Here is a 71,898-nt window from a genome sequence, read left to right on the forward strand (position 1 = left end):
ATCAGGCAGATTCTCCCACAGCGGGTGAAGGTGTGGTCACAGTCTTCACTGGGGGCAACTGAATCTATTCCTCTTCTTTGTTCTTTCATGCAAGTTCTGTGTTTGGATTCCTGATTGTGGCTACAAACTCATCTATCTGTCCCTCGAACGATCAAGTCTCCGATCACTCACGTCCTGTTTACCTTACCCTTTTCCGCCGTGCCCCAGAGCCAATTACACTTTAAACAAATTTTCAGTCCAAATCACGGTAAAAGGAAGCCATTTGGTCCATCATGTTTGAACTAGCTCTCCAAATACATATCACAAATTTGTGCCTTTTCCTTACCCTGCACATTATTTTTCTTTCATGAATCAACTAATGCTCTCTTGCATCTTTTGCTGAAACTGCCTCCTCCAGGTAATGCATTCTATAGACTGTGATAAAGCTATTTCTTACAGGGCAGTTACTTCTTTTGTCAATCACTGCAAACCTCTGCATCCAATTCTCAATTCTGTCACAAGGTAGGAAAGTCTTCCCGTCGTCTGCTCTGACCAGACCTCAAATGATTTTGCAAGATTCAACATAATCTCTTCTAAGTCTTAGCATCTTCGAGGAAAGCTGTCCCAATTCCTCTAATCAATTTTCATGAGATATCACATCACTGCAATCATTATTGTAATTTGGTCCTGCTCTGTCACCAACATTTTCACAAAGTTCCCTCAGCATGGAAGGTTTCTGCACCCATTCAGAATGGTTCCTTTCATTTTATGTACTGTTTTTCCGACCGAACTTAACCACTTCACAATTTTCTGTATTACATTTAATGTACTACATCAACTGGTGCCTCTCCTCACCTTGACCTCTAACTTGCAGCCTCTCTCCACTCCCAAACCTTTGGATTGTGCCCTCTCCTGCTTCTCAATCTCTAAGTAACAGCCTCTTTTCCTTCCCTCCGTGACCTCAGGGATGCAGTCTCTGCCTCCTCACCTCCTGCTGCTATTCAACAATAAGTAGAACACAGAACAGAGAACATTACAGCACAGTACAGGCCCTTTGGCCCTCGATGTTGTGTCGACCTATCATACCGATCTCAAGCCCAACTAACCAACACTATTCCATGTACGTCCATATGCTTATCCAATGACGACTTCAATGTACCTGAAGTTGGCAAATCTACTACCGTTGCAGACAAAGCGTTCCATTCCCTTACTACTCTCTGAGTAGAGGAACTACCTCTGACATCTAGCCTGTATCTTTCACCCCTCAATTTAAAACTATGCCCCATCGTGCTTGCCGTCACCATCCCAGGAAAAAGGCTCTCCCGATCCACCCTATCTAACCCTCTGATTATTTTATATGCTTCAATTAAGTCACCTCTCAGCCTTCTTCTATCTAATGAAAACAGCCTCAAGTCCCTCAGCCTTTCCTAAGACCTTCCCTCCATACCAGGCAACATCCTAGTAAATCTCCTCTGCACCCTTTCCAAAGCTTCCACGTCCTTCTGATAATGCGGTGACCAGAACTGTACACAATTCTCCAAGTGCAGCCGCACCAGAGCTTTGTACCGCTCCACCATAACCTCTTGGTTCCGGAACTCGATCCCTCTATTATTAAAAGCTAAAACACTGTATGCCTTCTTAACAGCCCTCTCAACCTGGTTGGCAACTTTCAAGGATCTGTGTACATGGTACAATTTTATTCATTTCGTTAATCTAATATTTGATATTATAGCAGCACTAAGTAGAGCTGAAGACTAAAAATGGCAGGAGATCCCAGACCTGTGTTATGCTGCTCTTGCTCAATGTGGGAGCTCAAGGACGTGGCTGATGTCCGTGACTCCTTCACGGGCAGGAAGTGTGTCCAGCTGCAGCTCTCGTTAGACCACATGATGGCTCTGGAGCTGTGGATGGACTCACTTTGGAGCATCCACGATAGCACATTCAGCAAATTGGTCATATCGCTAATGAGGATAGCTGAGGGAGAAAGGGAATGGGTGACCAAAAGGCAGAAAAAAAAGCAGGAAGGCAGTGGTGTCCCCTGTGGTCATCTCCCTCCAAAACAGGAAGGACAGGAAAAAGAGTGGAAGGGCTATAGCCACAGGAGATTCTATTGTAAGGGGAGGAGATAGGCGGTTCTATGGTCAAAAACATGCTATGTTGCCTCCCAGGTCCACCGGTCAGAGATGTGTCAGATCGACTGCAGGACATTCCAAAGGGGGAGGGTGAACAACCAGCTGTAATGGTGCATATAGGCATCAATGACATGGGTTAAAAAAAACACACAATGAGGTTCTACATGCAGAATTTAGGGAGTTCGGAGCCAAGTTAAAAGGTAGGACCTCAGGAGGTAGTAATCTCAGGATTGCTACCAGTGCCACATGCTAGTCAGAGTAGAAATGAAGAAATAGGCAGGACAAGTGAGTGGCTTGAGAGATGGTGCAGGAGGGAGGGGTTCAGATTTTTGGGACATTGGGACCGGTTCTGGGGGAGGCGGGACTATTACAAATTGGACCGTCTACACCGGGAGCCAATGTCCTCGGGGCTGCTTTTGCTAACGCTGTTGGAGAGGATTTAAACTAATGTGGCAGGGGGATGGGAGCCAAATGCACAGGTTAGTGGGCAGTAACAAGATAATAACTGCAGCCTGTAAGGAACTAGATAACGAAGTCAGTGTGACTAAGAGGAAGAGTAGACACAGAGCAGATGATGAATGCAGACGGACAGGTGGTCTGAGGTGCATTTGTTTCAATGCAAGAAGTGTGTAGTGCGCTATCAACGCAAGGTCGCTCAATGTGGGGTCCTTACAAAAGTTATCTCAAAACTGAACAAGTTGAACTGCTGGGACCGGACAGATTTAGCAAATATCATGCGTGGCACAGCACAATTTTTGACAAAACAAATCTGAATTCTCAGAGATAATGGGAACTGCAGATGTTGGAGGGTTCCAAGATAATAAAATGTGAGGCTGGATGAACACAGCAGGCCAAGCAGCATCTCAGGAGCACAAAAGCTGACGTTTCGGGCCTAGACCCTTCATCAGAGAGGGGGATGGGGAGAGGGAACTGGAATAAATAGGGAGAGAGTGGGAGGCGGACCGAAGATGGAGAGTAAAGAAGATAGGTGGAGAGAGCATAGGTGGGGAGGTAGGGAGGGGATAGTTCAGTCCAGGGAAGACGGACAGGTCAAGGAGGTGGGATGAGGTTAGTAGGTAGCTGGGGGTGCGGCTTGGCGTGGGAGGAAGGGATGGGTGAGAGGAAGAACCGGTTAGGGAGGCAGAGACAGGTTGGGCTGGTTTTGGGATGTAGTGGGTGGGGGGGGAAGAGCTGGGCTGGTTGTGTGGTGCAGTGGGGGGAGGGGACGAACTGGGCTGGTTTAGGGATGCAGTAGGGGAAGGGGAGATTTTGAAACTGGTGAAGTCCACATTGATACCATTAGGCTGCAGGGTTCCCAGGCGGAATATGAGTTGCTGTTCCTGCAACCTTCGGGTGGCATCATTGTGGCACTGCAGGAGGCCCATGATGGACATGTCATCTAGAGAATGGGAGGGGGAGTGGAAATGGTTTGCGACTGGGAGGTGCAGTTGTTTGTTGCGAACTGAGCGGAGGTGTTCTGCTGAATTCTCAGATAAAGATGCATGAAAACTGATGCTATCATAAATCAGGAACTATATTCAGAATTCTCAGAAAGCTCAATGATAAACTGTATTCATCAAGAACTACTGTAATATTTATATTTTATTATATACAATCTGATTTAAGTATTTCACAAACAATGAAAGTGCATATTTTTCACATTTTTCATTTCAGTGGTTCAGCCAGTTATTTTCTAACCATCTTTATCAGGCCGGAAAGCCATAACTAGTGGAGTGCCACAGGGATCAGTCCCAAGACGACAATTATTTACTATCTACGTTCATAACTTAGAGGAGGGGACAAGGCATAAATCCATCCAAATTTGCTGATGCTACAAAAATAGAGTAAGGGAATGTTGTCATGAGGACAGAAAGAATCTGCAAGGGGATAGACAGGTCAAGCAAGTCGGAAAAAAGTTGGCAGAGAGAGTTTTCTGTAGGAAAGTACACTTAGGTAGGAAGAATCAAAAGATAGACTCTTACTTAGATAGAGGGGGACTCTAAAAAAATGCAGGGTAGGGGACTTGGATGCTCTCGTCCATGAAACACATAACAGCATGCAGGTGACTGATTGCTTTGTTGCTGTCACATGTACTGAGATACTGTGAAAAGTGTTGATTTGCATGCTGGAGAGGCGAATCATACCGTACAAAGTGCAGAATACAGTGTTTACAGCCACAGAGAAGATGCTGAGAGAGAGAGATCAGAATTAACATTTGAGAGGTCCGTTCAATAGTCACAACAGGAAAGAGGCTGTTCTTAAATCTATTTGTACGCTTATTCAAACTAATATCCTCTGCCCGACAGAAGAGGATGGAAGAAAGTATAACCAGAGTGAGGGGGTATTTTGATTATGTTGGTTGCTTTCCCAAGGTAGTGGGAAGTGTAGATGGAGTCAATGGATGGAAGGCTAGTTTGCGTGATGGATTGGGCTGTGCTCATGATTCTCTTTAGCTTCTTGCAGTCTTGGGAACAGCAACTGCCATACCACACAGAGATGCATCCAGATAGGATGCATCTACAAAATTAGGTAGGGTCCTCATGGACATGCTGAATTTCCTTAGCCTCCTTGACCATCATGTTGACATGGGTAGACCAGGACACATGGTTGGTGAGCAACATTCCCAGGAGCTTCACACTATCAACCATCTCCACCTCAGCACCATTGCTGCAGACAGAAGCTTCCTGAAATCAATATCCAGCTCCTTCATTCTGCTATGTTGATGGACAGATTGTTATCTTTCCATCATGCCAGCAAGCACTCAATTGTTTTTCCTGTAATCTGACTTATTGTTGTTTGAGGTCCGACCTACAATGGAAGCATCATCAGCAAACTTGTAAACGGAGTTGGGGCCACACAGTCATGATTCCATAAGGAGTATAGAGTAGGGGCAGCTCTGCTGGGCACCGGTGTTGAGGCTTACGGTGGAGGAAGTGTTGTCATCTATCCTTACTGATTGTGGTCTCTGGGTCAGGAAGTCGAGAATCCTGTTACAGAGAGGGATGCTGAGGCGTAGGTCTCAGAGTTTAGAGAGGAGATTGTTTGGAATTACAGTGTGGAAGGTGGTGCTCTGATCAATAAGTAACAGACTGATGTAGGTATCCTTGTTATCCAGACATTCCAGGGATGACTGTCAGGCCAGGGAGACGGTATCAGCTGGAGACCTGTTGCAGTGGTAGGTGAATTGCAAAGGATCAAAGCACTTTGGTAGGTTGGAGTTGATGTGAGCCATGACGATGGTGATGCAAGTAATTAAGAAGGCAAATGGAATTTTGGCCTTTATTGGAAGGAGGTTTTAGTTCAAAAATGGGGAAGCTTTTTTGCAACTGATCAGGCTATCGAGGAGGTCACACTTGGAGAAATACAAGAAAGGATACACAGCCATGGGAAGCAGTTCAAAAGAGATTCACTGGGCTGATTCGTCGGATCATGATTTATCAAGAATGGTTACACAGAAGGTCTTTATTCATTCAAGTTTCGAAGAATGAGGGGTGATCTTACTGAAACACAAAATTTTGAGGGGGCTTGACAGGCTAGATGTGAAGACAATGTTTCCATTAGTGTGGAAATCTCAAACTCAGCAACATAGTTACAGAAGAAGGGAACATTTATTGAAACCGGAGATGCAAAGGAATTTCTTCTCTCAGCAGGTAGCGATTGTTTAGAATACAAGAGAATTGTGAAAGGGACATCACTGAAAGTATTTAAACAAGGTGGTCGATAAGATTTTTGAAATAGAGAAGTTGAGGGCTCTGAGAAGCTGGTATGGAAGAGGAGTTGAGTCCTGGGCAGGTCAGCCATGTTCTTATCGGATGGTGAGGCAGGGTCGAGAGGTAGAACATCCAGATCCTGGTGCTATTTCTTATGTTTTTGTCTGCTTTCTAGAACTGATAAGGAGTTTTATTGTGCTAAATGGCCAAGCAAGCTACTGACACAGAACAAGACTGAAATAATTTGCTCAATAAAACATTTCATGAGGCTTTATGGGATAAAGAATATTTTCATGTACTACTTTGCTGACATCAATCAAAATCTGCTCAATTGAAAGAAATACATTCAGTTCACACAATTTTATGTCATTCTTTCCTTCAATGTATCAAGTATATCTTTGTTGTAATTCATTAAAGTTTGTCTTTCTCAGGGACTTAAAATATGAAACAATACATAATACTGAAGTGTACAGCAGTGAGCACAATGGTCCAATTCCAAATACTTTTAGATGGATCGGGAAAAATATCTGCTACCTGCAGCTTCATCATGAATATATTCAAATTGTTCCAGTCCTGAACCATTTCAGACTGTAGTTCGGATGCTCACATCTCTCACTATTTGGATTTTGTTTTGCGATTACATTCTAAAGTGCAGACTACAGACCAGAACATTGTATTTTTGGAAAAGAAATATTATAAAACTAAATAACTTCATGAGCCATGATAATAAAATATGAATTGCTTGCTTACATTGAAAGGGTTCTTTATCTTGCTCATATATTTGAAGCCAAATTATTTGTACATGCTTTCTACAACAGATTGGCTAGTTTAGAAAATGTTTTCACTGTTTCTTGTATAAATTTCAACCTCATATTTAAGTCATCAAGCTGGTGAGAAATCTTTGGAGAGAAAGAGACATCAAGTGGAGATAACTGACTGGCCAGATCATTTAATATTTTGACTTCTTGTTTGACTGGGGCAATTTCTTCTTTAAAAACCTAATGGAGAGGAAGCGTATAAAATCTGAGAAATATCCTGAAATTAATGATTAAATGTAAAGAAGAAATTAAATTAAAACTAACATCCTAATATTAAATACAAAATACAAAAGCATCTGCTGAAAATGACATTCAATTAATAAAGATCTCGAGTTAAAAGTAACAGTGATGATGAAACTATCATAAATTGTTGTAACAGAAAACTGAATTCACTAAACTATTCTTCAGGGAAGGGAATCTGCCTTCCTCAGCAATTCTGGTATATGACTTCAAATTCACTGGGATATGGCTGACTCTCTACTGACTTCCAAAATGGCCCACCAAGCCATTCCTGGATGGGAAATGAATGTTAGCCTTGCCAGCAGTGCTCTCATCCTGTGAAAGAATGCTTTAAAAAAAATGGATTTAATAAATGTAGAAGTAAGTAACAAAACAGGACAAAACAACTCAAAAAGGCTTTGAAGGATAATACTACTAAGTCCTGTTCTTCTTCCTTACTTTATGCTATCTGTATGCAGAACTGCATTTGAAATTACAATTTGACACCTGCCTGATGCACATCACACATAAAGACATCCTGAGGCATCCCAAAACTCAATCTGTTAACCAGTTCCAATTCAAGCCATTAGGAAATCAACCTCTGGATGTCGGGTATGCGTTGCCTGAACAAGCATAAACTCTTCCCTTTTTATATATACCACCAAGCAAATAGCAGACAATTAGGTTTAATGCAGAAACGGTTTTAGGTTTTGGTTGGGAAAATCAGGGCAGAACTTATACACTTAATGGTGAGGTCCTCAGCAGTGTCGCCAAACAAACTTGGGGAGCAGGTTCAGAGTTCCTTGAAAGTGGAGTTGCAGGTAGAGAAGAAGGCGTTTAATATGCTTGCTTTTCTTGGTCACAGCACTAAATATAGAAGTTGGGAAGTCATGTTGCAGCTACAAAGGACATTGGTTCGGCCATTTTTGGAATACTGCATTCAATTCAGGTTTCCTTGCTATAGGAAAGTTGTCGTGAAATTTGAAAGGGTTCAGAAAAGATTTACAAGAACATTGCCAGGGTTGAAGGGTTTGACTGTAGGGAGAGGCTGCTTTCTCTCAAGTACCTGCTTCAAAATCTTCCCACCCCCAGCCTCATCTCATATCCAGCCCGACTGATCCAGACTGATCAGAAGGTAACAATGTGACCACCTCTGAATGGCACTTCTCACAAGACATTCGAAAAAAGTCGCTCAGCCACATCATTTCTTTTTCTGGCAACAGAAGTTTTAATTGCAAGAAATTACAAAGAATTAACGAAAAGAAAAGCATGCTGCTGTTCGACTCTTCAGAAATATGACAAATCCCAAATTTCCAGTTAAATCTTGGTAAAAATGGAGTGACGAAAATCATCTGCACACAGAGTGCGAGCAGCAGCGGAGGCAAGACGGACCCGGAAGACTGCAGCTAAGGTAAAGCAGTTTATTTTTAAAATTACTTACCGGTAGCGGGCAGCGGTGTTTTTCCTCTTTCAGAGAAGGAGCGGGAGCAGCAGAGGAAGTGACGAGGACCAGAGGGGCAGCCGGGAAGGAAAGCAGTGACCATATATATCAGCAAGGCGTGTTAGGGAAATGGAGCTGGAGCTGGATGAACTACGGATCATTCGGGAGGCAGAGGGGGTAATTGAGAGGAGTTACCGGGAGTTGGTCACTCCTAAGGCTCAGGACGAGGATAGATGGGTTACAGTTAGGGGGAGGAAAGGGGACAGACAGACAGTGCAGAGATCCCCTGTGGGCATTCCCCTCAGCAATAAGTATACCGTTTTGGATACTGCTGGGGGGGATGACCTACCAGAGGAAAGCCATAGTAGTCAGTTCTCTGGCACTGAGCCTGACACTGTGGCAAAGAAGGGAAGGGGGCAGAATAGAAAAGTACTCGTGGTAGGGGACTCGATAGTTAGGGGAATCGACAGGAGATTTTGTGGGCAAGATCGGGATTCCCGGAAGGTATGTTGCCTCCCTGGTGCCAGGGTCCGGGACGTCTCCGATCAGGTGTATAAAGTTCTAAAAGGGGAGGGCGAACAGCCAGAAATCGTGTTACATATTGGCACAAATGATATAGCCAGAAATAGGTTTGAGGATATAAAAAGTGATTTCAGGGAGTGAGGATGGAAGCTGCAGAGCAGGACGAACAGAGTAGTGTTCTCTGGTTTACTACCGGTGCCACGAGATAGCGAGGTGAGGAACGGGGAGCGGGCGCAGCTGAACACGTGGCTACGCAGCTGGTGTAGGAGGGAGGGCTTCAGATATGTTGATAATTGGGATGCCTTCTGGGGAAGGTGGGACCTGTACAAGAAGGACGGGTTGCATCTGAACTGGAAGGGGACCAATGTCCTGGGTGGAAGGTTTGCTCGAGTAGTTCGAGAGGGTTTAAACCTGAGCTGTATACCAGAGGTGAGCGTTGATGCAGGTGAGGCAGTAACAGGAGGTAGACCAGCTAGTGGGAAGGATTTTCCTGGGAAGGAACCAAGGGATCGGTTAAAGTGTGTTTGCTTTAATGCAAGGAGTATCAGGAATAAAAGTGATGAACTTAGAGCATGGATCAGTACCTGGTGCTATGATGTTGTGGCCATAACAGAGACATGGGTTTCTCATGGGCACGAATGGTTGCTGGATCTTCCAGGGTTTAGAACATTTAAAAAGAATAGGGAGGGGGGAAAAAGAGGAGCGGGTGTAGCACTACTAATCAGAGAGGGTATCACAGCTACAGAAGCTTCCTTTGTCGAGGAAGATCTGCCTACTGAGTCAGTATGGGTGGAAATTAGGAACAGCAAGGGAGTAGTCACCTCGTTAGGGGTTTACTACAGGCCCCCCAATAGCAGCAGGGAGATTGAAGAAAGCATAGGTCGACAGATTTTGGAAAAGTGCGCACGCAGTAGGGTTGTTGTAATGGGTGACTTTAACTTTCCTAATATTGATTGGTACCTCCTTCGAGCAGAAGATTTGAATGGAGCTGTTTTTGTAAGGTGTGTTCAGGAGGGTTTCCTACCGCAGTACGTTGACAGGCCGACGAGGGGAGAGGCCATTCTAGACTTGGTGCTCGGAAACGAGCCGGGGCAGGTATCAGATCTTGTGGTGGGAGAGCATTTTGGTGATAGTGACCATAACTGCCTCACGTTCTACATAGCTATGGAGAAGGAGAGGATTAGGCAAAATGGGAGGATATTGAATTGGGGAAGAGGAAACTATGATGTGATTAGACATGAGTTAGGAAGCATGGACTGGGAGCAGTTGTTCCATGGTAAGGGAACTATAGACATGTGGAGATGGTTTAAGGAACAGTTGTTGGGAGTGATGAGTAAATATGTCCCTCTGAGACAGGCAAGAAGGGGTAAGATTAAGGAACCTTGGATGACGAGAGCGGTGGAGCTTCTAGTGAAAAGGAAGAAGGTAGCTTACATAAGGTGGAGGTCAAGTTCAGCAAGAGAGGATTACATGCAGGCAAGGAAGGAGCTCAAAAATGGTCTGAGGAGAGCCAGGAGGAGGCACGAGAAAGGCTTGGCAGAAGGAATCCGGGAAAACACAAAGGCATTTTACACTTACGTGAGGAATAAGAGAATGATCAAAGAAAGAGTAGGGCCAATCAGGGATAGCATAGGGAACTTGTGTGTGGAGCCTGAGGAGGCAGGGGAAGCCCTAAATGAGTTTTTTGCTTCTGTCTTTACGAAAGAAACGAACTTTGTAGTGAATGAAACCTTTGAAGAGCAGGTGTGCATGCTGGAATGGATAGAGATAGACGAAGCTGATGTGCTGAAAATTTTGTCAAACATTAAGATTGACAAGTCGCCAGGCCCGGATCAGATTTGTCCTCGGCTGCTTTGGGAAGCGAGAAATGCAATTGCTTCGCCACTTGCGAAGATCTTTGCATCTTCGCTCTCCACTGGAGTCGTACCTGAGGACTGGAGAGAGGCGAATGTAATTCCTCTCTTCAAGAAAGGAAATAGGGAAATCCCCGGCAATTATAGACCGGTAAGTCTCACGTCTGTCGTCTGCAAGGTGTTCGAAAGGATTCTGAGGGATAAGATTTATGACCATCTGGAAGAGCATGGCTTGATCAAATACAGTCAACACGGCTTTGTGAGGGGTAGGTCATGCCTTACAAACCTTATCGAGTTTTTTGAGGATGTGACTAGAAAAGTTGATGAGGGTCGAGCTGTGGATGTGGTGTATATGGACTTCAGTAAGGCATTTGATAAGGTTCCCCATGGTAGGCTCATTCAGAAGGTCAGGAGGAATGGGATACAGGGGAACTTAGCTGCTTGGATACAGAATTGGCTGGCCAACAGAAGACAGCGAGTGGTAGTAGAAGGAAAATATTCTGCCTGGAAGTCAGTGGTGAGTGGAGTTCCACAGGGCTCTGTCCTTTGGCCTCCACTGTTTGTAATTTTTATTAATGACTTGGACGAGGGAATTGAAGGATGGGTCAGCAAGTTTGCAGACGACACAAAGGTCGGAGGTGTCGCTGACAGTGTAGAGGGCTGTTGTAGGCTGCAGCGGGACATTGACAGGATGCAGAGATGGGCTGAGAGGTGGCAGATGGAGTTCAACCTGGATAAATGCGAGGTGATGCATTTTGGAAGGTCGAATTTGAAAGCTGAGTACAGGATTAAGGATAGGATTCTTGGCAGCGTGGAGGAACAGAGGGATCTTGGTGTGCAGATACATAGATCCCTTAAAATGGCCACCCAAGTGGACAGGGTTGTTAAGAAAGCATATGGTGTTTTGGCTTTCATTAACAGGGAGATTGAGTTTAAGAGTCGTGAGATCTTGTTGCAGCTCTATAAAACTTTGGTTAGACCGCACTTGGAATACTGCGTCCAGTTCTGGGCGCCCTATTATAGGAAAGATGTGGATGCTTTGGAGAGGGTTCAGAGGAGGTTTACCAGGATGCTGCCTGGACTGGAGGGCTTATGTTATGAAGAGAGGTTGACTGAGCTCGGTCTCTTTTCATTGGAGAAAAGGAGGAGGAGAGGGGACCTAATTGAGGTATACAAGATAATGAGAGGCATAGATAGAGTTGATAGCCAGAGACTATTTTCCAGGGCAGAAATGGCTAGCACGAGGGGTCATAGTTTTAAGCTGGTTGGTGGAAAGTATAGAGGGGATGTCAGAGGCAGGTTCTTTACGCAGAGAGTTGTGAGAGCATGGAATGCGTTGCCAGCAGCAGTGGTGGAAGCAAGGTCATTGGGGTCATTTAAGAGACTGCTGGACATGTATATGGTCACAGAAATTTGAGGGTGCATACATGAGGATCAATGGTCGGCACAACACTGTGGGCTGAAGGGCCTGTTCTGTGCTGTACTGTTCTATGTTCTATGTTCTACAACGGGGTGGCCTGTTCTTGAATCCATAGTATTTATGTAGCCGATCTTGTTCAGTTTCTGGTTAATAGTAACACCTCTGATGTTGACAGTGGGGGATGCAGCGATGGTAACAGCAATAAATATCAAGAGATGATGGCTGAATTCTCCCTTGTTGGAGATGGCCATTGCTTGGCACTTGTGTGGTGCAAATATTACCGAGCACTTATCAGCCTAAGCCTGGATAATATACTGGTCTTGCTGCATTTGAACATGGACTGCTTTATTATCTAAGGAGTTGGAAATGGTACTGAACATTGTGGAGTCATCAGTGAACATCCCCACTTCTGACTTTATAGAGAGAAGCTGAAGCAGCACAGATGTTTGGGCCTGACGAACGCTGAAAGAGATGTTCTGGAGGTGAAATGACCATGTCTAACAATCATAAACGTTTTCCTTTGTGCTTGGTATGACTCCAATTAACAAAGACCTTTTCCCTGCCTTACAAGAATCTAAGTCCACCTTAAAATATTCAATGACCCCAACTCTGTCATCTTATGAGGCAGCTAGTTCCAATGTCATACAACTATCAGAGAAAAAATGCTCTGCTCATCTGTCCTGAAGTGGCAAGTCCAAATTTTGCATAAGTGTCCCGAGTTCAGCGCTCGCCAAAGTATAGGAAAAATCTTTCTACATATTCCTCATGAAGACCATTCGGAATCATATATACTTCAAGAAAAGCACCTCCTTACTCTTCTCAACCTCAGCAAAAACAAGCCCAGTCTATCTAAGACAACAAAGTGTGGAGCTGGATGAACACAGCAGTCCAAGCAGCATCCCTGGAGCACAAAAGCTGATGTTTCGGGTCTAGACCCTTCAGCCTCTCTGATGAAGGGTCGAGGCCCGAAACGTGAGATTTTGTGCTCCTAAGATGCTGCTTGGCCTGCTGTGTTCATCCAGCTCGACATATTGTTATCTCGCATTCTCCAGCATCTGCAGTTACCATTATCTCTCCAAAATAAAGGCTGATGTCTTTCAAAACCCAATGTCAGATTTTGCAGACAGTCCTTACCATGGAAAAATACTAAATATGTATAAAGAAGAAAACTGGAGGTGAAACCATTCAAACAATTTTCATTGGCACAACAAATGTTCAAACTGTAAAAGCAGGTTAAGCACCTGTATATGAGGAAACTGTACTCTAACTTTGACCAGACACTTAGAGCTAACAAATGCGAGAAATATCCATTTCTTTCTGGATTACCAATTTTGCTGTTGGGAAAATAGGCCTAGACTTAGCAACGTAAATTCAAACAAGATAGCAACCTCTCAGATCTCAACACTCACAGTCGTAGAGTTCTGTTTTCACAGGTTGGAGTATAATAGCATCAAGTACAATACACCAAATCTTCTTTGGTACCTTTTCCTTCCATAAAACTGTTTTTAGTCGATGCGCACAGAATTCATTTTATACACGTTGAAAAGTTCAAGAGGCCAGTTCCAGCACTTGGACTTGCATCTTCTTCATCATCACAACAGAACAAAATAAAGACCCACTCTTTCGAAGTCACGTTTTCCATTTTTAGTGACAAGGTGAAGTGCAAGAACTGCTCACTTGATGTTAAAATCTCTTAACTATGTACCTATATATTTCAATTCTGTGAAATATGTGGAATGAGTTCGAGAAAAGGATTAATTTTGTTGCTCTGGGAGAGAGCTGGTACAGATAAAATAGGTTGAATGGCCTCCTCCCATGCTAAAAATGTCCATAACTATTCTTGGCCGTGCTAAATTAAAGTGGGCATCCTTTCATTATGACTGTGAGACGCAGCATGTTACGATAGATGGCATAATGGAGAAATCCTTTGTTATTAATGAATTTGTCGGCACTAGGCATCCTTCCGAAGTCAAATGTTTGACATGTACCTGTTGCACTGACTTGGTTCCAAACATTTATAATGTGGAGGTGCTGGTGTTGGACTAGGATAGACAAAGTCAGAAGCCACATGGCATCAGGTTATAATCTGACAGGTTTATTTGAAATCACACAAGATTTGAAGTGCAGTCCCTTCATCACATGCGGTCAGAGAGGAAAACACACAGACACACAATTTATAAGCAGAGAGATCAAAAGATCATACAACTGGTGTGAGTGGAGTGTCAGATAATAAGTCTTCATCCAGGACGTTTGTTTATTTGCAGATATTTTGTTGAAGAAGCACACAACTTGTAGTTACAGTCAGTGTGGTATCTTATAAATTCTTGCTTTTGAAATAAAGTTTAAAACTCTACGACAGATTCTGAACACAAGCCTCTAAACTACAAGTCAGAGTCTGACCTGAGATGTCACCTTGTACATTCCTGTTGCGCTGCCTGATTATCATGACAACACAGCACTGACATTGACTTTATAAACACTCTCCTTGCCTTTAACACTCTTGGTCGCCTGGAAAGAGTTATTATCTGACACTCCACTCAGGCCAATTCTATGATCTTTTGATCTCTCTGCTTATAAGCTGTGTGTCTGTGTGGTCACCTCACGAACCGCACCTGATGAAGGGGCTGAACTCCAATAGCTTGTGTGAATTGAAATGAACCTGTTGGACTATGAGCTGGTGTCATGTGACTTCTGACTTAACACAGTTGTAGGATATGTTTTCAATCCTACCATGACTTGACAATACGCCAACTTCTTAAAATTTATAAAATGAGAAGTATGTCTAACCTTGAGCCTTTAAAAAAGGAAATATTACAACCATAGTATTCCCCATGGTAGGCTCATTCAGAAGGTCAGGAGGAATGGGATACAGGGGAACGTAGCTGCTGGGATACAGAATTGGCTGGCCAACAGAAGACAGCGAGTGGTAGTAGAAGGAAAATATTCTGCCTGGAAGTCAGTGGTGAGTGGGGTTCCACAGGGCTCTGTCCTTGGGCCTCTACTGTTTGTAATTTTTATTAATGACTTGGATGAGGGGATCGAAGGATGGGTCAGCAAGTTTGCAGACGACACAAAGGTCGGAGGTGTCGTTGACAGTATTGAGGGCTGTTGTAGGCTGCAGCGGGACATTGACAGGATGCAGAGATGGGCTGAGAGGTGGCAGATGGAGTTCAACCTGGATAAATGCGAGGTGATGCATTTTGGAAGGTCGAATTTGAAAGCTGAGTACAGGATTAAGGATAGGATTCTTGGCAGCGTGGAGGAACAGAGGGATCTTGGTGTGCAGATACATAGATCCCTTAAAATGGCCACCCAAGTGGACAGGGTTGTTAAGAAAGCATATGGTGTTTTGGCTTTCATTAACAGGGGGATTGAGTTTAAGAGTCATGAGATCTTGTTGCAGCTCTGTAAAACTTTGGTTAGACCGCACTTGGAATAGTGCATTCAGTTCTGGTCGCCCTATTATAGGAAAGATGTGGATGCTTTGGAGAGGGTTCCGAGGAGGTTTACCAGGGTCCTGGCTGGACTGGAGGGCTTATCTTATGAACAGAGGTTGACTGAGCTCGGTCTGTTTTCATTGGAGAAAAGGAGGAGGAGAGGGGACCTAATTGAGGTATACAAGATAATGAGAGGCATAGATAGAGTTGATAGCCAGAGACTATTTCCCAGGGCAGAAATGGCTAGCACGAGGGGTCATTGTTTTAAGCTGGTTGGTGGAAAGTATAGAGGGGATGTCAGAGGCGGGTTCTTTACACAGAGAGTTGTGAGAGCATGGAATGCGTTGCCAGCAGCAGTTGTGGAAGCAAGGTCATTGGGGTCATTTAAGAGACTGCTGGACATGCATATGGTCACAGAAATGTGAGGGTGCATACATGAGGATCAATGGTCGGCACAACATTGTGGGCTGAAGGGCCTGTGCTGTGCTGTGCTGTACTGTTCTATGTTCTATGTTCATTGTACAGTCTGGCAGTAAAGACAGAACGAATGATTTAATCGACTGTGTTTGACACCTCACAATTAATCCCCCTGATGGAAGAAAGGTTGGCTGTGTTCTCTTTCTTCAGGAACATCCAGCTAATACCGCCTTACTACTGCTTGTTTTATTCATCTGGTGTTCCATCTAATTCCTTTCAGTCTTGGTCAAACCTTCATGTAATTTATTTAAATTTTCAATAAAATAAATTTCACTTTATATTCCACAATTTTAACATTTCCTTTGAAGGTTTGAATGGTTCACTGAGTACACTGCACATGTTGTGTTCATAATTGGAGAAGATGGTGGAAAAATCAAGATATATTGACAAGTAAACAAATGGCTAACTTCTGCTTTCTTGTCAGTAAAGCCTTTTGAACAGAACATAAAGTTGTGCAACTACGTAGAGATAACAATTTAAAAGTGGGAAGACCACTGTTTGTGGTCCCCACACCAATCTCTATTCACTACCTACGGACTGCATTACTCCTCCTTGGCAACAATGTTATGTTACACTTGTCTCAGCACAACCTTGGCATCTTGTTTATCCCACGATGAACGTCCGACCACACATTCATGCAATCCCTAAAGCTGTCTCTTTACATCTTTTTAATACTGCCTACCTGTCTCTTGTCTTGACTCATTAGCAGTGAAACCTTCATCTGGAACTACTTCACTTCTGGGCCTGACAACTCCAATGCATTGCCTGTTTGAGTCCCACATTTGCCCATTGAAAGCTTGATGTCGTCTAAATCTCCACTGCCCGAGTCTCATCTTGAACCAAATCCTATTCTCTGTACTTTCTACCTGACTGATAGTATTAACAGTAATTTTATTAAATTCTCATTTTTGTTTCCAAATCGTTCCTTGGCTCTGCCAATCGCTATTTTCGTAATCTCCACCAGTCCAACCATAATTCAGGATATCTGCACTCGTCTAATTATGTCCTCTTGCCCACTCTTGATTTCAAACGGCCCACTACTAGTTGCCAAACATTTAATTGTGTAGGCTTCAAACCCAAGAAGAGACTTCCTACACCTTCAGCGAGCAAACTCACATCCAGAACCTCAACCTGAGCAACAAATCTTCGCAAAACTCACTAACTTCCAACACCTCTTAGCCTCTGTACATTTCCTCTTTTAAGGCACTTTTTAAAAGAATCCTCTTTGATCAAGCTCTTGATCATCAGAACTAACAACTTAATAAGGCTCAGTTGTATTCTGGGATCGTTAATACTCCTTTCAGATGTCTTCAAAGTTTCTCTCCAATAAAGAGATTACATAAGTGGTTGAAGTCATTGCCAAGCAGAGGGGGACGAATTGGGGAGTTATTTCAAAGAGCTATGATATGCCAGGAGACCTCCTTCCACACGCCAACTCTGATTCTACTAAAGCAAAAATGAGTTTCAGACTTGGGAAGATCCTTCAAAAATGTCACAAGTAACCAGCTTTTGGGCAGAGTTGAGCTGCTGAGATGATAGACCAGGATTTAGGGGTACCAGTAGTGATAATATGCTGAACACAATCAAATTTTGAGGTTGTAGAATGATGCGGTCTTCAGCATTTTTGACACTTTGACCATTTTCCTTCCTTTCCACAGAACAAGTCAAATAGCAGCAGCACAATGTTGCATGGCTGCTCAAGCCTGCTCCACCGTTGATGATGATTGTGGCTGGTCTTCCACATCAATTAAACTATTGCTCATATCTCATCCGCTTTTCAAAACATCGATTTATTCACGTGTAGCATCCCTCTCGCTAACTTCGTGAGAATTCATTCCAATCACTGAACTCCTAACGTTGACCCACCTGAGATCAAAAAATTCAGCTGAGATCAGGAACTGATCTCGCCTGTATGGCTGAGCTGGCTTTTAAAAAGTTTGCCAGTGAGATAGTCCCAGTGAGAAACATTCATTCAAAAAAATAGAATTGCATGGATTGCTCTCCAATCCTAAACTCTATTCAAATTCAGTTGGCTGAACGGTTGGTTTGTGATGCAGAGTGATGCCCTGCAGAGAGGGCTCAATTGCCACACCAGTGACCTTCCCACAAAGGGTCTTCGCCTCAACCGCTCTACTTGCCTGAGGCATGGTGATCTTCAGGTTAAATCATAACCAGTTGTGTCTCTCTAAGGAGTGGCCAAATGGCGTGGTAAGGCTTTACCTTTAATCCTGATAACATGGCAACAAGCAGATAACTCAGCTGATGTCACTGACTAATAGAATCCTCAATTATACTAATATTACCGATGTGATCTCATCAGAAGGCATGCTCAACGAAGTTTTAATTTGCAAATTAAGTTAACAACCATTCAATCAATATTACTTCACTACTCATATTACTGATCGTCTCGATACAACATTGTGGTTACATCTGTTCATAAGTGAAGTGTAATGTAATTGCACTTACTGTGGTTTTATCAATGTGATCCTGCAATGAGTCAATAAGCAGTTCACCCACAGGTTGTCAATCAGTGCGGACCCCTTCAGCTGTTATCACATGAGCCTCAAGATCGTCCAGAGCTTTCTGCAGTTCTTGAAGTTTCTCCAACACCTTTTCCACCTGTTTCTGCCAGTTGCTCGCATGGGTTTTCAATTGCTCCCAAGTTTCCTTCACTTCTATTGACTGTTTGCGGACAGCTTTGGCAATTCTCTGGGCTCTCTCTTCCGGGGTAGGTTCTGGAAATATGAAGTGCAAATAATTTATCAACTATTCATGACTTTGATCTATAGAACTTAAGTTTTCTTTCTAAACCCCTTTCCTCTAAAAGGTCTCTCTGGGCTTTCTCCTGAAATTGGGAATAGAAAGTATAAGACTAAAGATTTTATGACAGGCACATCAATGATAAATTCTCTAATTAGCTAGCAGGTCGCGGAGCCATTTACAGGGAATCACGGAGAGCCAATGCCAAGCCGAATAAAATTCTGCAGATATTTGAAATTTATGACTTCCAAGGAAACTTTAAAAAAGGAGAAGGATTCAAGTGACTAAATGGGTAAAATTCTCAACAAAAGATACGAACAATCCTTTCAGGATCTCTTTCGTAGCTATGAAACAAACATCCAACATAAACCAACTTTCATCTTTCAGGGCTGGCAAGTTAGAACGATAAACCCAAAGTCTACCCTGCATAGTTCTCTCTAGAACTCACTTAATGAGGTTCTTAAGAGATATAGACACAACAAAGTGTGCAGCTGGATGAACACAGCAGGCCAAGCAGCATCTTAGGTGCACAAAGGCTGACATGTTGGACCGAGACCTTTCATCAGAAAAGGGGGAGGGGAGAGGGTTCTGAAATAAATAGGGAGAGGAGGGAGGCGGATCGAAGATAGATAGAGGAGAAGATAGGTGGAGAGGAGACAGACAAGTTAAAGAGGTGGGGATGGAGCCAGCAGAGGTGAGTGTAGGTGGGGAGGTAGGGAGGGGAGAGGTCAGTCCGGGGAGGACGAACAGGTCTCCGGGGCGGGAAGAGGTTAGGAAGTAGGAGATGGGGGTGGGGCTTGAGGTGGCAGGGTGGGCTGGTTTTGGGATGCGGGAGGGGGAGGGGAGATTTCGAAGCTTGTGAAGTCGACATTGATTCCACGGAGACGCAGGGTTCCCAAGCGCAATACGAGGTGCTGCTCCTGCAACCTTCAGGTGGCATCGTTGTGGCACTGCAGGAGGCCCAGGATGGACATCCTATCTGAGGATTGGGAGAGTCAAAACAGTTCACGACTGGGAGGTGCAGTTCTTTAGTGCATTGAGCACAGGTGATTTGCAAAGCAGTCCCCAAACCTCCATTTGGTTTTCCCGATGTAGAGGGGGCCACAAAGGGATCAGCGGATACAGTATACCACATTAGCAGATGTGCAGGTAAACATCTGTTTGATGTGGAAATTCTTCCTGGGGTCTGGGATGGGGGTGAGGGGGGAGGTATTGGGACAAGTGAATTTTAAACATTATGATGACAATATTTGTGGATATATAGGGAAAAGTGCTGGGTGTAGGGGGTGCTGGAGGCGAGTGTGGAGCGGATAAGGGAGTCACCTAAGTGTGGAGGGAAAAATGTCTTTGGTGTGGGGTCGGATTGCAGATGGCAGAAGTGTCGGCGGACGATGCATGGAATCCGGAGGTTGGTGTGGTGGTAGGTGAGGGTGAGGAGGACACTGTTTTGGTCGTTATTATGGGGAGCGGGTATGAGGGATGAGTTGTGGGAAATGCGGGTGACACGGTTGAGGGCGTTTTTGACTATTGAGGAGGGGGATGTTGTGGTTCTTGAACAACCCTCAACAATTTCTCTTTCAATTCCTCCCACTTCCTACAGACAAAGCGGGTGGCCAGTGTACCCACCTGGGCCCAAGCTATGCCTGCCGCTTTGTAGGTTACATGGAACGCTCCCTCTTCCGTACCTACACTGGCCCTCAACCCCACGTCTTCCTCCGTTACATTGATGACTGTATCGGCACTGCCTCGTGCTCCCACAAGGGGCTCTAACATCCACTTCAGCAACACCTTCCTCCCGAACTTTAAGTTCACCTGGACAATCTCTGATACCTCTCTCTCCTTCCTGGACCTCTCTATTTCCAACCACCAAGAAACAAATATCCATTTCAAGTCCACCAACTCCCACCAAATTCCCGCAACAATTCATCCACTTTCCCCATTCCTTTGACTCTGCATCTGCTCCCAGGATGAGGTATTCTACTCTCGTATATCTCAGATGTCCTCATTTTTCAAGGACCACAACTTCCCCCGCTCAGTGGTTGATAACGCCCTCGACCGTGTCTCCAGCATTTCCTGCAACAAATCCCTCTCACCCCACCCTGCAACAACAACCAAAACAAAGTCTTCCTCGTCCTCACGTACCACCCCACCAACCTCCGGATACAACGCATCAGTTCCTTCGAAACTTTGATATTCTCTGGGAGGCTACAGAGGAGGTGGTGGAGCCTTTGGCCTTCATCTTTGAGTCCTCATTGTCTACAGGTTTAGTACCAGAGGAATGGAGGGTTGCAAATGTTGTGCCTTTGTTCAAGAAGGGCAGTAGAGATGACCCAGGTAATTATAAACCATTGAGCATTACATCTGTTGTCGGAAATGTTTTGGAAAGGGTTATAAGAGATAGGTATTATAATCATCGAGCAAGCACCAATTTGATTGGAGATAGTCAACATGGATTTGTCAAGGGCAAGTCATGTCTCACAAACCTCACTGAGTCATTTTAGAAGCTGACGAAGCATGTGGATGAGGGTCGGGCAGTTGACGTGGTGGACATGGACTTCAGTAAAGCCTTTGATAAGGTTCTACATGGTAGGCTACTGGAGAAAACATGGAGACATGGGATTGAGGGAGATTTAGCAGGTTGGATTAGAAACTGGCTTTCAGTAAGAAGGCAACCAGTCGTGGTTGATGGAAAATATTCAGCCTGGAGTCTGATTACTAGTGGTGTGTCTCAAGGATCTGTTTTGGGACCACTGCTGTTTGTCATTTTCACAAATGACTTGGACGGAGGCATTGGTAGATGGGTTACTAAGTTTGCAGATGACACGAAAGTCGGTGGAGTGGTGGACAATGTGGAAGAATGTTGCAGGTTGCATGGAAACTTGGATGAACTGCAGAATTGGGCTGAAAGGTGGCAAATGGAGTACAATGTGGATAAATGTGAGGTGATTCACTTTGGGAGGAATAATAGGAAGGCAGAATATTGGGTCAATGGAAAGATTCTTGGTAGTGTTGCTGTGCAGAGGGATCTTGGTGTTCATGTACGTAGATCCCTGAAAATTGCCACCCAGTTTGATCGTGCTGTTAAGGCGGCTTACGGTGTATTAGGTTTTATTGGTCGAGGGATTGAGTTCCAGAGCCGTGATGTCATGCTGCATCTGTCCAAAAAGCTAGTGCGGTCTCACTTGGAATACTGTGTACAGTTCTGGTCACCCCATTCCAGGAAGGATGTGGAAACATTGGAAAGGTGCAGAGGAGATTTACCAGGATGTTGCCTGGTCTGGAGTGAAGGACTTCTGAAGAAAGGCTGAGGGACTTGGGTCTGTTCTCGTTGGAGAGAAGATGGTTCAGAGGGGATTGAATAGAGACATACAAGATGATCAGTGGATTAGATAGGGTGGACAGTGAGGGTCTTTATCCGAGGATGATGATGTCAGCTTGTATGAGGGGGCACAGCTAAACATTGAGGGGTGATAGATTTGAGATAGATGTCAGAGGCAGGTTCTTTACTCAGAGTGGTAAGGACGTGGAACCCCCTGCCTGCCAATGTAGTTAGCTCAGCCACATTAGGGACATTTAAACAGTCCTTGGATATGGATGATAATGGGATCATGTAGGGGGATGGGCTCAGATTAGTTCACCGGTCCGCCCAGATCGTTGCAATGGGCAAAAAAGCACACCATTGTCTCTACTTCCCAGGAGGCTAAGGTAATTCTGTGCGTCCACAAGGACAACTTTCACTGATGTACCACAGAAAGCATCCTATCTGGATGCATATCACAGCACGGTTCCTTCAGCTAAACAATCACAAGTTATTATGGCTCCTGCCTTTCTTCTTCAAGGCAGAATTGGTTCTGCTTTGTCATAACTATATTGGGAGAAAATCCATGCTCAGTGCAAGTTAATTCTTCCAACAACTGAGATACCATGGAATACTGAGCAATGAGTTGGTGTGAGAGAGAGAGAGAGAGAGAGAGAGAGAGAGACAAAGACAGAGAGGTTGGTCGGGGGGGGGGGTGGAGGGAGACAGGGACAGAGAGAGAGATGGGCGATGAGGGAGAGAGAGAGGCAGACAGACAGACAGAATGGGCGACAGAATGTGAGCGTGTGAGTGCCTGCATCAGACAGTGTGAGAGATGTTGCTGAGGTGGAGATAGTTGAGAGTGACGATCACCAACGATCTCTCCTGGTCCACCCAGATCGTTGCAATGAGTGAAAACAGCACACCAATGCCTCTATTTCCCCAACAGCAGCTTCTTCACCGCTGCTATTGGACATCTGACAAAGGAAGTCAGGAAACATATCAAAGAAAAAGAGACAGCCTATAAAATGGCCAAGAGCACTGGGAAATCAGAAGATTGGGAAGGCCACAAAAACAGACAGAGGATAACAAAGAGAGCAATCAGGAAGCAGAAGATCATATATGAAGGTAGGCAAGCTAGTAATATTAGAAATGACAGTCAAAGCTTTTTTCAATACGTAAGAAGCAAACGAGAGGCAAAAGATGATATTGGGCCGCTCCAGATTGATTCTGGAAGGCTATTGATGGGAGAAAAGGAAATAGCTGAAGACCTTAATAAGTACTTTGCGTCAGTCTTCACAATGCAAGACATGAGTAGTCTGCCAACAATTAGGGAGAGCCGGGGGCAGAGTTGAGTACAGTAGGCATTACAAAAGAGCAAGTGCTAGAAGAGCTCAAGGGTCTAAAAACTGATAAATCTCCTGGCCCCGATGGGCTACATCCTAGAGTTCGGTGGGAGGTGGCTGAGGAAATCGCAGAGGCTTTGGTCGTGATCTTTCAAAAGTCACTGGAGTCAGGGAAAGTCCCAGATGATTGGAAAATTTCTGTTGTAACTCCCTTGTTTAAGAAAGGATCAAGGCAAAAGATGGAAAATTACAGGCCGATTAGCCTAATCTCGGTTGTTGGTAAAATTCTAGAATCCATTGTCAAGGATGAGATTTCTAAATTCCTGGAAGTGCAGGGTCAGATTAAAACAAGTCAGCATGGATTTAGTCAGGGGAGGTCATGCCTATTCGAATTCTTTGAAGAGGTGACAAGTATGTTAGACCAGGGAAACTCAGTAAATGTTGTCCATCTAGACTTCCAAAAGGCCTTCGATACAGTGCCTCACAGGAGGCTGCTGAGCAAGGTGAGGGCCCATGGTGTTCGAGGTGAGATACTGGGTTGGATTGAGGATTGGCTGTCTGACAGAAGGCAGAGAGTTGGGATAAAAGGCTCTTTTTCGGAATGGCAACCGGTGACGAGTGCTGTCCCGCAGGGTTCAGTTTTGGGGCCACAGCTGTTCGCCTTATATGTTACTGATCTGGATGAAGGGACTGGGGGCATTCTGGCGAAGTTTGCCGAAGATACGAAGATAGGTGGACAGACAGGTCCTACTGAGGAGGTGGGGAAGCTGCAGAAAGATGTAGACAGTTTAGGAGAGTGGTCCTCGAAATGGCTGATGAAATTCAATGTGAGTAAATGTGAGGTTTTGCACTTTGGTAAAAAGAATACAGGCATGGACTATTTTCTAAATGGTGAGAAAATTTGCAAATCAGAAGTGCAAAGGGATCTGGGAGTGTTGGTCCAGGATTCTCTACAAGTTAACTTGAAGGTCGAGTCCGTAATTAAGAAAGCGAATGTAATGTTGGCGTTTATCTCAAGAGAGTTGGAATATAAAAGCAGCCATGTGCTTCTGAGGCTTTATAAGGCTCTAGTTAGGCCCCATTTAGAAAACTGTGTCCAATTTTGAGCCCAACACCTCAGGAAGGACATACTAGCCCTGGAGCGTGTCCAGCGGAGGTTCACACGGATGATCCCTGGAATGCTAGGTTTAATGTATGATGAACGGCTAAGGATCCTGGGATTGTCCTCATTAGAGTTCAGAAGGTTGAGGGGCGATCTAATAGAAACTTACAAGATAATGTATGGTTTAGAAGGGGTGGACGCTCGGAAGTTGTTTCCGTTAGGCGGGGAGACTAGGACACGTGGGCACAGCCTTAAAATTAGAGGGGGTAAATTTAAAACTGAAATGAGACGGCATTTCTTCAGCCAGAGAGTGGTGGGCTTGTGGAATTCATTGGCGCAGAGTGCAGTGGAGGCCGGGACGTGAGATGCCTTCAAGGCAGAGATCAACAAATTCTTGATCTCAAAAGGAATCAAGGGCTATAGGGAGAGTGCAGCGAAGTGGTGTTGAAATGCCCATCAGGCATGATTTAAATGGTGGAGTGGACCGGATGGGCCGAATGGCCTTACTTCCACTCCTCTGTCTTAAGGTCTTATGGACAGGTACATGGATGGGCAGGGAGCAAATGGACACAGACCCTTAGAAAATAGGTGACAGGTTAGACAGAGGATCTCGATCGGCGCAGGCTTGGAGGGCCGAAGGGCCTGTTCCTGTGCTGTAATTTTCTTTCTTCTCTTTATTTGTACTCTTGCCTCTCTCTTACCTTTATAGCTGAAAAAAAACTCCTGCAATTTTTTTTTAATATTACCCTCATTAATATTGCCCTCATATTTCATCATCTTCCCCCTTATTGCCTTTTTAGTTGTCCTCTGCTAGTTTTCGAAAGGCTTCCCAATCCTCTGGCTTCCCACTCACCTACACCACATTTTATCCTTTTTCTTTTGCTTTCATCCTGTCCCTGACTTATCTTGTTAGTCGTGGTTGCTGATCTTTTCCTGATCTCAACTCCACTCTCCTGCCAGCTCCCCATGGCCCTTGATCCCTATTTTTCATCAGAAACATATTTATTTCTTTCCTGGATCGGTCGATTGGTGCTGCCTCCATTGCATTCAGAGGCAATGAATTCCACAGATTCACAACCCTCTCCTCATCTCCATTTTGACAATTCCATCTCTCACTCAACAGCCACAGCTTCTTGTTTGAGACTGTTCCACAATGCAGAACATGTGCTCAATGCCCATCTTTTCAATCCCCTTTACTATTTTATATACCTCAATCAGAACCACCCCCTCACTCTTTCGAACGCCAGCAAGTACAAGCGCAAGCTACTCAGCCACTTCTCATATGACAGCCCTTTCATCCCTGGAATCAATCAGTTAAACCTCCTCCGAACTGCCTCCAGTACAAACGTATCCATCCTCAGTGAGGGGATCTAAACTGGACACAACACTCTGGTCTCACCAACACCCAATGTATGAGGAAAAACACTTTGTTACTTTAATGATCCAGTCCTTTTGTGACAAATGCCAGAGTTCCATCTGCCTTTCTTATGCTATGCTATACCTGCATACCCACTTTCGGCTATTCATGCACAAAGGCAGCCAGATAACAGACTCTGAATCTTCCTTCCATTTAAATAATAATTCGCCCTTTTTTCCCCTGGGCAAAACAGGCAAGCCTTGTGCTTATCCACATAAACCACCTGCCAGATTCTGGTCCATTCTCCTCGCCTGTCAATGTTCCGCTCTGTATGTTCTATTTCACATCACAGGCTGTTGTCCCACCTATTTCAGAATCATCCATGCATTCTGTTATGTTACATTTTGTCTCTGCTTACATATCATTTGTATAGGTTACAAATAGTTGAGGTCAGAGAACTGAACCCGCAGCACCCCACGAGTGACAATTCACCATCCAGGCAAAGACTCATTTATCCTGACACTCAGCTTTCTGTCAGTTAGCCAAGCCTTTATTCAAACCAATATTCTACCCTTCATCCCCTTGGATCTAACGTTCTGGTTCACATTTTTATGCAGCAACTGGTCAAATTCTTTCTGGAAATCTCAATATGCCACATCCCTCGGATCCCTGTACAAGATCCTCAATTCTGCCACCTCATCAGTTCCTGACTTCATTACAGCTTTTGTTCAAACATGGTCGAAAGAGTTGAATTCCGGAGGTGAGCTAAGGATGGCTACATTTGACCGAGTGTGGCATCAAGGAGCGCTACCAAAACTGGAGCTGATGGGAATCCAGCAGAAACTCACCACTGGTTCGAATAATATCTGCACAGAGGACGATATTTTTTCCATTCTTTCATGGGAAAGAGGGCATTGCGGGTTAGACCAGCTTTTATTGCCCATCTCAAATTGCATAACTGATATCTGGAGTTCCATGTAGGCCACACCAGGCGACGCAGTTTCCTTCCCTAAAGAACATCAGTGAATCAGATGGGTTTTTCCAACAATTGACAATGGATTTACGGTCATCATTAGACTCTTAATTCCAGATTTTCATTGAATTCAAATTCCATTATGTGCCATCGTGGAATTTGAACCAAGTCCTCAGCACATTACCTGAGTGTTTGGATTAATAGTCCAGTCATAATACCATTAGGTCATCGCCTCTCCTAAAGGGAGGCATTTTGGTTGTTGGAGGTCACCTGCAGGAGGTCCTGAGAGTACAGTCCTAAGCCTAACCATCTTCAGCTGCCTTATCAATGACCTTCTCTCCATCATAAGCTCAGAAGTGGGGATGTTCACCAGAGATAGCAGAATATTCAGCATCATTCACCACTCCTCAGATAGTGAACCTGTCCATGTCCAAATGCAACAAGGCCAGAACGATGTCTAGGCTTGGGCTGCTAAGTGGCAAGTCGCATTTATACTTTACAAATACTAGGTAATGACCATCTCTAGTAAGAGAAAATCCATAACTTGTCCCTCGACATTCAATGGTGTAACCATTACTGAAGTGTCCGCTATCAAAATCCCAGGTTTTACCAGTGAACAGAAATTCAACTGGACTTCCTATTTAAATGCAGTGGCTACAAGAGCAGGCCCAAAGTTCGGATTACTGCATCAAGTAACTCACCTCCTGATTCCCCAGGCCTGTCTACCAGCTACAGGAACAAGTCAGAAGAATGGTGGAATACTCCCCACTTGCCTAGATGGGTGCAGATGCAAAAGCACACAACAAGTTCAACACCATCCAGGAAAAAGCAACCTACTCCCTCCAGTGCTCAAAAGCAGCAGTGTGTACCATCTATGAGATGCACTGAGAAATCTGCAAAAGATCCTGAGATCGGACTTTCCAAACCTATGACAAATTTCAGCTACAAGGGCAAGGGTAACAGATATATGAGAACAGCACCACCTACAACACCCTGTCTAAGCCACTCACCATCTCAACTTGGAAATATATTGCTGTTCTTTCACTATCACTGGGTCAAAGTCCTGGAAATTCGCCCCTGACTGACTGAGTCTACCTACAGCACATGGACTACAATGATTCAACAATGACAAGTGTAACTAAGGATGGGAAGTAAATGCTGGCCCAGTTAGTGATGCCAGTGGCCCAGAAACAAATAACAATTAAGTATCACCTATCTCTTCTTAATTCCAGTTTCTCATGCAGCACCATTCTGATTAATCTATAAAACCTGGTCTTTCTATAGAATGCTCAAAGCTACACACAGTACTCAGTTGTGATCAAATCATAGTCTGCACAATATTAAGAACCATCACTGGCTGATGAGTATGATTGCCCAGCTAGGAAATTCCATATCACAGGTGCTGAGCTCTGTGCGGGTTGATTAGCCTGAACTGGAGCCACATATCTGACCACACGTTTAGGAGGTCTTTCGGAGTGGTGGAAGTGGTCTCGGCCTTGAGAACATTGGCATTCCTTTCTCCAGTTCCTTTCCCACACTTCAACTTCTTGTCTGGTGTTCATGAAGAATTATGTGCCTTCATACAGGAGATTCCCCCAAGTTGGTTTCTTCTGAATGGGGATATCCATACTTTGACCTCCAAGTACTGCTTCTTGAAGGAACATTTCAAGGTCTTTGAAATGCTTCCTTTGACTTCTTCTTGTTCAGATGCCTTCCTTGAGTTGGCAAAAATTTACTTTGGTAGTCATAACTTAGGCATCCCAAATACATGGCAATCCCAATGAGGTTTGTTTCAAATCATCATGGCGTCAATGCTGATGCTGGGAGGTTTTTCCTCCTCGCTGATGTGGAGAATCCATGATAAAACTGTGCTGAACAGGTCTTGAAGTGGCAGCTCTATGTTATCCAGGTTTCACAGTCATATAGAAGAGGCTGAACGATGCATGCCTTGAACTCAAGGATCTTGCGATCAGCACAGATGTCACAATTGAGCATTCTCATCCTCTGGAGTCCAAAGGTGCCACTCGCAGATTGGACGTAATGTTAGAATCTCTGTATCGATGTCAGCCTTAAAAGAGAGAGCGCGTCCCATCTAAGGGAAATGTTCTACATTTGGGAGGATTTCTCTGTTAATTTTGATGAAAAGATGGACCACAACATGACAGATTGGTAAAGGATTTGAGTCATCTTGAGGTTCGAACACAGAACATAACAGCGCAGTACAGGCCCTTTCGGCCTTGATGTTGTGAAACCAACCTGAAGCCCAACAAACCTACACTATTCCATTATCATCAATATGTTTATCCAACAACCATTTAAATGCCCTAAAAGTTGGCAAGTCTACTACTGTTGCAGGCAGGGCATTCCACGCCCTTACTACTCTCTGAGTAAAGAACCTACCTCTGACCTCTGTCCTATATCTATCACCCCTCAATTTGAAGCTATGTCCAGCCCGTGTCAAACATGGCCATCCGAGCCAAAAGATTCTCACTGTCCACCCTATCTAATGCTCTGATCATCTTGTACGGTTCCATTAAGTCGCCTCTTAATTTTCTTCTCTCTAACGAAAACAGCCTCAAGTCCCTCAGCCTTTCCTCAAAACGCCTTCCCTCCATACCAGGCAACATCATGATAAATCTCCTCTGCACCTTTTCCAATGCTTCCACATCCTTGCTGTGATGCGGTGACCAGAACTGTAGGTAATACTCCAAGTGCAGCTGCACCAGAGTTTTGTACAGCTGCAACATGCCCTCATGGCTCTGAAACTCAATCCCTCTACGAATAAAAGCTAACACACCGTATGCCTTCTTAACAACCCGATCAACCTGGGTGGCAAATTTAAGGTTGAGGCTAATTCTTCAGTATACTTCTGCAAAGGCCTTAAGGGAGATTTGAAGACTTCTGAGAGCGGAAATGACATTGTGAACCACATACTGAAGTTCCATATGCAAGGTCAGTGTCATTTTCTTCTTCGATTTCAACTGGTTGAGGTTAAAAGGTTTTCCATCAATCCTGTCCAGGCCACTGGGAAGCTTGTTCTTCACGAGATTAAGAATGGCGGTGACAAAGCTGGAGAAAAGGGTGGGCGTGATGACACATTCTTCCTTGAGCCTCAACTTGACCTCAAAGGGCTTCTGCACAATATTGCATTTCTGGTATTGAAGCCTGATTTAAGCTGTTGGCCTTTTATCATTTTAGCAAACTACTTCAACTTTGAGGGAAGATTGTATTTAAATGGTTAAATCCCTAAGTTTCCACTGATTGGAACAATTCTATCAAGTGGAATAATATATTACTCACCGGAGTGCAGTACTCCACCATGGGGCAATGTAACTTGTGTCCCTTTGATGTGCGCCCCGAAAAGAAACAGCTTTGGCAGATGTCAGAATTGAAGTGCTTGAGACTGCGGTACCTATAAAGAAAGAACAAGAAGTAAGAGAAATGTTCATTTTTGTTTAGATATTTTCAACCTTTGAAGGAATGCAAGTTAAGTAGTTAAATTACATATTTCTTTTTATTTTGAAGAAACGGTAAATTGTTTGGGGAGAAACAAATGCTAGGAAAGTCGGGGAAAACTGTCCCAACTCCCCCAGTCAATTTTCATAATGAAATATCTCATCCCTGGAATCATTCCTGTAATTTGGTCCTGCTCTGTCTCCAACATTTTCACAAAGTTCCCTTCACATGGAAGGTTTTCATCTGCCATGGTGGCATAAACCTATTCAGAAGTAACCTTGCCAGAATCTTCCCAGCAATGGAAAGGCTGGTGATCCCATGGTTCTTTGAGCAATCTGACATTTCTCCTTCAGTTTTGTACAAGATATGGCATCTTAAAGATTCTGTGAAATCCTGCCCTGTTCCTCATAGTCCATGAAAAGCTAACAGATCTTGGCCTTCAGAGTTAGGCCACCATTCCTCAAGCTTCAGATGGAATTCAATTGACTCCGGGTCGCTGTTGCTCTTTACTTAGTTATGGCAGTCATAGTTTCATCCACAGTTGGGGTCTCACTTCTTAGACAGGGAGTTGTTTGGTCAGATCAATGGCAGTAACATGCACCTTTTCCAAGATGGTCAATCGTAGAAATGTAGGAGAATAGTTAACCAAAAAGGTTCAATTACCCCTTAGAAATCCTGTCCAAATATGCATTTTAATTTACTAATTATGGACAAGAAGTTTTATCGATCATTTAGCAACACCACAGCAATCACTTTCATAGGATGCACACACACTGATTACAGGACTAATAAAAAGGCCTTTCTGTAAATTCCCAATAATTGCAAATTACAGAAGCAACCGCAAGTCGAGTTACAATCCGTTCTGAGCCACAGTGTCTGTGATCAATGCAACTGTGAACAAAATACCATAAACATGCAGCATTCACCTCTCACAAAAATTAAGGTAAAGAAGTTGATACTTAATTTATCCTAATTACTTCTCTGGTCCATAAATTTGTTGGGATTTTTGACGATTTCAGTTATCATTTACTGACAGAGTTTCCAATAGAACATCTAAAGTTAAAGCTTTCTTTAAAAACTAATTCCCACTAACTTTCTGCTGGTTTGCACATCTCACCTGAAACCTACGATTGGGTACTCTTTGCAGATGTTACACTTAGCCTGATGTTTTGCAGTTTCAGCAGCTGCCACACGGTGTCGAACAGGCAGCCACACCATGGACTGAGGCTCCAATCTCATCCACTCGACAAAGCGTTCAACATCAATCTCTGGTTTGTTCTGGCCCTGGAGGGAATAAAAGATCAGCTGCATGATTAATTATGTCAAGCTTACGTCCGCTATCCTCAGTGATATGGTATCTCATACACTATCACTGGGGTTTCTGACATTGTTTTTTGTCATTAATCTAATAAAAACATTGACTACTTATCAACATGATAGCCTTGGATTAGTGGTGGTACATGTTGGCCTCTGGAACCAATTCAAACCAAAAATGAGCACAAAAATCATACTGGCAAGTGGACCCGCTTGACCTTATGAATTGGTGCAGAGCACACTTACATGTTGGAAGCAACTGCGGATACTTGGTTCAATGTTGCAGCCTCCAAATGAAGCTACCTCACCCAGCTGCCAAGGGATCTGGACTGCATCGTAAAGCAAAAGACTCAGGCTTCGTTGGTCACATAAATCTGTGGGTTCAGCGACTTGTTTGAAGAGATCTGCCAAAGTTATCCAGAAGAAAAATATTGATATTCCTCAACTTAAGGGAGGTAGTTGAGAGTTCAATACATCCAATACATCTTCCTCAATTGCCTTGTTTTGTAAATTATGTTAAAAGATTATTTTATGATCTTGATTGGCTATTTGCAAACAACTGTGGAAACAAAAACTTCTGTTTGTTTACAACAATGGACAATGTATGTTGTATGATTCTCCAAGGAAGTCATTTTGTCAATTTCTTTCTTGATTGTAAATCTCAAAACTCTCTGATATCTCCTCATTCATTTCACAGAGGTAATCTTTGTGTGGACCTGGAAAACATGGGCACTGTCCTCAATGAATATTTTGTGTCAATCTTTACAACGGAGAAGGACACTGCAAGTATAGATATCAGGGCAGAGGACCTCGGAACATCAGAGGTTAAGACATAGGGAGATGCAGCTGGTTTAGCAACTTTAAAAGTGGATACATCTGCAGGCCGAACTGAAACGTATACCAGTTAGCGAGGGAAGTGAGGGAGGAGATATCTGGGCCCCTGGCAGCAATTTTCAAACCCTTGTCAATCACCCGTGAAGTCATGAAGGACTATTAACATTGTCCCACTATTATCAAACGGACAAAGAAACAGACCAGGAAATTAAAGACCAGTCAGAATAATCTCAGCACTGGAGAAGCTACAAAGAGGCATTCTTAGGGGTAGAATGTACTTGCATGAATTAATCAGGGATAGTCAGTATGGATTTGTTAAGATGAGGTCACATTTCAGAAATTTGATCCAAATTTGAGGAGATGTTGGAAGATTGATGAACTTCTGCATTTGATGTTGACTTAGTAAAGTCCCCCTTGGCAGACTGATCAAGAAAGCAACAGTCAACGGGATCAAAGGCAAAGAGGCACACTGGAGCCAAAACTGGCTGAGGCAGAGAGCACAGGGTGATTGATGGTAGAGGGATGTCTATTTGACAGGATGTTTGCTTTCAGTGGGGTTGTGCAGGGCTTGCCACAAGGACCCTTGAAGTTTGTCATGTATATTCTTCATTTGGGCTTAAACACAATTTGTATGACCGTGTCGCTAGCAAATCACTAATTCAGTGAGGAGGATATCGGTGGAATGGTCATGTAAATAACAGCCATGGGATCAAAGGCAAATTGGCAAATTGGTTGACAGACAGGAAGAATAAACTTCAGGAGGAGATCAACAGACAGGTCAGCGGGACACAGCAATTGGAACTCAACCAGGAAAAGTGTGAGCTAACGAACTCGGGAGGGCTAGCAAGGCAAGGGATCACACTATGAAGGGTGTGATCCTGGAGATTACTGAAAAAACCAAGATGCTGCCTGGGCTGGGGGTTCTCATGGAATCATAGAGTACAGAAGAGGTCCTACAGCCCACTAAGGCTGTACCTCTAAAAATACACTGCGACATATACTAGTCCCATTTTTACACACTAGACCATTCTCAAAAATATTATGACATTACAAGTGCTCATCCAAGTACTTTTCAAAGGTTGTACGGTTTCCTGTTTCAACTTCCCTCCCAGGCAATGCATTCCAGACCTTTACCACACTCTGGATGAAAATGATTTTCCGCAAAGCTCCTCTAAATTTCCCGTCTTTCTCTTTAAAATTGTGCCCTGTTGTTATTGATGCTTTAACTAAGGGGAACAATGCTTTCTACTCAACCTATCTATACCTCTCATAATCTTCTATGCCTCTATCAGGACCTCCACTCACCCCGCCAAACGTTCTCTGCTTCACAGAAAATAATCTGAATTTTTCCAGCCTTTCTTCACAGCTAAAATGCTCCAACACATGCAACATCCTTTTCATTCCCTCCAGTACAATCACATCCTTCCTAATGGGTGGTGACCAAAACTCCACACGTGACTCCAGCTGTGGCCTAACCAAACTTTTAAACAGCTCCAAAGTGACCTCCCCACTCTTACAATCTATGCCACGACTGATAAAGGGAGATGTCCTATATGTCTTTGTAACAACCCTTACTAGCCTGACCTGACCCCTTCAGGAATTTATGAACAAGTACCCCAGGGTCCCTTTTCTCCTCTAAGCTTCCCAGTGTCCTGCTATGCATTAGATTTAGATTTAGGTTTTATTATCACATGTATTCAATACAGGGTACAAGAGTACAATGTCACCTCAGACGGTGCCATCTCAGGTACAAAGTACCTCGGTACGAAATTTTAGATGCAGATGTAGAAAATTTATCCATCCTTCTTTACTCAGAGTCGTAGGGGAGTGGAATGCAATGCTGGAGAGGGTAGTGGAGTCAGCCTCATTAGGGGCATTTAATCGGCTATTAGTCAAGCACATGAATGACAGTATAAGGTAGGAGTGGAGGTTAGATAGACCTTAGGATGACGGTAAAAGTTCGGTACAACATCGCGGGCCGAAGGGCCTGTACTGTGCTGTACCATTCCATGTTCTATGTTAGAAAAATAAATGAATAAGTTAACAAGTTCAGCACGACAGTCTTCTTAATATAACAGTAGAAAAGTTTAAAAAGTCAAACATTACAGTCCTTTCTGAAGCCACCAGTTTGCAGACACTCTGAACGAGGGCTCCACAGTGACGGCTCGTATTCCCCTGTGCTGGGCTCAGGCCCGCCCATCCTTGCCAGTGGACTTCACTGCTGACGGCCGTTGCTGTCCGCCATCGGGCATGACAGGCTTTGCCACATGAAGTACTCTCTTATCTTATTCCTTCTTCAGGCTATATCAATTTGCCACTGACCTGCCCAACTGACCGATGCCAAGAGTGGAGCAGACAAGGGGACCTGGTAAAGGTGTTTAAGATTTTGAAGGGCATAGAAAGGATAACTGGAAGTTGCTTTTTCCATTCGTAGACAGGGGAGGGGAGTTGAGGAGAACCTATTTACCCCAGTGTGGTGGGAGTCCTGAGCTCACTGACTGAAAGTGTGACTGATTCAGAAAGTGTCTGAATATTTAAGCAGTATTTAGATGTTCACTTGTGTTGCCGTAGGCTCCAAGGCTATGGGCCAAACAGTCAAAAAGGAAATCAATGCCATGTGAGTTCAATGTAGACAGATCTTTGTTGAGTAGTGCAGGAACTACAGACCACACGGCCTCCTCCTGTGCAACAAACATCCATGAGTCTATAATTACACAGCTTTTCTTGGAGGCATTTCTCCACTTGACTGATTCTTTGTAAAAGCAAGGCTAACAAAATAAATCCTTTTTATTAAAAGCTTCCATCTCACTGAGAAAGCTTCAGGCCAATTTGATAATCTGCTCTCAAAGATCTGCTCATATTTTGATAGTTGGGACAAATTCTACTGTCAGGGCTGACACAATCCACAACATTCTAAATCAATCAACAATATTCCAGAAAGATGATCATTTGCCTATCCGACCGATTTTAACTGATGCTTTAAAAAAATAGAGAAATAAATCTGGATCTGTCAAAAACTAATCAGTTCTTCCTTTGACCATACCCATACGTACCAGCTTTCAATGAAATATGCCCATTAGTTTGTGAGATACATTGTTGACAAACAGCACAACAAATGGGCAAAAACATAACCTCACACTAAGTGTTACCACTGCTGCAACTGAGCACTTGAGTCATACCACACTTCTGAATATTTTTCCCAGTATTCTAATGACGAAAACATGATTGGGAACAAAAACAGCTGCTAAGGTTAGTGTCTTTGAGAAACAATAGCATCATACATATGTAGCGCATCATTTATCTTGCAGGAATGCACTGTGCACATTCTGCACAGACCAAGTTATGACTTAACATTCATAGTGGTAATGACTAATTACAGAAATATACTAATACAGCAAACCTTTTGTTAAACAGCACCCGTGGTACCAGGAATGTGCTGAGTAATCAAAAATTCCAGTTGATCAATAGGTGCACACGCACAAAAAAACACACACTCAATAATCGGAACATAATGCACAGGATATATGCATCACTGTTCTCCTTCATTTACAGTATAAATAACTTCAGTAATGAAGCAACTTTGCCTTAACTAAAACTTACTGGCAGGGAGCCTTCTCACTTGCACCCTCACCAGACATCACAGAGATTATGAGAATACAGTAAACATCTGGTGTATAATTTTTGTCAGTTTATTGAGTGTGCTAGTTTGTTAAACAAAGTTTACATACAGTTAAATCTACAGTTTACATGTGTATCAGCAATGATAGATTTAGTACTGACACTTGTATTTTTCCTCCAGATGATCCTTGTAGAGTCACGTCAAGCCAATTTTCAAAGAAAGCACTCTGATTCTTCCACTCATACCCCTGGAAAAGGAAGTTGCAGAATGTCATGACTGACTTTACTTATTTGAATACAGCATAACATACATAGAACATCGAACAGTACAGGCCCTTCAGCCCACAATGTTCTGCCGAACTTTTACCCTAAACCTCAGGTCTATCTAACCTCCACCCCTATCTTAAACTACCATCCATATGCCTGTCCAATAGTCACTTAAATGCCCCTAATGAGGACGACTCCACGACCCACTCGAGCTGAAACAAAGATCTCTTTGAATTGTCATTTGTCAGACATGTATTGAATCAAAAAACAAATTTCTCACTTCCATAGATTTCTACAGCATCTTAATATGATTTGTGAAGATTATACTCTACCCTTTCATTTAATAAATACAACTTTAAACAAAATGCCACTATATAGAACTTGTATGTTGGTATTTGTGCAGATGCCAATTCAGTTTGTGTGATCTGTTTCGATGCAACGAGTGATAAACACTTTGATTAAAATGGTTGAGAGTAGTATATGTGAGATTTAATACCATGTTTAATCTACAGATAGTCCATCTGCAGGTAGTTATTCATGAGACTCAACTGACATCATGTCTCAGGGGAGCTTGTGATCTCTGGGTTATGCACTGTTTGACCATTGCCGACTGGTCACTAGTTGAGTGGAAAGAGAACTACTAGCTGCTATCCATTTTCAACAAGTGATCACGATAATCTACCTGTGTTTCAACGTCCCATCAACATTCAAGAATTATTGCTCGAAGAGGCTTCTGTGTAACAAATAGGAGCGGAATCAAGATCAGCCATGTTGTTTTCCCTATCTGAACAAGCTGCCAACACCATACATAAAGGGACCGTCTTAATCATTCTTATACAATTAACTTTTACAATAGACAACAGGGGCAGGATAAGGCCATTCGGCCCTTCGAGCCAGCACCACCATTCATTATAATCATGGCTGATCATCCACAATCAGTATCCTGTCCCTGCCTTATCTCCATAACCCTTGATTCCACTATCTTTAAAAGCTGTATCTATCTCTTCTTCAAAGTGTCCAGAGACTTGCCCTCCACTGCCTTCTGGGGCAGAGCATTCCATATATCCACCACTCTCTGGGTGAAGAAGTTTTTCCTCAACTCTGTTCTAAATGCCCTATCCCTTATTTTGATACTGTGTCCTCTGGTTCTGGACTCAATCATCAGCAGAAACATGGTTCCTGCCTCCAGAGTGTCTAATCCTTTCATAATCTTATACATCTCAATCAGACCCCTTCTCATCCTTCTAAGCCATGTCCCGGTACAGCTGCAGATGGACCTCTTTGCTCCGATACTCAATTCCTCTTGAAGGCCAGCATGCCATTGGCTTTCTTCACTGCCTGCTGTACCTGCATGCTTGCGTTCATTGACTGATGTACAAGAACACCTGCATCTCGTTGTACTTCCCCTTGACCTAACCTGACTCCATTTAGATAGTAATCTGCCTTCTTGTTCTTGTCACCAAAGTGGATAACCACACATTTATCCACATTAAACAGCATCTGTCATGCATCCGTCCACTCACCTAGCCTGTCGAAGTCACCCTGTATTCTCATAACATCCTCCTCATATTTCACACTGCCACCCAGCTATGTGTCATTGGCAAATTTGCTAACATTACTTTTCATGCCTTCATCTATATCATTAATGTATATTGTAAACAGCTGCTGTCCCAGCACCGAACCTTGTGGTACCCCACTGGTCACCACCTGCCATTCTGAAAGGGACCCGTTTATCACTAGTCTTTGCTTCCTGTCAGACAGCCAGTTTACAACCAAAGTCAGTATTTTGCCCACAATACCATGTGCCCGAATTTTGCTCACTAATCTCCTAAGTGGGACTTTATCAAAGGCTTTCTGAAAGTCCAGGTAGACTACATCCACGAGTTTTCCCTCGTCCATTTTCATAGTTACGTTCCCAAAAAATTCCAGAAGATAAGTCAAGCACAATTTCCCCTTCGTAAATCCATGCTGACTCTGACCTATCCTGTTGCTGCTGTCCAAATGAATCGCAATTTAATTTTATAATTCTTTCCCACCACTGACGTCTGGCTAACCGGTCGATAATTTCCATTTTCTCTCTCCCTCCTTTCTTGAAAAGTGGGACAACATTAGCCACCCTCCAATCCGCAGGAACTGATCCTGAATCTAGAGAACATTGGAAAATGATTACCAATGTGTTCACAATTTCTAGAGCCACCTCCTTAAGTACCCTGGGATGCAGACCATCAGGACGTATCAGCCTTCAGACCCAACAGTCTATCCAACACCATTTCTTGCCTAATATAAATATCCTTCAGTTCATCCATTACCCTAGGTCCTTCAGCCACGATTACATCTGGGAGATTGCTTGTGTCTTGCCTAGTGAAGACAGATCCAAAGTACCTATTCAACTCTTCTGCCATTTCCTTGTTCCCATTAAATAAATTCACTCGTTTCTGTCTTCAAGGGCTCAATTTTAGTCTTAACCATTTTTTTTCCACACACCTAAAAAAAACTTTTACTATCCTCCTTTATATTTTTCGCCAGTTTTCCTTCGTACCTCATTTTATTCTCTGCGTATTGCCTTTTTAGTTATCTTCTGTTGCTCTTGAAAAGCTTCCCAGTCCTCCGGCTTCCCGCTAATCTTTGCTCGGTTATACTACTTCTCTTTCATCTTTATAGAGTCCTTAACTTCTCTCGTCAGCCACGGCCATCCCTGCCTCCCCTTAGGATCTTTTTTCCTCCTTGGAATGAACTGATCCTGCATCTTTTGCATTATATCCAGAAATACCTGCCATTGTTGTTTCACTGCCATCCCGGCGAGGGTATTGAACCATTGAACTTTGGCCAGCTCCTCCCTCATAGCTCCCTAGTTCCTACAATGCTGACACTTCCAATTCTCCCTTCTCCCTCTCAAATTGCAGATCAAAAATTATTGTATTATGGTCACTACCTCCTCATGGCTCCTTTACTTCGAGGTCCCTGATCAAATCCGGTTGGTTGCACAACACCAGATCCAGAATGGCCTCCTCCCTGGTACGCTCCATACTGACTCTACATCTCCTGATTCTATGTCCCCACTCGCAAGGGACTGGAGATTTTATATTTCTTCACATTCATAATTTCATATTTTTTCACTATTTTTATTATTACTTCATTTCATATTTCTTTACTTCTGACTATTTTAAATACAACAGGTTTTCTTATGCTACATCAGTGACGACATTTCAAAGGTAGTTTAGCTGCCTATAAAGTACTTTTTATGCCTGAGACCATAAAATGTGCTACATAAATGCAGTTCTTTCTTTTATTAACTGCTGTAGTTGTGTATTTCTTTGCCAATGGAGGATTGGCTACAATTACACAGAGTAACATAAGTGAAATACATTTCCAAGACAAAATTCCAAACCATGGTTACTCAATTAGAATAATAAAATATTGGCTGTTTGCAACCGAACACTGTAGATGAGCGAGCGTCACTTAGTCAGTAAAGTACCAAATAAATATGTTCCCGACATGGAGAATACAAATGAAAACTACGGTAATGCTCACAGGAAATTGGACAATGTTCTATTTTATGATCACAGCAATGCCATATCATCAACACATGCTTTAATAGATAATAAGTCACTCTGCGATATTTATTCATTTGTTTTTCATTCTCAAGATCATCTTGGCAAATCCTGTGAACCGGGACCACTTAGTTAGGACTTAGTTCGCATTTTTTTCCACCTATAATATCCATGGTTTATCCATCTCCACTCTATGTTTGTCTGCAGGAAGATGAGTTGACAGGGGGTTTACAGTTTTAATTCATACAGATATATGTCCAATGTTTGTAAACATCTGTCTGTAGCTCGAATCTATGCTGTTGTAATAAATAGGTATTCTTGTTAAGAACAGAAAAGTGAAAACTGCCGGGTTAGAAAGTTCCAGCTACGCGCTTACCTGATGGAAATGCATTGACTGTGATATTAATATATATAATTGTTAATTGAGAATACTGACGAATTTTGCTTATTGTTTCTGTGATGATCTAAACAATCCATTTGTCAACACTATAAAGTAGATATTGTTATTGTAAATACCCCTGAAAATGCAAAGAAAATTTCAAGAGGGGCCAAATAAGTAGTGTTGGGGAACAAAGAAATGGCAGAGGAACTGAACAAGTATTTTGCATCAGTCTTGAGGTTGGAAGGCACCAGTAGTAGAGCTTTAAGGGAGTCTGAAGCAGAAGTGAGTGCAGTGGCCATCACTAAGGAGAAGGTACAGGGGAAGCTGAAGGGTCTGTGTGGAATTTGTACATTCTCTCCATGTCTGCATGTGTCTCCGCCAGGTGCTCTGATTTCCATCCACAGTCCAAAGATGTGCAGGCAAGGTGGATCAGCCGTGGCAAATGTGAGCTTGCCGGGAAACAGTACAGGGCTGGGTCTTGGTGGGATGTTCTTTGCGGAGGTGGTGCAGACCCAATGGCCTCTTTCCGCTCTGTAGGAATTCTATAATTCAGAGAAGATGGTAAATTACATGGACCAGATGGACTGCCCCCCAGAGTTCTGAAGGAGATAAGTGAGAAGACCATTGGTGATCTTTCAGGAATTACTGGAGTCAGGGTGGGTCCCAAAGGAGTGCAAAATGGCAAATATAACACCCCTGTTTAAAATGGAGGGAGGCAAAAGATGAGAAATTACAGACCTGTTAGCCTGGCGCTGGTCATTGGGTCAGATTTCAGAGTCTATTATTAAGGATGAGACCGGACAATGCTTGGAAGTACATGGCAATACTTGGAAATACATGGTAAATTGGGCTGAGAAAACACAACTTTGTCAAGGGAAGGTCTCTGTTAGATTCTTTGGGAATGTAACCAGTGAGTCAAAACCAAAGAGAGCCATTGAACTTTATCTATTTGGAATTCCAGAAAGCCTTTGACAAGGTGACACACAGGAGTCTTCAAAATAAAAAATGAGCTTATGGTGTTCGGGAGTAGGTACTGGCATGGACAGAGGATCGGCTAACTGGCGGAATGCAGAGAGTGGCAATAAAAGGGTCTTTTTCAGGATGGCGGCCAGCAACTACAGGACTTCCGCACTCATCAGAGATCAGACTACAGCCATTCACGTTATACATTAGCAATCTCGACAAAGGAACTGATGGTATTGTTGTCCACAGGGCGTTGTTGCTAAGTCTGCAGATGACATTTCGATAGGTGGAGAGGCAAGTAGTGTGAGGAAGTGGGGAGGTCACAGAGAGTCTGTAGAGATGGGCAAGTACAGGCATAGACTATTTTCTAAATGGGGAAAGGCTTCAGAAATCTGAACCACAAAGATGCCCCAGTTCAGGATTCTTTTAACATGCAGGTTCAGTTGGCAGTTGGGAAGGCAAATGCAATATCAGCATTCATTTCAAGACGGCAAAAATATAAGAGCAGAGATGTATTGCTGAGGCTGTGTAAGGCTCTGGTTATCTTGCATTTGGAATATTAAGAGCAGTTTTTGGCCATCTATCTAAAGATGGATGTGCTGGCCTTTGTCAGGGTCTAGAGGAGGTTCTCAAACATAATCCTGGGGATGAAGGCACTGTCACGTGAGGAGTGGCTGAGAACTCTGGGTCTGTACTCGATGGAGTTTAGAAGGACGAAGGGGGTCACACTGAAGGTCAGTCAGGCCTGGATAGAGTGGACATGGAGATGATGTTTCCACGAGTAGGAGAGACCAGGACCTGAGGGCACAGCCTCAGAGTCAAAGGGACCACCTTTCAGGATGGAGGTGAGGAGGAATTTCTTCAGTCAGAAAGTTGTGAATCTGTGGAACTCATTGATGCAGAAAGCTGTGGAGGCCAAGTCAGAGTTGATTTCAGGCATAGATAGATATGTTCTTGCTTAGTGAGGACACAGGAGGTTGAGAATGACAGATCCCACTCAATGGGCTGAATGGTCTAAATCTGTTCTGAAATCTGAAGGTCTAAAACACTGGAATGTTAGTTCAGTGTTATTTTTATTGCACTGCAAGGACAGTATCTCTCCAAAAGACCTAACAAATTTTCCCACTCTGTTGTTGCAAACATATTCAGTAACTAGCAACAATGCTCCTATAGTGCCTCCCTCAGCCGACGCTAGTTAGTTCTACACTCATCGTAACTGCACGTGTTTGCCACCACTGAAACATCCCGGTATTACTGGCACTAGTGCCATGTTTAAAGGCTATTGTGAACCAGTAAAATACCCAGAATCCAGAACTGCCTTGTACAGTTCATTGCAATTGTCCCAGACAGGGCAGGAAAGGGGAAATTAGCACCTTATTTACAGTTAGGGACCTGGAGGTCCTGGTGGATGGATTGGTGCAGTGGAGGACTGTCCTCTTTCCCAAGGACAAGCACAGGAGGCCACAACACAATATTCAGCCAGACTCATCTGAGGCTGTCCAGTGTCAACGCAGTCTCAACCACCAGAAGAACCATACAGCAGTGCTGCAGGATCAGTGACCTCTGCTCCAATGGAAGAGGATCCTCATTGGTCTCTGCTACCTCACATTCACACTCTCTCTAATTCTGCACCACCCTTCAGCACAGCTCATGTAATACCATTCTCACCAAAGCATTCAATGTCTGTCTTCGCTTGCTCTCGTCTACTTGAGGCCCCAAGGCTATTAATCCTGTATGTTCTCTGTGCCTCTTGCTCTCACCCAGGAGACCTCACCTCCCTTCCCAAACATACATGAGCACTAACAAATGCACCAGCTCATTTCATCTCACTCAATTCCTCCCTTTGTTTCATTCCAGGAAAAACAGCCCACAGTAGGGCAGAAAGAGCTAACACAGGTAGTGAGGTGTCTAATGTTTGACTTCTCACAACCTATGACGACAGTGTCCTGACCATGATCATTCTGAGCAGCCAACTGATTGCATCCAAGCCCCTCGAGTGATATCAGACAATGCCCTGGAGTTACCTAGATCTGCTGCCTGAAAGTGCCTCGCTTGACTGGAGACCATTCCCCTCGGAACCTGAAGCATGACCATGTGGTTGGAGACAATGCAATGCCTTCTGTGCTTCTGCAGCTGGCACAGACTGCAGGTGTGAGATCAACATATCACGGTGCTGAACGGCAACACATCCACTCCTTTGATTGATGACTGCTGACAAGCATGACAAGCTGTCTGGCTTGGTCTCGATGCTAAAAAGTTAATCAACATAGTAGCGTTATGAGTCTGTTAGATGTGGCGGAGGGGCAAACCTTAAGAAGACAAGGCAAATGAAGACAAGGCAGAGGAGCTGTTAGCATTCATGCAGGGACACAATGAGAGTTGAGAGCTCAAGCAACGTGTCCTGATGTGTAACGTGGCCCAATACACGAATGGGTGCCTGTCCCTGCATCCAAAAGTGCCCTGGCAGTAGCACTGCAATGAGGGGGGCTGCTGCAATGAAGTACAGAAGAGTACTGAAAGCAGATCTGTGATGTGCCATGATGTGCTGAGGCTGGAACATGTCACATGTCAAAACTGTGGACATGGGGTGCTCCTGATGGGTGTGGCTGCAGATGCTGCGGACTAGTGCCCAAGTTGGAGGTGCAGAGGAGCATTGAGCAATGTGGAAGCACCACACACCCACTCAGAATTTCATGTCGTTAATTCGGAGCATCCAGTTTCTGTCTGGCAGGTAGAAAAAGGGAATAAGTACTAATGAGGGTGGTACTGAGAAATAGTGCATGTCGTTCAGTGCTCCCCAGCGAGAATTTCAGCTCAATATCTACAATTTCCCTGGAAAAGGCAACATTTTGGTTTTGACATCCTGAAGCAGCTTGAGCTGCTATCAATATGAAGGGTACGCACCTAATGAAGAATGTCAAAATTGACAGTCGCAATAACAATTTAATATTGGAACACATCTCATGCAGACAAAGCTCAATTTTATATTAATAGTAAATTCAAGGTGATTGGGGTGGATAGGAGGACACCGAAAGTTTAACCCTGGACGTCCATTGCCAAGTCCTAGAATTGTATCCAGCCTGGACTGAAAGAAAATAAAATTCTCTCCGCTTGCAAGGATTCCCCAATATACTGTCACAGTCCTAATACATTTCCAAGTGAAGTGCATAACATTATTCCTAAATGGAGTTTACTAAACAATCTGACTGAGATAAGCTGAACGACAATTAGTCTGGAAAATACCACAATGGCACAGTTCATGCTCTTCAAGATACTGGCGAGGTTAAAAAGTCTCAGTTATGAGATAGACTGGTATGCTGGGTTTGTTTTCCTTGGAGCAGAGGAGGCTGAGGTTGGGGTTGGGATCTGATTGAGGCAAAGAAAATTATGACAGGCACGGGCAGAATACATTGTGAGAATCCTTTCTCCATGGCACATGTGTCTAAGACCAGATGGCACAAGTTTACGGTGAGGATTAAATGCTTTGGAGGAAGTCTGAGGAAAAGCTTTTTCATCTAAAAAGTGGTAGACGTATGGAGCACGCTGCCTGAGAGGGTAGTTGAGGCAGGTATTCTCAACATTTAAAAAGCATCTGGGATGAGCATTTAAAATGCTCGGTCAAGTAGGCTGTGGAACAAGTGCAGATAAATGAGATTAGTGCAGCTTGGTGTATGTTGGGAGGCATAGACACGGTGTTTCTATGCTGTATGACTCTACGAGATTGAGGGTCACATAAAAATTTATTCCACATCTGGCCGTTTATTCCTTGACATTAACTGGATGATGTTCATATTGTGTACTTTATACACGTCTTTCTCCAGCACTAACATTCGTCACCGTGAAGAGCATTACAATCAGAGTGTCGAGATGTCTACACGATCCTGTACAGATCTGACCAAATGGATTCCAAAGTATATCAGTTTCAATTTTACGATTTAAAACAAAAATCGCTAAAACTTTCAACTACTTTATCTGTTTAAGTGAAATGAAATTAGAACATACTGAAACCTTATGTCAACAATACCAGGATTGATTTTAATCAGTCGACAATCTTCATATTCACTGAACGGATCATGTACATATCAAAATCCAATCCATCGGATGCAGTTTAAATGCACCTGAGGAGAATCTAAACATACTACATTAAAAAGTGTAAATCATACATACGTATCAAATACGTTCAGCAGCCAGTTCAGACACATGTCGACACAGAGTGGCACATTGACCAAGTCCTTGTGGTTTTGTTCCAAAACATCATAAATGGACGTTAAACAGTTGATTACTTCAGTCACATTCAGAAGTTGCTCGGTTTGTGTCAATTTGTGTTGATCAAAGACGCGTTGCGCTGTGTGCAACTCCAACAGATCCACTACAAAGGAGGAAGAAAACTAACTTTGATTACAATTTTAACTTATTGAGCTATCAAATAAAATTAATTCCTGTATTTGGCCTAGAAATAAATACAATGATTCACAAAAGTACTCTGGAATGAAGGAAACAGGCCATTTCCTTCTCAAATGCACGATGTCAAATCTAACTAGGGAACCGTCAGTGATAATGTATGGTTTAGAAGGGGTGGACACTAGGAAGTTGTTTCCGTTAGGCGGGGAGACTAGGACCCGTGGGCACAGCCTTAAAATTAGAGGGGGTAAATTTAAAACTGAAATGAGACGACACGTCTTCAGCCAGAGTGGTGGGCGTGTGAATTCATTGCCGCAGATTGCAGTGGAGGCCAGGACGTTGGATGCCTTCCAGGCAGAGATCGACAAATTCTTGATCCCAAAAGGAATCAAGGGCTAGGGGGAGAGTGCAGGGAAGTGGTGTTGAAATGTCCATCAGCCATGATTTAAATGGCAGAGTGGACTTGATGGGCCGAATGGCCTCACTTCCACTCCTATGTCTTATGGTCTTATGATGCTGGTCATATTCTGTCGTTTGGTTCAGTAATTTCTGCAGAACAATGGTGGAGGAACAGTAGCTTTGTATGTTATGAAGCCCTCCTTTATATTTATGAAGCAGGACTCAGTACAATTTAAACTAAAACATCCATCTCTTTCAACCGACGTGCATTCTCACTACATCCAAATCCAAAGTACAAACTAATTGGCTCTTTACTCGTTTCAAATAGTGGATCTTACAACCCCTATTTCACTGCTGGTAATCAGCATTCATTTAAATCACACTAGGTTGCAGCTATGAAGTGTGTTAATCACACATTCTTGTTCATTTTAAAAAGGCGCTCTGTTACCTCGGTTTTGAACTAGATTTCTCTTATAATTTTGCTCTTTTGTCATACACATGGTATGTTCTACAGCGTCTACCAAAAACAATTAGTAGTTAAACAAGTATCAATTCAATTTTAGTTCACATGATGCCAACAAAATCTGGCAAACATGGTCAAAACATGGAATGCCAATCGAACCACTCCAAATACAACAGAACCTCCATAAATAAAATCTATTGGCAATATGAGGAATGAAGCTCCCAGAGATATGCATTCATCTGAGTGAAATCGTTGATTTTCTCGGCTTCTAACCCTTTCACAGGCAGAGAGATCCTGGCCCATGAACCTTCACTGCTTGAAAAAAATTCCCCTCGACATCGCCCTACATCTTTTCCCCAAAACATCAATGCATTCCCTTCTCCTTGTAACATCATCCATCAGCCATGGGAACACAGCCTCTCCACGTTTATCTTATCCCAACCAATCATAATCCTTTATGTCTCCATTAACTACTTATTAATCCCCTGTACTCCAATGAAAATAGCGTTAGCTAAATTTGTTAATAAAATGTCACAATCCTAAAACAGGTTGGGTAAATTTCATCATTATTACTCAATATTACCAAAATTATTACTCTTGAAGTTTAGTCCCAGATTTGGGTGCATCATTCCAGTCCTATTTCAAGGTTCAGGATAACTTCTTTGTTTTAGCACTGCATGAGCTACATTATAAAGCCCCATCCCACAGATACGAAGGTGGGAAGAAACACATAAAATCTGGAGGGCACTGTGTGTACATGTGTGGAAGTTCTGGGGAACTGTCAAGCAGCCTGCCTATCCTTTGACCTCCTGAGACTAATTGGTGGCAATTTAAGGGATCCCCTCTATTGCGTAAGGAGATAGATGTCAATCAGGAAGGCAGTCAGCTTTACATGCACAATCCAGCCTCGAAAAACTGAGTTGGTAGGGGATCCTCATCCACAGGCCCCTTGGCCTGATCCAAGGCACTTCACGCCCTTAAACTCTCATCCAACGTTTCAACAACCCCGAACAACCCTCGACCACTCCGCATCTCTAGTCCGGGACCTGCCATCCAGCCATCAGCAACTTCAGACTCTTCTGGGCTCTAAGTGGCCAGGAGTTCTACAAGGTAGAACTTCCATCCAAGAGGGCGCCCCATGTCCTGCCTCCAGCCATTTAATGCTGCAGGGCAGCTGTGAAGAGCATGGGCAGGGTCCCATTTGGCATTTCAACTGGGAGACACCTGAGCAGGAGTGGGGGCAACAGCACCATGTCGAGTACTATTCACCGGACCAAAACTTCCATATCCTCAGCATTCTCTCCAATGTTCTGCCAATTCAACAGTCAGTGCCCAAGGTTAGTGGGAAACCAGAAATAAGGAAAGATTTCAAAGCCGAGAAATAGAAAAGAAACCGACAATAAGAGCTTATTTAAACAAATGAAAAGGAAGGAAGAGGTCAAAGTGAACGCAGATCCCTTAAAGAATGGAGGCTGCAAAAATAATAATGGGAAATCAGGAAATGGCAAATGAGACAAATAAATACTTTATGTCAGTCTTCACAGCAAAAGGCACAAATACCATCTCAAAAATATTTAGTGAACAAAGAGCAAAAAGCAGACAAGAAATATCACCAGAGAAAAGGTGCTCGGGAAACTAATGGGGTTAAAGGTCGATAGGTATCTGGGACCTGATGTACTCTGTGCTAGTATATTAAAAGATGTAGCTAGTGCGGCCTTACTTGAAATACTGCGTGCAGTTCAGGTCGCCCCATTACAGGAAGGATGTGGAAGCATTGGAAAAGGTTCAGAGGAGATTTACCAGGATGTTGCCTGGTCTGGAGTGAAGGTCTTATGAAGAAAGGCTGAGGGACTTGGGTCTGTTCTGATTGGAGAGAAGAAGGTTAAGAGGGGATTTAATAGAGACATACAAGATGATCAGTGGATTAGATAGGGTGGGCAGTGGGAGTCTTTTTCCGAGGATGATGACTTCAGCTTGTACAAAGGGGCACAGCTACACATTCAGGGATAATAGATTTGAGACAGATGTCAGAGGCAGGTTCTTTACTCAGAGAGTGGTAAGGGCGTGGATCGCCCTGCCGGCCAATGTGGTTCACTCAGCCACATTCGGGGCATTTAAACAGTCCTTGGGTAAGCAGATGAGTGCTGATGGGCTGGTGTAGCGGGGTGGGCTTATATTAGTTCACTGGTCTGTGCAACAACAAAGCCCGAAGGGCCTGTTCTGCGCTGTATCGTTCTATGTTCTAACCCCCCCACCAGCACTCATCTTCACTGGTGTCATCCTCGCCGCTTCGAACTGTCTGTCTCCTCTCGAACTATCTTCTCAGCTATCCATCTTCAATCCGCCTCCCCCTCTCTCCATATTTATTTCAGAATCCCCTTCCCCTGCCCCATTTCTGAAGAAGGGTCCAGATTCCAAACATCAGCCGTCCTGTTCCTCTAATGCTGCTTGGCCTGCTGCACTCATCCAGCTCTACACCTTGTTTCTTCAGATTATCCAGCATCTGCAGTTCCTACTATCTCTGAAGAGATTTTCTTTCTCTGCTCCCACAGCAGTCTTGGAAACAACTCATATGGGCGTGGGGATTTGTTCACTTTTAAACCAGCCAATAATTTCAATTTCACACTGCATCTTCCTGCTTTATAGACATCAATGCTCCTCCTTGAAGGGAGGACAGATGGGAGGTACTTGTCGACTGTATCGATGCTCTTCAGTTCTGAACACAGACTGCCCCATCACCCTTCGTACACCCCGGTTTCTAATTGGCCCTACTCTTTCCCTGGTTATTCTCCTGCTTGATATGCCTGCAGAATATCTTGATATTCTTTCCAATCTTGGCCACCACCGTTTCTTCACACTTCATTTTTATACGTCACTAGTCATCCATTCATTTGCTCCCTTTGCACTTGTCATAAACATGTCCTGAACATTCCTCAAGATCCAGGGTTCTCCAGGCTTGTTGATCATAAATTTCACCCAAAACGGAACATAGCTGGCCTTTACTCTCCCAGTTCCTTTTCTGCTGTAGATTCGCCCTCAACTAACTTCCCAAAATATTACACCCAGATCCTGCCTTGTTTCAGTCAAATATGCCTTACCCCAAACCAAAAACTTTTTTTTTTAAACAGATCTCCTCTCCCATGTTGAAAAGTCTGTTGTCATGGTCACTATCACTAAAGCACTTAGCCACTGTCACCTTGAACACTGCCTTTGTGTCCCAGAAGTAGGTCCAGCAGTCCCTTACAAGCTCGTCTACATGGTGATGTTAAACAATCTCTCAAATGTATTTAAAGAATTATTTCCCAAGTCAAACTTTTATGTGATCTCAATTAATGTTGTGCAGTTGAAATCCCCTAATATAATCTTTATATTATTATTTTCTCACCCCTCAGTGAATTACCTGCTCTTCAATTGCCCACTGCTTGGAGGCCGACAGCTTAAATTCCTCACCACATTAGCAAACCCTTGTGCAAGGATTTTGGTTCCTTTCTGCTTCAGCTGCAGACCAGCCAACTTGCAGAGGATATACCATCCCCACAAATTGTCCTTCAGATCCATGTGTCTAAATCCCTCCCCAAACACAAACACTTGAGCCAAGCATTCATCTGTTTTCTTCCCCTTTTTCTTGCCTTCTCAGCATGTGGCACCAGGAATAATCCAGAGATTGCAACTTTAGAGGTTCTGCTATTTAATCCACTGCCTAGCTCTCGGAACACTTGATGCAAGACCTCATCACTCATCTTACCAAAGTGTACATCGAGCTGCGTCTTACAGTCCTCCTCCTTCAGGATATTTTTAATGACATTGTTGATCTGGTTAACACGCCATAATGGAGTCACATCAATGACTGTGAAAAATCTGGTCTACCCAGATCGTCGCAATGGGCAAAAAAGCACACCAATGTCTCGACTTCCCAGGAGGCTAAGGCAATTCAAATATAAAGGGCAACTTTCATTGATGTACCAGAGAAAGCATCCTATCTGGATGCATATCATAGCATGGTTTGGCAACTGTTCTTCCTAAGAAAACAACAGACTCCAGAGTCATGAACACAGCACAGTGCATCATGCAAATCAGCCTTCCACTCATTCATTCCACCTATACTTCCTGCTGCCTCGGGAAAGCAACTGAAATAATCAAAGGTCTTTCTCACCCGCCAATTACACTCTCTTCGACCCTTTTCTGAAGGGAAGGTGTCAAAAACTTTGTATTCATGTGTGAACAGATCCCAGAAAAGCTTCTTCACCACTGTTATTGGACATCTGAATAGAACACTTAAAATTTTAAATCTAATTTTGATCTTGCTCTCTGTGCATCTTCTCTGTTGCTGTCATTATGTTCCATTTCACTAATGCACCTTGTATGGTATGATCTGTCTATACTGCATGCATCACAGAACTTTTCACTATACCTAGGCATATGTAATAATGAATACTCTAATCAAATTGACTGTGTGCAAGAGAGAGGTGAACATATGATTGTGTTCAAGAGTGCAAAGACAGTGCACGAAAGTGTGAGCGTGCGCAGGACAGAATGTGTGCGCCAGTGACTGTGCTCAAGAGTGTGTAAACGAGAGTCAGTACAAAAGCGAGTGTAACAGCATGCATGAGGCAGTGAGAGTGTCTGTGAGAGCGAGTGAGCTTGAGAGCAAGTGAATTTGTAACCCCAAGTGTGTGAGGGAGAGTTTTGTGTGTGTGTGTCTGTGTGTAGTTGAGTGTATGAACATTGGCAAAAGATCCTGCGAACAGGGCATGCAAGTGTGCCACGGAATGTGTGCAAGACCATGCATGATTGTATGACAGTATGGAGTATGAATGAGTGAGAACGTGACTCTGTGTGTGTGTGTCTGTCCGTGTGTGTCTGCCCGCGTGTGTCTGTCCGTGGTCAGTGTGTGTGGATAGTATGTTTGTGCATCAGGGATAGGATATGCATGTGCAACATAGTGTGACTGTGAACTTCTGTTTGTGCCTGAGTGAAGTGTTGGGGGAGAATAGGGAGAGGAGAGATCGAGAGAGCGTATATGAGAGAGATGAGATGAGGAGAGGAATAAGAAATGATGAGTGGTCAATACCTGGAGGTAAAAAAGAACAGTGTGAGAGTGTTAATAGAAGCCGCTGGATAGAATATGGAGGCTAAAATAGTATCAGAGATAATGGGAACTGCAGATGCTGGAGAATTCCAAGATAATAAAATGTGAGGCTGGATGAACACAGCAGGCCAAGCAGCATCTCAGGAGCACAAAAGCTGACGTTTCGGGCCTAGACCCTTCATGAAGGGTCTAGGCCCGAAACGTCAGCTTTTGTGCTCCTGAGATGCTGCTTGGCCTGCTGTGTTCATCCAGCCTCACATTTTATTATCTTATAATATGGAGGCTATTGTTTTACTGATGGTACTGAATGAAAAGCAAGTGACACCTCTACTTGTTAGGGGACAGGAGATGTGCATTCGAGAAGGAGATACAGTCAAGCCTTGTTAGAGACAGCAGACACATTGAAAATGCACAGAAACTGAAATTAAAGCTTTCTTGTCAATGTGTCAAGAGGTGAGACAAATATGACGGGCTAATATTGTACCTTTGTGCTCAGTAAAATCATAGAATCATGAATCAGAGAATCCTTACAGTGTGGAAACAGGTCCGTCAGTCCAACACAACCACACTGCCCCTCAAAGCGTCCCACCGAGACCCATCCACCCATAACTCACCTAACCTACACATCACTGAACACCTTGGGAAATTTAGCATGGCCAATCCACCGACCTTGCACGTCTTTTGACTGTGGGAGGAAACTGGAGCACCCAGAGAAAACCCATGCGGACACATGAAGAATGTGCAAACTCCACACAGATAGTCAAAGGGTGGAACTGAACCCAAGTTGCTGGTGCCGTGAGGCGGCAGCGTCAAACAGAGCCCCTGTGCTCTTTATTATGCCAATTAAGCTGCAAGCATTATTTTTAAAGGAAGGAAACGTACCATCGTCACAGGATGCCAGTGCTTTCAATTTTCTATCAGCTTTGAGAACTTTATCCATGTCTGTCTTGACAAGGGCAAGGTGATGGCAATGGTGTGAACAGCAATTTGATTCACTCTAAATCAACTATAACACTAATTTCCAAAACTTTGAAAACTCAATGTCCTGTTTTTCGAAGATGTCTGCATGTTCCATGGAAAATCATGTATTTTCCACTGCCTACCAGGCTAATCATTTCTTCACTATGATCTCCGTCTCTCTCTCTCTCTCTGTGTCTTGCCCTCTGATTTCTGGAATTCCCGCCCTCCCTACCCTCAGCTACCTGTGCTCATATGCTCGAGGCTTCTCCAATTTTCTGATGTTCATGCTAAAGCTTTAAGATCCCCGCACTGAACGTCAGCAAATTTTTCCAGAAGCCTCAAATGACTGCTGCCCAGTGGCTCTTACATCCATTTTCATCACTATGAAGTGCTTTGAGAGGTTGGTCATGGGTCACATCAACTCCACCCTCCCACATTACCTTGATCCACTGCAATTCACCTACTGATGCAGCAGATCCATCGTCGATGTCCTCTCTTTGGCTTTACACACATCTCTGGAACGTCCAGATAACAAGGGCATCTACATCAAGCTCCTACTTATTGACCACATCTCCACCTTCAATACCCTAATGCCAAACAAACACATCTCCAAGATTTTGAGTAGGATTAATTTCTTATATTTTTATGCCAATTACATGACTGAATTAATTAAGTCGATTTAATTTTCAAACAAGTCTAGGTTTCTTTGTATTTCACCAGAGTCCAAATGTAAATTTATTCACATGCAAATTACATGAATGGCTTCAACATACAAATAAGTTCAGAGCTGATACACATTGTCATATAGGTTATGACACTCAGAAAACTTGATGCAGCAAAGACACCTAACATGTGCTGTCTCTATGATAACAAGGTGTCGAGCTGAATGAGCACAGCAGGCTGAGCAGCATCAGAGGAGTAGGAAAGCTGACGTTTTTGGTCCAGATCTTTTGTCAGGAATTGGACACAAAAGAATCTGAGATAACAGGTGTAGAGCTGGATGATGAGAGATAATGGGAACTGCAGATGCTGGAGAATTCCAAGATAATAAAATGTGAGGCTGGATTAACACAGCAGGCCAAGCAGCATCTCAGGAGCCTGAGATGCTGCTTGGCCTGCTGTGTTAATCCAGCCTCACATTTTATTATCTTAGAGCTGGATGATGCTGCTTGGCTTGTTGTGTTCATAAGACCATAAGACAGAGGAGTGGAAGTAAGGCTATTTGGCCCATCAAGTCCACTCTGGCATCTGAATCATGGCTGATGGGCATTTCAACTCCACTTCCCTGTACTCTCCCCATAGCCCTTGATTCATCCAGCTCTACACTTTGTTATCTCAGACTCCCCAGCATCGGCAGTTCCCACTACCTGTGTGGTCCTCCTCTACGTCAGGGAAACCAAGCGGAGGCTTGGTTCACACTAAACAACTGCACGTCCCAGTCGCCAACCATTTTAACTACCCCTCCCAATCCTCAGATGGACTGTCCATCCTGGGCCTCCTGCAGTGCCACAACGATGGCACCCAAAGGTTGCAGGAACAGTACCACTTATTTTGCTTGGGAACCCTGCAGCCTAATGGTATCAGTGTGGATTTCACAAGCTTCAAAATTTCCCCTCCCCACCTACATCCCAAAACCAGCCCAGCTCATCCTCACCTCGCTAACCTGTACTTCCTCCCACCTATCCACTCTCCCACCTCAAGCCCTACCCCCATCTCCTACCTACCAGCCTCATCCCACCCCCTTAGCCTGTTTGTCCTCCCTGGACTGACCGATCCCCTCCCTAACTCCCCACGTACACTCATCTTGACTGGCTCCATCCACCGCCTCTTTAACCTGTCTGTCTCCTCTCCACCTATCTTCTCCTTTATCCAGAGATAATGGGAACTGCAGATGCTGGAGAATCCAAGATAACAAAGTGTGAAGCTGGATGAACACAGCAGGCCAAGCAGCATCTCAGGAGCACAAAAGCTGACGTTTCGGGCCTAGACCGTTCATCAGAGAGGGTGTTGGGGAGAGGGCTCCGAAATAAATAGGGAGAGAGACGGGGAAGCGGACCGAAGATGGAGACAAAAGAAGATAGGTGGAGAGGAGAGTATCGGTGGGAAGGTCGGGAGAGGATAGGTCAGTCCAGGGAGGATGGACAGGTCAAGCAAACGGGATGAGGTTAGTCAGGAGGAAATGGAAGTGCGGCTTGAGGTGGGAGGAGGAGATAGGTGAGAGGAAGAACAGGTTAGGGAGGCGGGACAAGCTGGGCTGGTTTTGGGATGCAGTGGGGGGAGGGGATGAGTTGGGCTCGTTTTGGGATGCAGTCGGGGAGGGGAGATTTTGAAGCTTGGGAACTTCACATCGATACGATTGGGCTGCAGGGCTCCCAAGCGGAATATGAGTTGCTGTTCCTGCACTCTTTGGGTGGCACCATTGTGGCACTGCAGGAGGCCCACGATGGACAGGTCGTCTGAGGAATGGGAGGGGGAGTTAAAATGGTTCGCGACTGGGAGGTGCTGTTCTTTGTTGCAAACCGAGCGGAGGTGTTCTGCAACGCAAACATGAGATTTTTTCCTTCTAGCTTGCACTCACTGGAGCACTGCAGCAAGCCTGAGACAGAGATTTTGGCCAGGGATCATGATGGAGTGCTCAAGTGACAGGCAATTGGAAACCTGGGGCCATTTTTATGGACAGAATATAGGTGTTCTGCCAAGTGGTTGGTCAGTCTGTGTTTCGTCTCCCCGATGCAGAGGGAGACCATATTGTGAGCAGTGAATACAGTAGACTAGATTGAGTGAAGTGTGGGTAAATGGCTGCTTCTCCTGGAAGCCTTGGATAGTGAAGCGGGAGGAAGTAAATGGACAGATATTATGCCTTCTGTGGTGGCATGGAAAGTGCTGTCGGGTAATGGGGAGGTGTTGCGAATGGATAAAGAGTGGACTGAGGTGTCCTGACGGAATGGTCTCTGCGGAAGGCTGACAAGAGAGGGGAGGGGAATATTTGCCTGGTGGTGGAATCTTGTTGGAAATCGTGGCTGATGTTCTTCTAGATGTGGATATTGATGGGTTGGGCTTTGAGGACCAGTGCACATCATCAGGGGTGAGGCCAAAGTGTAGGAGATGGGTTGGACACAGCTGAGAGCTCTGTCAACCACAAACGCAAGGAATACTCAGTTGAGGAAGAATGCAGACATTTCAGAATCCCTCCAACAGAAGACGAAATCATGAGAACAAGTGGATCTGTCGGGACAGTCCTGTTTGAAGATTATGGGAACTAAGACTACGTTGTTTGTCATAAAGGCTATGGTTGAGTGATCATATTCAAACTGACGAGACCAAGAATGTAAGATTGGAGAATGGGTGGAGAACCATGCCTCGAGAATCCCTCTGCGGGTCTATGCTTGGCTTGGGCTACTATGGTTACCTTGTCCCAGTTTCGTATGAGAGGCGTGATCCTCCACCCATAATGCAGCCAACAAACAGATACAATTGGACCCCCACATACAAAACCATACAGATCAAAACCCGAAATGACAGTACTCATGGTAACAGACCGGACAGTATAAATTCCAGACAGAGTAAAGTAACATTGTTTCGCTGGAGGCTTTACTGATGATGTCACACATCATGGTGACGAAACGTCTCAATGAAAACAAGCCAGCTCGGCGAGCAAGTCAACAACCTCAATCAGAGAGCTGGCTGTTTTGAACTACCTTGTTCAAGTGTATCATTTTGGATCTTGAATGTTAAATCTCGCTCCAACACAGGGACGGAGGATTGCTGTTAACAGCTGCATTATAACTAATTCATATTGAATCATTGTTTTGACCAGTCCAGAGATGTGCAGGTTAGGTGGATTGGGAATGCTGAATTACCCACAGTGCCCACATACGTGTAGGTTCGGTATATTAGCCATGGGAAATGCAGGCTGACAGGGATAGAGTAGGGAATGGGGATGGGTCTGGGTGGGATGCTCTTTGCAAGGTTGCTGCGGACTTGTTGAACTGAATGGCCTGTTTCCACACCGGGGATTCTATAAAACCAGGTTTTAGTAAATTAGTGAGAGAGTGAGTTTATCAATTGCTAAATGCAAGAAGTCAGAAGGCACCACAAATACACACAAGTTAGAAACAAGAAATTAGCTCAAAAAACATAACCGTTAAGAGGGATACGGATAGTTCAGCCTTTGGATTGTTTGTGAAGAATAGAAAGTGGGATGTTGTGGCCACTAAGTTGGGCGATCCCCGGAATGCTTATATGAATTCAGCAGTTAATTTTGAGATTCTTGTTGAAATTCTTTTGACCTTGTTTCCTTTTTGACATTGCCCTGGTCTGCAGAGCTCAGAGCAAGAGATTGTCTTTTCTTCTAACCTGCAGCATAGGCCTATGAAATGGCTGTCCTAGAACTGTGACCTCCACAACTCCATAGACCACACGAGCAGAGTCGCCCAGGAATACACACGATCTGACATTCAAGAACTATTGAGATAATAATACTCAGTGTGGGATTGGAAAAGACAGCATGTACAAACAGAAAACAGCTGTAAATACTGTCAAGAGGTGAAATAAAGTTAGAGAGCTAAATTAGTGGCTCTTTGCTTACATGCTCATTGTATTCAGAACAAAATCAACAAATTAATAGCACACATACAGGTTGGCGGGCATGATTTGAGAGCTATTACAAAGACATGGTTATAAGGAGATCAACACTGGAGGTAAATGTGCAGGGCGACGTGACATTCCAAAAAGACAGGCAGGAGGGAAAGTGACTGTCAGCGATGAAATTACTGTGAGAACAAGAAACGATCTTCGATCGGAAGACGTAGAATCCAATTGTATTTATTTGTTAACGGGAGGAGGACATCACTAGCTACGCAGTGTTTGTTGTCCATCCCTAATTGCCCAGGGGTCAGTTCAGAGTCAATCATATGGCTGTGGGTCTGCAGTCACATGTAGGCCAGACCATGTAAGGATGGCAGTTTCCTTTTCTAAAGGACATCAGTGAACCAGGTGGGTTTTTCTGACATTTGGCAATGGATTCATGGTCATCATGAGATTCTACATTCATGATTTTCTTTTATATTCAATTCAAATTCCACCACCTGCTGTGCTGGGATTTGAACACAGGTCCCCAGAATGTTATCTAAGTCTCTGAATTAACAGTCCAGTAATAATACCACTCGGCCATTTCCTCCCCAATCTTGGAACAAGAAAACCTGTAGCTGACTCCCACATGGGGAAAAACACTGAACCAGGAGCTTCTTCAAACGAGGTGATCACCTCTTCTTACATTTTAAGATAGCTATGAATTATCAGGACCTTGTGGGAAGCTACTAAATTGGGGGAAGGAGTATCAGGTAGGAGCAGAGCAGTATTAATTGGGAGGAGCTTTTATTGTACATGTCGACATTTGATACGTGGGAGTTATTTAAAGACCTAGTGATCAGCGTTCAGATCTGGCCTATTCCAGGGAAGGAGGAATGACAAGGATGGCAATCTAAGGACATATGGACAGAAGAAATAAAGCAGGAGTAGGTCATCTGTCTCTTCCAGCTCGCTCCGCCATTCAATAAGGTCATCAGTGATCTTTTTGCGGACTCAGCTCCACTTACCCTCCCATTCACCAAAATCCTCAATTCCTTTCCTGTTCAAAGATCTATCTGTCTTGGCCTTTAAAACATTCAACCAGGGAACCTCAACTGTTTCACTGGGCAGAGAATTCCACAGATTCACAACCCTTTGGATGAAGAAGCTCATCCTCAACTCAGTCTTCAATCTGTTCACCCTTATTTTGAGGCTGTGCCCCCCAGTTGTACTTTCACCCATCAGTGGAACCAACTTCAGTGCTCCTTTCCTGTGTATTTCTTTCGTAATTTTAAAAGTTGCTATTAGAACATCCCTCATTCTTCGAAGTTTCAGTGAGTGCAATCGTAGTCTCCTCAAACTCTCCCCATACAGCAACATTTTCAATTCTAGAATCAATCTTGTGAAGCTCCTTTGCACCCCCTCCAGTGCCAGTACATCCTTTCTCCAGTGAGGAGACTAAAACGGTACAAACTACTCTACATCAAGCCTCACCAGCACCCTAGACAACTGGAGCATCCCCTCCCGATTTTTAAACTGCATCACTCGAGCAATAAAGGACACTATTCCATTTGTTGCCTCAATTACCAGCTGCGTCTGCAAACGTTTTGTGCTTCATACACAAGGCTGCCCAGCTCCCTCTGCATAGCAGCATGCTACAATTTTTCACCATTTAAGTAATACTCCATTTTGCCCGAATTGCCACCAAAATGGATAGCCTCACATTTTCCATCATTGCACTCCATCCGCTAGACCCTTGTCCATTCACTTACACTTTCTGTGTCCTTCTGCAGACGTTCATTATCCTCTTCACACTTAACACTAAAATGTGTGGTAGAGTAATCTGTGAACTGTAATAGAACATATAACAACACAGCGCAGAACAGGCCCTTCGGCCCTCCACGTTGCGCCGAGCTGTGAACTAATCTAAGCCCATTCCCCTGCACTACCCCATCGTCAACCATATGCTTATCCAAGGGCTGTTTAAATGCCCCTCATGTGGCTGAGTTAACAACATTGGCAGGCAGAGCATTCCACGCCCTTAACACTCTCTTAGTAAAGAACCTGCCTCTGACATCTGTCTTAAAACCATCACCCCTCAATGTGTAGCTGCACCCCCTTGAACAAGCTGAAGTCATCATCCTCGGAAGAAGGCTCTCACTGTCCACCCTATCTAAACCACTGATCATCTTATATTATCTCTATTAAATTCCCTCTTAGCCTCCTTCTCTCCAATGAGAACAGACCCAAGATCCTCAGCCTTTCTTCACAAGACCTTCGCTCCAGACCAGGCAACATCCTGGTAAACCTCCTCTGCACCTGTTCCAACGATTCCGAGGCCGCACTAGTGTTTGTAAGTTGCAGCATGACATCACGTCTCCGGAACTCAATCCTTCTACCATTGCAACCTAACACACCATCAGACTCCTGAACAGCACCATCTCCCTGGGTAGCAATTTTCAGGAATCTGTGCACATGGACACCAAGATCCCTCTGCTCACCTACACTATCAAGAATCTTTCCCTTGACTCGGTGTTCTGCCTTCCTATTAGTCCTCCCAAAGTGAATCACCTCACATTTATCTGTATTAATCTCCATTTGCCAACTTTAGGGACAATTCTGCAGTTTATCCAAGTCTCCCTCCAACATGCAACATTCTTCCACAATGTCCACCACTCCACCGACTTTAGTGTCATCTGCAAACTTACTAACCCATCCACCAATGCCTGCGTCCAAGTCATTTACACAAATGACAAACAGCAGTGGTCTCACAACAAATCCTTGAGACACACCACTAGTAATCAGACTCCAGGCTGAATATTCTCCATCAACCAGCACTCGTTGCCTTCTTACCGAAAGCCAGTTTCTAATCCAAATGGCTAAATCTCCCTCAATCCTGTGCCTCTGTATTTTCTCCAATAGCCTACCACGGGGAAACTTATCAAAGGCTTTACTGAAGTCCATGTACACCACGCCAACTGCCCGACCCTCATCCACATGTTTGGTCACCTTCTCAAAAAATTCAATGAAGTTTGTGAGACACGACCTGCCCTTGACGTATCCATGTTGACTATCTCCAATCACATTGTTACTTGCTAGATGATTATAAATCCTATCTCTTATAATCCTTTACAAAATTTTTCCTCCAACACACCCAAGGCTCACAGGTCTATAATTGCCTGGGTCATTCCTACTACCCCTCTTGAACAAGGGCACAACATTTGCAATCCTCCACTCCTCTGGTACGAAACCTGTAGACAATGAGGACTCCAAGATCAAGGCCAAAGGCTCCACCACCTCCTCCCTCGCTTCCCAGGCAATCCTCGGAAAAATCCCATCAGGCCCAGGGGTTTTATCTACCTTCACACCTTGTCGAACTGATAACACTTGCTCCTTACTAACCTTAACCCTTTCAATTCTAGTGCCTCTAACTCAGTCACCTCCTCTACAATATTCTCCTGTCCTTCAGTGAAAACAGATGAGAAATATTCATTTAGCACCTCTCCAATCTCCACAGCGTCCACACACAACTTCCCACTTCTGTCGTGGACTGGCCCTATGCCTACCCCAGACATCCTCTTATTCCTCACATACCTATCGAAAGCTTTCGGGTTCTCCTTTATTTACCTGCCAATGTCTGCTCATGCACCCTCCTTGCTCTTCTTAACTCTCTCTTTAAATCCTTCCCAGCTAATCTGTAGCTCTCCATCACCTCATCTGAACCATCTGGTCTCATCATCACATCAGCCTCCCTCTTCTGCTTAACTAGAGATACAAGTTTTTTTTAGTTAACCACAGTTCCCTTAGCTTATCGCTTCCTCCCTGCCTGACAGGGACGTGCCTATCAAGAACACGCAATATCTGTTCCTTAAACCAGCTCCACAATTCAATTGTCCCCATCCCCTGCATTTTGCTAACCCATTCTATGCCTCCTAAGTCTTGACTCATCACCTTGTAAGGGAGGAATGGAGAAGCCGATAGTGAAGAAGACGATCAGAGGTTACAGCAGAACATAGATAGACTGGAGAGTTGGGAAGATAAATGGCAGATGGAGTTCAATCCAGGCAAACGCGAGGTGATGCATTTTGGAAGATCACATTCAAGGACAAACTATACAGTAAATGGGGAAAATTGATGAACAGAGAGATCTGGGCGTTCAGGTCCATTGTTCCCTGAAGGTGACAATACAGGTCAATAGGGTGGTCAAGGCGGCATATGGCATTGGACGGGGTATTGAGTACAAGAGTTGGCAGGTCATGTTGCAGTTGTATCGGACTTTGGTTCGGCCACATTTACAGTACTGTGTCCATTACCAAAAGGACGTGAACGCTTTGGACAGGGTACAGAGGAGGTTCACCAGGATGTTGCCTGGTAAGGAGGGTGCTAGCTACAAAGAGAGGTTGAGTAGATTAGGATTATTTTCATGAGAAAGATGGAGATTGGGGGGGACCTGATTGAGGTCGACAAAATCATGAGGGTATAGACAGGGTGAACAGCAAAAAGCTTTTGCCACCCAGAGCGGAGGACTCAATTACTAGGGGTCATGAGTTTAAAGTGAGAGGAGGAAAATTTAGGGGAGATATGCATGGAAAGTTCTTTACAGAGAGGTTGGTGGGCACCTGGAACGCATTGCCAGTGGAGGTGGGCGACGCAGACACATTAGCATCCTTTAAGATATATTTGGACAGGTACACGGACGGGCAGGGAGCAAATGGACACAGACCGTGAGCAAACAGGTGAGAGGTTAGACAAAGGATCTTGATCGGCGCAGGCTTGGAGGGCAAAAGGGCCTGTTCGTGTGCTGTAATTTGCTTTGTTGTTTTGACTGACTGGAGGGAAGGAGGAATGGATCGCTGGAGGGAGGGAGGGTGGAATGGATGGATGAATGGACGGGGCAAGGAGCAGGAGGACGGGGTGGGGGAAGGAGAAGGAGGACGGGGGTGGGGAAGGAGGAGGAGGACGGGGGAGGAGAGAGAAGGAGGGCAGCGGCCGGGCGGTGGGGGGAAGGAGGAGGAGGAGGGCCGGGGTCGGGGGGGAAGGAGGAGGAGGAGGGCCGGGGAGGGGGGGGGAGGAGGAGGAGGAGGGCCGGGGTCGGGGGGGAAGGAGGAGGAGGACGACGGTGGGGGGGGGGGGGGGAGGAGGAGGACGACGGGGGCGGGGGGGGGAAGGAGGAGGACGACGGGGGCGGGGGGGGGGAAGGAGGAGGACGACGGGGGCGGGGGGGGGGGAAGGAGGAGGGCGGGGGGGGGGAAGGAGGAGGGCGGGGGGGGGGAAGGAGGAGGGCGGGGGGGGGGGAAGGAGGAGGGCGGGGGGGGGAAGGAGGAGGGCGGGGGGGGGGAAGGAGGAGGGCGGGGGGGGGGAAGGAGGAGGGCGGGGGGGGGAAGGAGGAGGGCGGGGGGGGAAGGAGGAGGGCGGGGGGGGGGAAGGAGGAGGACGACGGGGGGCGGGGGGGGGGAAGGAGGGGGGCGGGGGGGGGAAGGAGGAGGAGGAGGGCCGGGGAGGGGGGGGGAGGAGGAGGAGGAGGGCCGGGGTCGGGAGGGGGGGGAGGAGGAGGACGACGGGGGCGGGGGGGGGGGGGGAGGAGGAGGACGACGGGGGCGGGGGGGGGGAAGGAGGAGGACGACGGGGGCGGGGGGGGGGAAGGAGGAGGGCGGGGGGGGGGAAGGAGGAGGGCGGGGGGGGGGAAGGAGGAGGGCGGGGGGGGGGAAGGAGGAGGGCGGGGGGGGGGAAGGAGGAGGGCGGGGGGGGGGAAGGAGGAGGGCGGGGGGGGGGAAGGAGGAGGGCGGGGGGGGGGAAGGAGGAGGGCGGGGGGGGGAAGGAGGAGGGCGGGGGGGGAAGGAGGAGGGCGGGGGGGGGGGAAGGAGGAGGGCGGGGGGGGGGAAGGAGGAGGGCGGGGGGGGGAAGGAGGAGGGCGGGGGGGGGGAAGGAGGAGGGCGGGGGGGGGAAGGAGGAGGGCGGGGGGGGGAAGGAGGAGGGCGGGGGGGGGAAGGAGGAGGGCGGGGGGGGGAAGGAGGAGGGCGGGGGGGGGAAGGAGGAGGGCGGGGGGGGGAAGGAGGAGGACGACGGGGGCGGGGGGGGAAGGAGGAGGACGGGGGGGGGGAAGGAGGAGGACGGGGGGGGGGAAGGAGGAGGACGGGGGGGGGGAAGGAGGAGGACGGGGGGGGGGAAGGAGGAGGACGGGGGGGGGAAGGAGGAGGACGGGGGGGGGGAAGGAGGAGGACGGGGGGGGGGAAGGAGGAGGACGGGGGGGGGGAAGGAGGAGGACGGGGGGGGGAAGGAGGAGGGCGGGGGGGGGAAGGAGGAGGGCGGGGGGGGGAAGGAGGAGGGCGGGGGGGGGAAGGAGGAGGGCGGGGGGGGGAAGGAGGAGGACGACGGGGGGGGGAAGGAGGGGGGCGGGGGGGGGAAGGAGGGGGGCGGGGGGGGGAAGGAGGAGGGCGGGGGGGGGAAGGAGGAGGGCGGGGGGGGGGAAGGAGGAGGGCGGGGGGGGGGAAGGAGGAGGGCGGGGGGGGGGAAGGAGGAGGGCGGGGGGGGGGAAGGAGGAGGGCGGGGGGGGGGAAGGAGGAGGACGACGGAGGGGGGATGGAGGGGGCGGGGGGGGAGAAGGAGGAGGGCGGGGGGGGAAGGAGGAGGGCGGGGGGGGGAAGGAGGAGGGCGGGGGGGGGGAAGGAGGAGGGCGGGGGGGGCGGGGGGGGGAAGGAGGAGGACGGGGGGGGGAAGGAGGAGGGCGGGGGGGGGGAAGGAGGAGGGCGGGGGGGGGAAGGAGGAGGGCGGGGGGGGAAGGAGGAGGGCGGGGGGGAAGGAGGAGGGCGGGGGGGGGAAGGAGGAGGACGACGGGGGGGGAAGGAGGGGGGCGGGGGGGGAAGGAGGGGGGCGGGGGGGGGAAGGAGGAGGGCGGGGGGGGGGGAAGGAGGAGGGCGGGGGGGGGGAAGGAGGAGGGCGGGGGGGGGGGAAGGAGGAGGGCGGGGGGGGGGAAGGAGGAGGGCGGGGGGGGGAAGGAGGAGGACGACGGGGGCGGGGGGGGGAAGGAGGGGGGCGGGGGGGGGAGAGGAGGGCGGGGGGGGAGGAGGAGGGCGGGGGGGGGCGGGGGGGGGAAGGAGGAGGACGGGGGGGGGGAAGAGGAGGGCGGGGGGGGGGGAAGGAGGAGGGCGGGGGGGCGGGGGGGGGGAAGGAGGAGGACGGGGGGGGGGAAGGAGGAGGGCGGGGGGGGGAAGGAGGAGGGCGGGGGGGGGAAGGAGGAGGGCGGGGGGGGGAAGGAGGAGGGCGGGGGGGGGAAGGAGGAGGGCGGGGGGGGGAAGGAGGAGGACGACGGGGGGGGGAAGGAGGGGGGCGGGGGGGGGAAGGAGGAGGGCGGGGGGGGGAAGGAGGAGGGCGGGGGGGGGGAAGGAGGAGGGCGGGGGGGGGGAAGGAGGAGGGCGGGGGGGGGGAAGGAGGAGGGCGGGGGGGGGAAGGAGGAGGGCGGGGGGGGAAGGAGGAGGGCGGGGGGGGGAAGGAGGAGACGACGGGGGCGGGGGGGGGAAGGAGGGGGGCGGGGGGGGGAAGGAGGAGGGCGGGGGGGGAAGGATGAGGGCGGGGGGGGAAGGATGAGGGCGGGGGGGGGAAGGAGGAGGACGACGGGGGCGGGGGGGGGAAGGAGGGGGGCGGGGGGGGAAGGAGGAGGGCGGGGGGGGAAGGAGGAGGGCGGGGGGGAAGGAGGAGGGCGGGGGGGGAAGGAGGAGGACGATGGGGGCGGGGGGGGGGAAGGAGGAGGGCGGGGGGGGGGGAAGGAGGAGGGCGGGGGGGGAAGGAGGAGGGCGGGGGGGGGAAGGAGGAGGGCGGGGGGGGGGAAGGAGGAGGGCGGGGGGGGGAAGGAGGAGGGCGGGGGGGGAAGAGGAGGGCGGGGGGGGGAAGGAGGAGGGCGGGGGGGGGGAAGGAGGAGGGCGGGGGGGGGGAAGAGGAGGGCGGGGGGGGAAGGAGGAGGGGCGGGGGGGGGGAAGGAGGAGGACGACGGGGGCGGGGGGGGGGAAGGAGGGGGGCGGGGGGGGAAGGAGGAGGGCGGGGGGGGGAAGGATGAGGGCGGGGGGGGGAAGGAAGAGGGCGGGGGGGGGGAAGGAGGAGGACGACGGGGGCGGGGGGGGGAAGGAGGGGGGCGGGGGGGGGGAGGAGGAGGGCGGGGGGGGGAAGGAGGAGGGCGGGGGGGGAAGGAGGAGGACGATGGGGGCGGGGGGGGGAAGGAGGAGGGCGGGGGGGGGGAAGGAGGAGGGCGGGGGGGGAAGGAGGAGGGCGGGGGGGGGAAGGAGGAGGGCGGGGGGGGAAGGAGGAGGGCGGGGGGGGGAAGGAGGAGGGCGGGGGGGGGGAAGGAGGAGGGCGGGGGGGGGGAAGGAGGAGGGCGGGGGGGGGAAGGAGAGGACGACGGGGGCGGGGGGGGGAAGGAGGGGGGCGGGGGGGGAAGGAGGAGGGCGGGGGGGGAAGGAGGAGGGCGGGGGGGGGAAGGAGGAGGCGGGGGGGAAGGAGGAGGACGACGGGGGAAGGTGGAGGACGACGGGGGAAGGAGGAGGACGACGGGGGAAGGAGGAGGACGACGGGGGAAGGAGGAGGACGACGGGGGAAGGAGGAGGGCGGGGGGGGGGGAAGGAGGGGGGCGGGGGGGGAAGGAGGAGGGCGGGGGGGGAAGGAGGAGGGCGGGGGGGGGGAAGGAGGAGGCGGGGGGGGGAAGGAGGAGGGCGGGGGGGGGGAAGGAGGAGGGCGGGGGGGGGAAGGAGGAGGGCGGGGGGGGCGGGGGGGGAAGGAGGAGGGCGGGGGGGGAAGGAGGAGGGCGGGGGGGGGGAAGGAGGAGGGCGGGGGGGGAAGGAGGAGGACGACGGGGGAAGGAGGAGGGCGGGGGGGGAAGGAGGAGGACGACGGGGGAAGGAGGAGGGCGGGGGGGAAGGAGGAGGACGACGGGGGAAGGAGGAGGACGACGGAGGGGGGCGGGGGGGGGGAAGGAGGAGGGCGGGGGGGGAAGGAGGAGGGCGGGGGGGGGGGAAGGAGGAGGGCGGGGGGGGCGGGGGGGGAAGGAGGAGGGCGGGGGGGGAAGGAGGAGGGCGGGGGGGGGGAAGGAGGAGGACGACGGGGGAAGGAGGAGGACGACGGGGGCGGGGGGGGGGAAGGAGGAGGGCGGGGGGGGGGAAGGAGGAGGGCGGGGGGGGGAAGGAGGAGGGCGGGGGGGGGAAGGAGGAGGGCGGGGGGGGGAAGGAGGAGGACGACGGGGGCGGGGGGGGGGGAAGGAGGGGGGCGGGGGGGGAAGGAGGAGGGCGGGGGGGGAAGGAGGAGGGCGGGGGGGGGAAGGAGGAGGGCGGGGGGGGGAAGGAGGAGGGCGGGGGGGGGAAGGAGGAGGGCGGGGGGGGGAAGGAGGAGGGCGGGGGGTGGAAGGAGGAGGGCGGGGGGGGAAGGAGGAGGGCGGGGGGGGGAAGGAGGAGGGCGGGGGGGGAAGGAGGAGGGCGTGGGGGGAAGGAGGAGGGCGGGGGGGGAAGGAGGAGGGCGACGGGGGAAGGAGGAGGACGACGGGGGAAGGAGGAGGACGACGGGGGAAGGAGGAGGACGACGGGGAAGGAGGAGGACGACGTGGGGAAGGAGTGAGGACGACGGGGGAAGGAGGAGGACGACGGGGGAAGGAGGAGGACGACGGGGGAAGGAGGAGGACGACGGGGGAAGGAGGAGGACGACGGGGGAAGGAGGAGGACGACGGGGGGAAGGAGGAGGACGACGGGGAAGGAGGAGGACGACGGGGGAAGGAGGAGGACGACGGGGGAAGGAGGAGGACGACGGGGGAAGGAGGAGGACGACGGGGGAAGGAGGAGGACGACGGGGCAGGAGGAGGACGACGGGGGAAGGAGGAGGACGACGGGGGAAGGAGGAGGACGACGGGGGAAGGAGGAGGACGACGGGGGAAGGAGGAGGACGACGGTGGGGAAGAGGAGGACGACGGTGGGGAAGGAGGAGGACGAGGTGGGAAGGAGGAGGACGACGGTGGGGAAGGAGGAGGACGACGGTGGGGAAGGAGGAGGAGGACGGTGGGGAAGGAGGAGGAGGACGGTGGGGAAGGAGGAGGAGGACGGTGGGGAAGGAGGAGGAGGACGGTGGGGAAGGAGGAGGAGGACGGTGGGGAAGGAGGAGGAGGACGGTGGGGAAGGAGGAGGAGGACGGTGGGGAAGGAGGAGGAGGACGGTGGGGAAGGAGGAGGAGGACGGTGGGGAAGGAGGAGGAGGACGGTGGGGAAGGAGGAGGAGGACGGTGGGGAAGGAGGAGGAGGACGGTGGGGAAGGAGGAGGAGGACGGTGGGGAAGGAGGAGGAGGACGGTGGGGAAGGAGGAGGAGGACGGTGGGGAAGGAGGAGGAGGACGGTGGGGAAGGAGGAGGAGGACGGTGGGGAAGGAGGAGGAGGACGGTGGGGAAGGAGGAGGAGGACGGTGGGGAAGGAGGAGGAGGACGGTGGGAAGGAGGAGGAGGACGGTGGGGAAGGAGGAGGAGGACGGTGGGAAGGAGGAGGAGGACGGTGGGGAAGGAGGAGGAGGACGGTGGGGAAGGAGGAGGAGGACGGTGGGGAAGGAGGAGGAGGACGGTGGGGAAGGAGGAGGAGGACGGTGGGGAAGGAGGAGGAGGACGGTGGGGAAGGAGGAGGAGGACGTGGGAAGGAGAGGAGGACGGTGGGGAAGGAGGAGGAGGACGGTGGGAAGGAGGAGGAGGACGGTGGGGAAGGGGAGGAGGACGGTGGGGGAAGGAGGAGGACGGTGGGGAAGGGGGAGGAGGACGGTGGGGAAGGGGAGGAGGACGGTGGGGAAGGGGAAGGAGGACGGTGGGGAAGGGGAAGGAGGACGGTGGGGAAGGGGAAGGAGGACGGTGGGGAAGGGAAGGAGGACGGTGGGGAAGGGGAAGGAGGACGGTGGGGAAGGGGAAGGAGGACGGTGGGGAAGGGAGGAGAGGAGGACGGTGGGGAAGGGGAAGGAGGAGGAGGACGGTGGGGAAGGGGAAGGAGGAGGAGGACGTGGGGAAGGGGAAGGAGGAGGAGGACGGTGGGGAAGGGGAAGGAGGAGGAGGACGGTGGGGAAGGGAAGGAGGAGGAGGACGGTGGGGAAGGGGAAGGAGGAGGAGGACGGTGGGGAAGGGGAAGGAGGAGGAGGACGGTGGGGAAGGGGAAGGAGGAGGAGGACGGTGGGGAAGGGGAAGGAGGAGGAGGACGGTGGGGAAGGGGAAGGAGGAGGAGGACGGTGGGGAAGGGGAAGGAGGAGGAGGACGGTGGGGAAGGGGAAGGAGGAGGAGGACGGTGGGGAAGGGGAAGGAGGAGGAGGACGGTGGGGAAGGGGAAGGAGGAGGAGGACGGTGGGGAAGGGGAAGGAGGAGGAGGACGGTGGGGAAGGGGAAGGAGGAGGAGGACGGTGGGGATGGGGAAGGAGGAGGAGGACGGTGGGGAAGGGGAAGGAGGAGGAGGACGGTGGGAAGGGGAAGGAGGAGAGGACGGTGGGGAAGGGGAAGGAGGAGGAGGACGGTGGGGAAGGGAAGGAGGAGGAGGACGGTGGGGAAGGGGAAGGAGGAGGAGGACGGTGGGGAAGGGGAAGGAGGAGGAGGACGGTGGGGAAGGGGAAGGAGGAGGAGGACGGTGGGGAAGGGGAAGGAGGAGGAGGACGGTGGGGAAGGGGAAGGAGGAGGAGGACGGTGGGGAAGGGGAAGGAGGAGGAGGACGGTGGGGAAGGGGAAGGAGGAGGAGGACGGTGGGGAAGGGGAAGGAGGAGGAGGACGGTGGGGAAGGGGAAGGAGGAGGAGGACGGTGGGGAAGGGGAAGGAGGAGGAGGACGGTGGGAAGGGAAGGAGGAGGAGGACGGTGGGGAAGGGGAAGGAGGAGGAGGACGGTGGGGAAGGGAAGGAGGAGGAGGACGGTGGGGAAGGGGAAGGAGGAGGAGGACGGTGGGGAAGGGAAGGAGGAGGAGGACGGTGGGGAAGGGGAAGGAGGAGGAGGACGGTGGGGAAGGGGAAGGAGGAGGAGGACGGTGGGGAAGGGGAAGGAGGAGGAGGACGGTGGGAAGGGGAAGGAGGAGGAGGACGGTGGGGAAGGGGAAGGAGGAGGAGGACGGTGGGGAAGGGGAAGGAGGAGGAGGACGGTGGGGAAGGGAAGGAGGAGGAGGACGGTGGGGAAGGGGAAGGAGGAGGAGGACGGTGGGGAAGGGAAGGAGGAGGAGGACGGTGGGGAAGGGGAAGGAGGAGGAGGACGGTGGGAAGGGGAAGGAGGAGGAGGACGGTGGGGAAGGGGAAGGAGGAGGAGGACGGTGGGGAAGGGGAAGGAGGAGGAGGACGGTGGGGAAGGGGAAGGAGGAGGAGGACGGTGGGGAGGGAAGGGAGGAGGACGGTGGGAAGGGGAAGGAGGAGGAGGACGGTGGGGAAGGGGAAGGAGGAGGAGGACGGTGGGGAAGGGGAAGGAGGAGGAGGACGGTGGGGAAGGGGAAGGAGGAGGAGGACGGTGGGGAAGGGGAAGGAGAAGGAGGACGTGTGGGGAAGGGGAAGGAGAAGGAGGACGGTGGGGAAGGGGAAGGAGGAGGAGGACGGTGGGGAAGGGGAAGGAGGAGGAGGACGGTGGGGAAGGGAAGGAGAAGGAGGACGGTGGGGAAGGGGAAGGAGAAGGAGGACGGTGGGAAGGGGAAGGAGAAGGAGGACGGTGGGGAAGGGGAAGGAGAAGGAGGACGGTGGGGAAGGGGAAGGAGAAGGAGGACGTGTGGGGAAGGGGAAGGAGAAGGAGGACGGTGGGGAAGGGGAAGGAGAAGGAGGACGGTGGGGCAGGGGAAGGAGAAGGAGGACTTGGGGAAGGGGAAGGAGAAGGAGGACGGGTGTGGGAAGGGGAAGGAGAAGGAGGACGGTGGGGAAGGGGAAGGAGAAGGAGGACGGTGGGGAAGGGGAAGGAGAAGGAGGACGGTGGGGAAGGGAAGGAGAAGAGGACGGTGGGAGGGGAAGGAGAAGGAGGACGGTGGGGAAGGGGAAGGAGAAGGAGGACGGTCTGGGAAGGGGAAGGAGAAGGAGGACGGTCGGGGAAGGGGAAGGAGAAGGAGGACGGTGGGGAAGGGAAGGAGAAGGAGACGGTGGGGAAGGGGAAGGAGAAGGAGGACGGTGGGGAAGGGGAAGGAGAAGGAGGACGGTGGGAAGGGGAAGGAGAAGGAGGACGGTGGGGAAGGGAAGGAGAAGGAGGACGGTGGGGAAGGGGAAGGAGAAGGAGGACGGTGGGGAAGGGAAGGAGAAGTGAGGACGGTGGGGAAGGGGAAGGAGAAGGAGGACGGTGGGGAAGGGGAAGGAGAAGGAGGACGGTGGGGAAGGGGAAGGGAAGGAGGACGGTGGAAGGGGAAGGAGAAGGAGGACGGTGGGGAAGGGGAAGGAGAAGGAGGACGGTGGGGAAGGGGAAGGAGATCGGAGGACGGTGGGGAAGGGAAGGAGAAGGAGGACGGTGGGGAAGGGGAAGGAGAAGGAGGACGGTGGGGAAGGGGAAGGAGAGGAGGACAGGTGGGGAAGGGGAAGGAGAAGGAGGACGGTGGGAAGGGAAGGAGAAGGAGGACGGTGGGGAAGGGGAAGGAGAAGGAGGACGGTGGGGAAGGGGAAGGAGAAGGAGGACGGTGGGGAAGGGGAAGGAGAAGGAGGACGGTGGGGAAGGGGAAGGAGAAGGAGGACGGTGGGGAAGGGGAAGGAGAAGGAGGACGGTGGGGAAGGGGAAGGAGAAGGAGACGGTGGGGAAGGGGAAGGAGAGGAGACGGTTGGGAAGGGGAAGGAGAAGGAGGACGGTGGGGAAGGAGGAGAAGGAGAGGTGGGGAAGGGGAAGGAGAAGGAGGACGGTGGGGAAGGGGAAGGAGAAGGAGGACGGTGGGGAAGGGAAGGAGAAGGAGGACGGTGGGGAAGGGAAGGAGAAGGAGGACGGTGGGGAAGGGGAAGGAGAAGGAGGACGGTGGGGAAGGGAAGGACGAAGGAGGACGGTGGGGAAGGGGAACGAGAAGGAGGACGGTGGGAAGGGGAACGAGAAGGAGGACGGTGGGAAGGGGAACGAGAAGGAGGACGGTGGGGAACGGAACGAGAAGGAGGACGGTGGGGAAGGGGAACGAGAAGGAGGACGGTGGGGAAGGGGAACGAGAAGGAGGACGGTGGGGAAGGGGAACGAGAAGAGGACGGTGGGGAAGGAGGAGGAGGAGCGGGGAGTGGGGGGGGGAGGAAGTTGAACACAGCAGACATCCTGACATCAGCTTCCCTGGCCTGATGCTGCATGTCCTGCTGTGTTCATGCTCACGAACACCTCGTTACCTCCCATTCTCTTTTGTTTGTGTTTTCTTGCTCTTCCTCCCTCCCTCTGATTCACCCCCACTCTCTCACCTCTGCTGGCCCTAATTTCACTCCCTTGTCATGCTCCTTTATTTCCATCTTTCTGTCCCTTTTCTCTCTCCCACCACAAATTCACTCTCTCTCACTCTGGCTTTATGAACAGGGGAGAGAGTACAAGAGGAAAGGAAACCAAAGCACACAGCGCCTTCGGCTGAGAGGGAAATTAAGAACTGCCAGAGATTTTCCAAACCGTGACACAGGAGTTGCTCTCTCCCTCTCTCTCGACAGTCTCTGTCACTGCCTCACCCAACCCCACACCCATTCGCGTCCCATGGTGACTCTCCACAAACCACCTCCGGGTAGAAATGCAAACACAAGTTGCTGGAAATGCTCAGCATCTGTGAAGAAAAAGTACCGAGGTAGCATTTTGGGTGCGATGACCCTTTCTCTCCGAGCTCCGGCTAGAAATGCTCCAGCCTCTGGGACTGGG

At 47.9% G+C, this 71,898-nt stretch overlaps 1 protein-coding gene across 2 annotated transcripts; it reads right to left on the reverse strand.

Moving 5' to 3' along the window:
* Positions 1-18,615: 18,615 nt before the first annotated feature.
* LOC132208194 (utrophin-like) lies at positions 18,616-45,594 on the reverse strand. 2 transcript variants are annotated; one of them, XM_059643881.1, is made up of 6 exons: positions 45,397-45,594; positions 36,229-36,314; positions 31,861-32,018; positions 31,418-31,584; positions 30,145-30,256; positions 18,616-18,743 (listed from the first exon to the last, which is right to left on the reverse strand). In XM_059643881.1, exons 4-6 carry the CDS (start codon positions 31,537-31,539, stop codon positions 18,684-18,686), a joined length of 294 nt encoding a protein of 97 aa, XP_059499864.1. In that variant the 5' UTR covers positions 31,540-31,584; positions 31,861-32,018; positions 36,229-36,314; positions 45,397-45,594; the 3' UTR covers positions 18,616-18,683. The 2 variants fall into 2 exon arrangements, with proteins under 2 accessions (XP_059499864.1, XP_059499865.1); XM_059643882.1 differs by lacking the exon at positions 36,229-36,314.
* Positions 45,595-71,898: the final 26,304 nt, after the last annotated feature.

This window comes from Stegostoma tigrinum, unplaced genomic scaffold (genome assembly GCF_030684315.1).
Source record: "Stegostoma tigrinum isolate sSteTig4 unplaced genomic scaffold, sSteTig4.hap1 scaffold_311, whole genome shotgun sequence".
NCBI classification, from domain to species: Eukaryota; Metazoa; Chordata; class Chondrichthyes; order Orectolobiformes; family Stegostomatidae; genus Stegostoma; species Stegostoma tigrinum.

Bases quoted from the DNA above. Each gene is read 5' to 3' on its own strand.
- LOC132208194 (XM_059643882.1), bottom strand. From the start codon at position 31,539: ATGAGATTGGAGCCTCAGTCCATGGTGTGGCTGCCTGTTCGACACCGT. The intron at 30,257-31,417 runs GTGAGATGTGCA...CTTTCTTTATAG, and splicing joins TACCCAATCGTAGGTTTCAG to GTACCGCAGTCTCAAGCACT. The intron at 18,744-30,144 runs GTGAGTAATATA...TCATATTTCCAG, and splicing joins TGGTGGAGTACTGCACTCCG to AACCTACCCCGGAAGAGAGA.